Genomic DNA, 72089 nt, shown 5'->3' with positions numbered 1-72089 from the left:
GAAAAACCCATTGCTGATAACCATACTTCATGTTAAAAAAAAGAACATTCCTGCCTATGACCAGGAACAAATCAAGGATATCCATTTTCACCACTTCTATTTGGGGTTGTACTAGAGGTTCAAACAAAAGCAATTAAACAAGAAAAATAAATAGCATATATCCAGATTAAAACAAAAGGAGCAAAATCCTCTTTCTCTGAAGATAGCGTGACCTTGTATTAAAAAACTCCCAAGGAAGACATACAAACACACACACACACACACACACACACACACAGATAATCACTCCACATGAAAAAATATCCTCAATATGGTTGGAGAATGTAAGATGAATATACAAAAATCCATTCCATTTCTATACACTAGTCCTGTGCAATAAAGGATTTGGTTGGCTTTATCCCCAATTTCTGAGAGATAACCTCTACATCCTTGAAATTTTCTCAAGTGATAGGAGACCATCAGCTGGTTCCTGACAGTTTATGTTAATGAAGCATCTCACAGTGGGCCCCTTAACAGTTTAACTCTCAAGATGACTTAAAATGAGAACTGGCTATGACAGAAATTAACCATACAATTAGAGGGCTGAGGCTTTGAGTCATGTGATATTAACCCAACTTTGGGGAAATAAAAAGATATTAGCGATTTACTTCAGCCATGGCAAATGATTCCATCAATAGTGCCCAGGTAATGAAACCCCAACTAAAAACTCTGGGCACCAATCTCAGGTGAGCATCCCTAGTTAGCAACACTCTACATATTGCCACAAACTGATGTGCTGGTAAGTTGATATGTCCAGACTCCCAGTGGAAAGCAGTGAAGCTTTGCATTTCGGACCCTCCTGAACCTTGTTCAATATGTCTATTCTTTGGTGGGGTGGGGGGTGGGGGTTCTTATTTGCATCCTTTGAATATAATAAAGTTATAATGAGTACAGTACTTCTCTGAGTTCTGAATCATTCTAGCAAATTAGCAAACCTAAAGGAGAAATAGAAATCTTTGTAGCTAGGGCAGCCTGGGGACCACCAAACTTGCAGTTGATGTCTGAAGTGAGAGAAGTCTTAACATGTGAAACTTGGCCCAACTCTTGAGTAGTTGGTAGCAGAAATCACTGGAATTAGTACTGAACAATCCAAAAATGAAACATGAAAGAAACAATTCCATTTATGAGATCATCAAACATAATAAACTACTCATGAATAAATTCACTGAATGATAAGATTCTAAATAAATAGAATGATAGCCCATATTCATGAATAGGAAGATTTTAAATGCTAGGATGGAAATATACTTCAAATTTGTCTACGGATTCAATGCAGTCCTTGTCAAAATCTCAGTTGCTTTTTTTCAGAAATTGACAAACTTATCCTAAAATTTATATGAAAATGCCAGTGATCTAGAATATTCAAAAACAATATTGGAAAGAAGGACAAAGGTAAATTTATCTCTCAATTTCAAACCTTAGTACAGAGCTAAATTAATCAAGACTGAGCGGTACTGACATAAACCCCAGCATATAGAAGAACAGGAAAAAAATTCAGAGTCCGGTAATAAACCTTTACATTTATAGTCAATTGATTTTTACCATTGGTGCAAAGACAATAAAATGGAAATCAATACCATTCTCAACAAATGGTGTTGAGACATATATGTACATGCAAAAGAATAATATCAGACTCCTACCATAAAAGATATGCAGAAATTAAAGTAGATAATAGACAAAAGTGTAAGAACTAAAACTACAAAGAACTTAGAAAAAATAGTAAACTCTTGTGATCTTATGTTAGACAATAGTTTCTTAGATAAAATACCAAAAGCGTAAGCAACAAAAGAAAAAAAATGGAAAGAATTTGACATCCTCTTATTTATACGAAGTTTTTTTCTTCAAATGATACCACGAAGAAAGAAAAAATTGCACACAGAATGAGAAAATATTTGTAAATCGTATATCTGTTAAATGGTTGATATTCATGTAATATACTAGGAACTCTTATAATTCAATGGTAGGGGGATAATAAAATGGACAATCAGGGTCAGGCATGTTTTTTTTCTTTTTAGGGCAGCACCTGTGGCATATGGAAGTTCCCTGACTAGGGGCTGAATCAGAGCTGCAGCTGCTGACCTATGCCACTGCCACAGCAATGCCAGATCCGAGCCACATGTGCAACCTATGCTGCAGCTTGCAGCAATGCCAGATCCTAACCCACTGAGTGAGGCCAGGAATCAAACTCACATCCTCATGGATGCTAGTTGGGTTCTTAATCTGCTGAGGCATAATGGGAACTCCTGGGTCAAGCACTGAATAAATATTTTCCCCAAATAAGACATACAAATAGCCAATTAATACATGAGAAGATGTTCAATATCATTAGTGTCGAGGAAAATGCAAATGAAAACAACAAGGAGGTAACACACATATTTGGGTAACTAAAATAAAAATACAGATAATAACGAGCGCTGGTGAGAAGGTAAAGAAATTAAACACTATACACTGTTGGTAGAAATGTTAAATGGTACAGCTCTTTTGCAAAATAGTTCAGAAGGTCCTCAAAAAGTTAAACATAGAGTTACCATATGATTATATTCCTAGGTACATACTGAACAGAAATAAAAACACACATCCACAAAAAAAAAATACCCTTGTGTAAAAATGTTCATGAGGTCATGATTTATCATAATCAAAAAGTATATTCAACCCTAATGTCCATTAACTGAATACTGGGTAAACAAAATATGGTTTAGCTATATAAGGGAATATTACTTGGCAATAAAGAGGAAGGAAGTGCTGTTTGATGATTCAGCACAAATGAACCTTGAAAACATTATACTAAGTGAAGAAGTCTATCACAAGGACACAGATTGTATAAATACATTTATATGAAAAGTACAAAATAGGCAAATTTACAGTGACAAAGTAAATTAGTGGTTTCCACAGACTAAATGGAAGGAGAACTGGGGAGTGACTGCTAATGGATGTGGGGCTTCTTTTTGAAGTGATGAAAATATGCTAAAACAGTTTTTAAAAACAGTTGAGGGTGATAATTGTTTAACTCTAAATATACTTAAACCACTAAAGTATAAATTTTAAAAAGTAAATTTTATAGTTCGTGGAGAATATTCTAATAAAACTATTACATAAAAAAATGTACTGTTAAAGAAAAGAGAACCCACCTAAGGAGAAAAAAAATAATATTTTTCAAAGGTAAGAAATAAAACTGAATTTGCAACTGAATGCCACTGGTTCTTATTTTTCATTTATAACTTAAGATGTAAAGAAAGAAATCTACTGTGAATATTTAATAAATAAGTTGTTAGAAAAATGAAAGGAGACTAGAATTTTGGAGGGTTTTTTCAGGTTTTCCATCTGTTTCAGATACATAGCCTTTGTCTCTTTCATTTCTCATGGAAGTTTATTATTAATAGCCTCTTTCTGAAATTAAAACCACATTGAAAAATAAAGAATTAGATTCTGACATTGATCAAAATGGATTGACCTATCATCAATAAGTACTTCAAGCTGGAATTTAGTAAAAATATCTCAATTACCTTTCTTATAACCTAATAAATGTGGTGCTTTGTGATTTTTTTAAAAAAGAAAAAGACATGTCTCTTAGCAGATTAGTTTTGAAAAATTCTGCTCTTTTTTCCCCAATACTGTCAGGCACTGCCCACAGTTTTGAAACATTTAAAAAATGTGAGCTTGAAGGAAATCAAGAAGGATGAAGGTGGATAAAAATAATATTTACTTGCTGTTTTTTCAAATCATCTTCATCATCATTTTCAACTTGATTTTCCTTAGAATTCCTAGCTCTGGGTTAGTACAACCAGAAGAAAGCTCTAACAATGTTAAATTATTTTACACATGTAAAACAAAAGAGAATAAAGTAAGTATTTTTCCATAAAAGGGAATGAATTCCATATAAGTTGCAGTCTGAGGAATGAGGAAAAGTGAAGCCATAATCCCCGCTAGGAGCCCCCACATTACTGGCTCAAATATTTTCCATATCCTGGCAGATAAGGAATTGGGAGGCAAATAGTGATAATTACAATTGAATACCTGACTGAGCTTAGGTACTCCCTTGCTCACAGAGGTTAAGTTCTTCCTGGAATACCATCAGAAAGAGGAAGGAGAAGAGGAAAATGATGATGCTATAAATAATAGACATGTAACGGCAATCAAATCAGCTGGCACTTTGTTCCATTCTCTTATGCAAAAATGTTTATATTTTTTGTTTGTTGATTTCACAATTTTTGTCTTAACAGTAACATATTATTTTCTTTTCTGTGAAAACAAATTCTTAAATGGTAGGGAAAATGTGTAATTTGGTAGACAAAGCAGAAACTAGAGGAAAGTATCAAACCATTCCCAAACTTTCCACATGCATATAAATAATTAGTTCCTAACTACTTTGAAGATTCTGTGTCTTTTTCTCTATAGGGAAGATGTAGATAATACTCTAACGTATTATGAGTGGAAAGTTTTTGTATTTATATTGTTTTATATTTGCTGGACTAATCAAGGTATTATGTCAAATCCACATTGGTGATAAAATTCCTATGGTAAAAAAAAAATGAAAGAATAGGAAAAAACAAAAACAAAAACAAAAAGCTACAAGCATTGACCTACCTTATCAGATATTTTTTTTAAATAGTATAAAATCTACATAATCAAAACAGTGTGTTTCTGATACATGAATAAACAAAGAGACCTGTGGAATACTTAGCTTTGAAATAAACCCAAGTACCTATGAAAATGTAGGATATCATACAGGTAGCATCCTTATGGAGCAAAAATAATTATTTAATAAATTGTTCTGGAGCAAATGCTTAGCTATTTGGGAGAAGATAAAATTACACCCATATGTCACACCATACATTAGAATAAAATTTAACTGGACCAGGGACACACATGAAATAAATTAAACCATACACATACTAAAAGAAATCATAGCTGAATTCTACTTAATCTCTGTGTAGGTATAGACTGTATAATTAAGATTCAAAATCCAGAGGCAATTTTTTTGTTTTGTTTTGTTTTTTTATTTTCCAGAGGCAATTTTTAAAAAGATAAACTTGACTATTTAAAAAAATATATCTGATAGGCATATGAATGACAAAATGCCATAAGCAAAATAAAAGACAGGTGAAAAACTGAAAGAAAATCTTGGAGTTCCCGTCGTGGCGCAGTGGTTAACGAATCCGACTAGGAACCATGAGGTTGCAGGTTCAGTCCCTGGCCTTGCTCAGTGGGTTAAGGATCTGGCGTTGCGTAAGCTGTGGTGTAGGTTGCAGACACGGCTTGGATCCCGCATTCCTGTGGCTCTGGCGTAGGCTGGTGGCTACGGCTCCAATTAGACCCCTAGCCTGGGAACCTCCATATGCAGCGGGAGCAACCCAAGAAATGGCAAAAAGACAAAAAGAAAAAAAAAAGAAAATCTTTGTAACACATATCACAGATGTATAATATAACAAGTACCTAAGGAACTCTAATGATGCCTCTAAGATGATAAATTTTGGCATTTTATCCAGTTTTTTGTACTTTAAACCTTATTGAAATAACTAACCTTTATTACTATCATCATAAATGTTCCAAACAAAACAGACAAAGGGATCTATTCAGGTGATTCTATGGAGATTCCCACAGTTCTGTTTCATCCTGCCTGCTCCTACACTTTTAAAGTTATTTGATTCCCCTATTTCTAAGGCTTTCTGGGGGTCTAGAGTATAAAACATGTGGTTCCTGTGCTTTTGTTTTCTATGCCCATCTATTTTCTAGCATCTGAAATTTATTTCTATTTCCTCTTCTGTACTTATTGTTCATGTGAGTTTCCACTTTTTTTATTCCTCAAACATGACTTTATTGGAGCTTTGGAGGCAGTGGAGATAAGCAAAAAATTCAGGTTTATTTATTTTCCCCCAACTTTGCAGAGGAATAATTGACAAATGTAGCATATATTTAAAGTATACAATGTGAGGATGTGATATAATTATGGAATGATTACAGAGTTATATTTATATGTTATGGCCTCAGAGACAGTGAGAGTACTTCAACCAGGTGACCAGCAGAAGGAATTTTAAGCCAAGGGGATTCAACTGCCTTCTTGTTTTGTTTTTTGGGTTTTTTGTTTGTTTGTTTTTGTTTTTTTCTGTTTTTTTTTTTATAGGCAATTTAGCAGATGCTGCCAGTAATTTTATTTTTTCTTAATCAATTGCAGCTCTTGATGTGGCCTCCTCTTTTTCTTCTGGAGTAGGATATCTCTTTTAAGGTTTCCAGTCCATTTGGGTGAAGATAGCTCAGCCTTTAGTTGTGAATTTTGTTTTTAGGAAAGAAGGTGAGCTCCAGTCCTTCTATTCTGCCATCTTAATCCCATCTCCTCAACTGCCTTCTTGATATAAAAGAGTAGAGCTTAGTGATTCAGAGCATGGCCTAACTTACAATGTAACCTCTGAGCCTGAGATGCCTCAGAATGAAAATGGATATAATAAGTTATCTACCTGTTAAAGTTCTTTTGATGGCTAAATTACTTAATGCCTATAAAAGCACTTAGGACAGTGGCAGTCACAAAATCATTCAATACTTCTTAGTTTTTATTACCATTACTACAAAGCCCCGAACCCAGAAGTTATGTCTATCTTCAACCAATCCTATGGTAGAAACCTTAGGTAGTATCATGAGATATACTATCATACAAAGTAAATCTACATCTTACTAAACTCAAATGAAATGCATACTTAAATTGCATTCATTGACTTGCTGATCAACATGTGTAGGGGTTTCTGTCACTGACGTAAAGTTTTAAACACTCCGACCATCTCAACTAGTTTTATTTGGTGCCTAATTTTCCCATATCCACAGTTATACACTTAATTAACAGCAATGGAGAGAAAGATATAAAGTCATGTTTCTTCCATTTAATTTGTTTCTCATCAGTTTGCTATGTATCTATCATCCATGCAAAGCAATGAGTTGGTTATACTGGAGGATAGAAAGATTTACAATAATGATTGTCTTCTAGGAGTACATATGGGATGATATCATGATAGATGAAAACTGTATTTCAGAAAAGATTTAAGTAACAGTTTATGGATAAAATAGAAAAGATGGTTAAGGGTAATAATGGATTATTGAAATATAATTGGAAAACTGAGTCCTAATACTTCTATTGAAATCATTCCTGAATTATTTAAATAAATCAATTAATATTAGGGACAAGTTTGCCATGAAATGAATGGAACTGTAGAATTCAGGGACCCTCATTTACACGGGGCTCCTACAAGACTCTATGAGGAGTTCTAACATATGTTCACATGGTCAGGTTTATATAAGATTTGCAAAAGTAAGACGCTTTAGAGACTGTCTCTTTAAACACTGACTTCCCTTTCATCACAGGTCCCCTTGGGGCAGGTGGCACCGGAGTGCCTATGAGCATTTGGGGACTCCTTCAAAGGAGAATTTCAGTGGAGAATGCATTTTATTTGGGTTTAGTAGGACATATTATGTGGTTCACCATCAGTGCTGGTATAGGAACAGATTCCAAAACGCCTACAACTCTCACCACATGAACCCCCTCTGTGCGGTGAGGTCCTATGTATAGTATGAACATGCCCTCCCGCTCTCAGAACTGGATTTTATTAGGATAATGGTGAGGAAAAGGTTTGAAATGTCTGCAGACATTTCTTCCAGTCATCAGTGGGGTAAAATTATAAGCAGTGCATTCAACTTCCACAGAGTCTAGTCAAAATAATACCACCAGTCAGGGATATACTCAATAATGCAGCATATACAATGACAGATAAATCACAAATTTTTAAAGGAGAATTGGACACAAAATTAAATTTATCAGAATGATTTTGTGTATAGGCCACACACCTGTCCTTCAAAGAGCCAGGACACGAGAAGGTGAAGCTGTCTGCTGTATGTATCACAAGATATTGGGCATGGATCTTAGCACATCTCATGCAACTTGCACTGATGCAGTCTAGCAGGTTCAGACACATCTGAGCAAAACTGCCACTAAAGCTACAAAACACCCTGAAGAAAGAAGTGTTCCAGTGACAGAAACCCCCATACATGCTGATTAGTAAGTCAGTGAACACCATTTAAGAGTAATATGATTACACAATTATGTAGCTCAATACATAATGTAGTCACAATTTTTAAATGCATTTGATTGGCTTTTGTGTATTCCTTGATTTCAGATTAATTTTACATTTTTATAGTTATTGATTGTACCAAAACTAAAAGTATTATAGAGGTGTGTGGGACAGTTAATTAATAAAGATTTTGTGCTATTTTGTGCATGTATGAGATGTTTTTTTTAGACTTTTTTGTCGTTTTTTGTCTTTTGTCTTTTTAGGGCTGCGCCCACAGCATATGGAGGTTCCCAGGCTAGGGGTCCAATCGGAGCTGTTGCTGCCAGCCTACGCCAGAGCCACAGCAAAGCCAGATCCAAGTTGCGCCTGCAAACTACACCACACCTCACAGCAACGCAGGATCCTTAACCCACTGAGAGAGGCCAGGGATCAAACCCGCAACCTCATGGTTCCTAGTCAGATTCATTTCTACTGCACCATGACAGGAACTCTCAGACAGCTTTTTAAAATTTGCAAATTTTGTGACTTTTTTCATTTTCTAAATCTATACCCACTTTCACATGTATTTGTCTATTTATAATTTTGTATTGTTTTTAAAGAGGGATTCATGAATAGTGCATATTGGAACCTACAGCATAAGTTCCTGGTGAGGCTGACAATATTTTGTATAGGCACAGCCCTTCATGTAATGCCTATCACAGAAAGAGTTCTCAACAAGTCCTGGCTCTCAATGTTGTTTAAAAGTAACCAGCAGGATGCCTGACACATAGCAGGGTCTAAGACCTATCTTCTTCCTTTCTTCACCACTTGGAAAAACCCACCTAACTGCTGTGGAACCCAGTGACTTCACTCAAATACCATGATCAAAAAATAAAATTAAAAGATGCAACCAATGTCCTATTATTTATTCAACATCTTGCATTTTCTTCATTTTTAAAAGTTTTCCCCTTTCTTTTCTCTATCTATACTAATTCTAATATTCCCTTTATTTTTTTTTAAATACTAATATTATTTCTGTTTATTTTCTTCTATATTGTTTAAATTTTTATTTTTTATTTCTGAATTATGCTTTTATTTCCCCATATACACCTTTTATTTCTTCTCCATATTGGGATACTTGGGTTATCTTTTGTAGTCTTTTTATCTTTCACTCCAACTCTTTCATATCTGCCCTTCCTTCCCCACCTTGTATGTAATACCCCCATATCCCACACCATTAATATCGCAATTTCTAACATCTTCAGCTGTAGTGTTTCATTGAAACAACCTGTAGGCAAAGCTAATTGCTTTGGGAATTGCTAATCCCTAAAGCCAATGGGAAACTTTGGAATCTCCTATTAGTCTCAAGACTGAAATCCTACCTCAATCAGATATAATTATTATACTAAGCAAGAGAATTTCAATAGTCTTCTCAAATTGATCCCCGAGATGCCACCTGCAATGCTGCTGCCTCATTCAGCTTTAGCCACTTTCAATTAACTGAAGAGCATAGAGCACTCCCAAGGGACTAGGAGCAAACAAAATCCAAATTACAAACAAGCAGAGATATCTGAAGCAATTAAGCCTTTGGTGGCTTAACTCCAGGGTGCCCAGAAGTCTTATTCAAGGCCAAGGACCCAATTGGGTAGGTACTATATTAAATCAGTCCAATCCCAGGAAGCAGCTAACACCTGATAAACTCAGACTCTATAGATATTACATAATCTGTAGAAGAAAGAAATGAGGGGGGACCCCAAATTCATATTCTGATTCAGCACTCTCTTTAGGCCAGTTCTACAAGGTAATGTCCAAATCTGTTCTGTAGTTCACTTTGCAAACTTGACCTCATTTACTTCTTAGCACAATACAATACTACACTGTAAAACTGTTATATAATTCCTTAAGACATGATCAGATAATCTAGGCCAAGTAGCTCTTTCAATGAATTATGTCAGCAGAACTCAGGAGTTGTCATTCGTGCAATCTGGCAAACTTAAAGAAGGGCCAGTGGGGAGAGGCGGGAGGTGGGGTACAAGAGGAGAGCTAAAAAGTTGGAAAAACTAACCAGAAAAGAAAGCAAGGAAGTGTGTGTGTGTGAGTGGTTCAAGCAACAGAGTGACTCTGTAAAAACAGTCCCCAGAGTGGATCCCCATAGTGGTGCCTATCTGATGATGGGGTCAGGGAAGCATTTCAAAGGTGCTTATGTTTTGACTCAGCACTGGATTACACAAGTCCCTGCCAAGATTCTTCTGGGAAGAGGCAGAGACTAAGCCCCAGTTCCTCCCTCACTGATTTCCCTCACTCTTCCCCCTCCCCTCCCAGTGTTATCATTTGTGGAGCAGCACAGAAGGAGAGTTCTGGAACTGAAGAGGCTTATCTGTAATAGCAGCTTATCTAAGCCTCGCAGTAAACCTTGAATTTAAAACTAAAGGAATTCTAGCCCTCCTGCCATTTCTCTTTTTTTCAAAGCTATTCCAATTTCTTAGGAATTTTCTTTTCCCATTTTATGCACTGTGATCAATCAAGCCAGCAATAAGTGCATGTTCAGGCCTGACTGTGCTCCAGAAACCATGCAAAGCCTTGGGACACAAAGATAGACAAGATACTCTCCCTGATGCCAAAGCACATCATTGTTGAGGACCAAAATGGCTTGTCACCAACTGGTACATGTTGAATTACAGTGCAGATGAATAGGCTCTGAGTTCAAAGGACAAAGAAATGAAGGGCCTAGTAGCTAGACCCTTGAGGCGGATGCAGAATATGATACATTTTAATAGATGGAGTGGGGTGGAGTTCCTGTTGTAGCTCAGCGGGTTAAGAACCCAACACACTCTCTGTGAGGATGTGGGTTCGATCCCTGGCCTTGTTCAATCAGTTAAAGATTTGGTGTTGCCACAAGCTGAAGCATAGGTTGCAGATGTAGCTCAGATTTGGTGTTGCCCTGGCTCTGTAGTATAGGCCTGCAGCTGCAGCTCTGATTTGTCTGATTTGACCCCAAGCCTGAGAAATTCTATATGCCACAGATGTGGCAAAAAAAAAAAAAAAAAGATGGTGTTGGGGAGGACAAGCAGCCAGAAAAAGCTCATGGCATGAGCAAAACCAATTAAAAAATAAGACTGACCTCTGGAAGGAGTAAACCAGTCTGGTGTGAGGAAATTCCAAGGTGCTGATGGAAAATAAAAGGAAAAATTCAACCCAGCCTCTGGAAGCCCTTAGCCATCAGTCTAAAGAATTTGGACCTTATTTTACTGGATGTAGGAAAACAACTAAGTATTTAAGGAAGGACAAGCCTGCTTAGCTGTTTGTTAATGAATACATAAAGGCACAAAAAGGACAAAAAATGTTGTCTGTCCTATCAGTAAACAGTGAAGGTTGTCCATCCTCAAGCCATCAGCCACTGCAGCTGCCCCTGATGGTGTGCCCAGAGGGGAATTCAGAATGGAGGAAAACAGGATACCAGCTCTGGATACTTATGGTGAATATCAAAGAAATAATTTCAATGAACCCAGACTCTTGCATCTTCCTATACATAGAAAAGCATGAAAATCATTAACTTAAAAATGTCTGTTTTTTTGTGATTAGCATGATCTTTTGATGTTTGACCATGGTTTTCTTAGGAAAAACAAAAACAAAAACTCCCATATATACTGGATCCTCCTTGACTTCTTTGGAACAGTTCCTCAGAGGTTATTTCCTGAACTATAGTTCTCAATTAGTTCCCAAATAAAATATGACTCTCAACTTTTGGGTTGTGTTTTTTTTTTTTTTTTCTCCAATCGATAGTATGCAATGGGAAGATATTTATTAATGTTTTATTTATTCCCTACCTTCCTTCTGCAAAAGATTTGAGCATTATAAGAACAGAAATCTATACTATCTGAAAAAGCAAGTAGATAAGAATATAATAGGTAACTTTTAAGAGCAGTACAATAAATTAAATTTATTAGATAGTAATTCTTATTCTTAAGTCAAAATAATTTCAAATGTAATGAGGATATGAGAATAAGCAGATAAATGAGTGCTTTAGAACAGAGCACAAGTAATTGTTATACATATTAAATATATAAAAAATACATTGAGTATATTCTACACGTGTAAATATATTTGCACTGATACATTTATAACATCTTTATAAATAAATTATAGGAAGATAATCACAACAACCGTCACAAAGCTCAATATACCTGGGTTTACTATCCTCACTCGTCCTGCAGGAACCTGAATTATAGAATTATCAGCAAGTGTCTTACATGCTCTTTATGAATTAGTCCACTGAGCTAAAATATAGCACGCGTTATGGACACCCTTTTATTTCAAGCCCAATGATGGTATAGTAGCCACAGATAATAGTGACACATGCCAAAGCTATCATGATGGCCTCCACCCAATTCTGTCTGCCTTAGGGCAGACAAAGTGATGAGGGCATGCTGTCTGCATGGAGGGCCTTGGTATGCATCCTACTAAAGGCATCAGTACTGCCTACAATCACTGCAGACAGCGCTAGCACATCTGTTTCTGGAACACTGCAATGAATGAGCTACAAAGACCATAGTGAAAAAGCCCTTGGATTTCATTCTTCCATTTACTGTAGCCCAACCAAAGGATAATCACCATGAGCCAACCAAAAGACAATCTGAGAGACAGACTCGGTACGCAGAACTGCCTTTTCTTTTTAACGACTGGGTCATTGTCCTTGAATACTGGGGTCTCTTCTCTCTTTTCCTTTAGAATTTAATGATTAATTAAGAATTTAAGGATTGCTCTCTCATGTGACAGTACCTTGGTAGCTCTACCTGCAGGACTTCATGGAAGCCCAGACACAGCTCAGACTTAAGCTGAGACCTTCCTATATATCAAAGGAAAGCTGGACCAAAGAAGTATACACATTTCAAAATTCCGAAACTAGAGGAGGGTGACTTGATAAGTTTGAGGAACATAAATAGTCACTAAGCAAATGTTAACAGATGTTTGCACAGGGATGTAAATTTTCTGCCACATTCTCTCCTCTTTCCTAATGTGTTAAAAACAAGATAACAGACCCAAAGTGGAGTTGCTTAAGCTAGGTCCCACATCAGCAAACCAAGACTTACAGTTTCAGCAATCCCGGAAATGGAATCTTAAGCTAGTCAATCAGAAATCACCTGGTCAGCACCAGTTAGGTGATCTGCCTGATAGAACCTTGCCATGCCCTAAAGGAAAGTTGCTTTGCAATAATCAATCCACTTTTAGCCAGTACAATTTCCTTGTTCCTACCCCCTCTGCCTAATAGTCTTGAATTTTGTACAGCTTCTCAGAGCTTCTTCCTATCTGCCAGATCATTTAAATTTTTTTTCCTCAAATAAACTTAAAATTTTTTTTTAATATGCTCACGTTTATCTTTTAACAGTTCTAGTGTCAGAAAAGGAAATTGAAGAAGTCCCTGAAGGCCCCCAGGAGCAACAAGCAGCCAGGCATAGGTACCTATTGGGACTCTTGAGCTCACTACTTGCTCCCTGCATTCTCGCTTCTGGAGGTCACTCATGGGTCAGTCCCTCTCAAAACCTAGCACCACAGATTTTGCATCACGAACTTTCAGACTTTATTTGAGCATTTATTTTTTCAGACTGGATCCAGAAACCTGCTAGATTCAGACTGGGTCTGGGATGGACAGGGTCCAAGGTTGGTCTGGGTCTAACTCAAGCTAGAAGGTTCCAGTGTGAGGACTTGGGGGAATAAAATTTTGTTACAAGGGTGACTAAGCAGATTAACTTTACCAAAGGTAATTTCGAATTATAGTGGCCACAGTGGAGAACTTTAACCTAGATAAACTTATATATGTAGGAGGGGCCCTGGAGGAGAAAAAAAAAAAAAAAAGGTATCTCAGTCAAGCACTCATCATATAGAGTGATGGGAAAATTATTTTTCCTCCTCTACAGGTTGTGGTGACCAGAATGAGACCCACTGTGACACCCCACTCACTCCAGAGGCTGCAGATAGAAAGAATCTTGGGAAAACTGGTAGAAGCTAGCCAAGAGTGAGAATTCTTACCAAAGTCAGGTCTGCTACATCTTTATCTATAGTGCCTGATTGAAAGACTTAGGTAAAATTTTACATCCCTTCTTTTTCAAATTCAAATTGGCAGGAAAAACATGTATAAGAATTAGGTCTTTGAATTGTGACTCATGAATTTGCTTTCAGGTCCTCACTGATTGTTGATCCTTTCTCTTCCAGAGACAGCTATTGCCTTCTTGCTTCTCTTGCTTTGTGTCCAAAGAACTTGGCTTGACAACTATCCAGTTGGGGACCCCCAAATATGACCAGAAAGAAATATGAACTGCATCTCATTTATGCCTAGATTTGGCTGGATAGAAATATGGTTTGCATTCCATTTGTGGCCAGGGTCCCACCAACTGTTGACAGCTCTCAGAGGAATTGTTAAAGCCTCTCTTTTGCTTGTCTTTGAAAGTAGCTCTGGCTCTTGGGAGGATAGTATTTTTGTACCCTCTTTGGGGATGCTTCCTGTGTCCAAGGGGTTGTTCAATACCACAGGAATATTTATTGTCTAGCCCAGGGTAAACCTGACATGATACTTGGAAGGATTTTTTTTTTAATATCTCTATGGTCAAAAGTTGGACAAACTGGAAGTTGATATAAAGACTATGTTAGGAATTCATATTTTAAGCCTTCTCTCCTAAGCTAAAATGAAATTATGTGGGGAGGGGGGAGACCAAAAAAAAAACAAATAAACAAACCATTGTAAAGCTTTTGGGGAAGGATTTGCTAAAGCATTTCAAGGACACGTAGCTCTACATCTAGAACATAAGACTCTTGATTTCCATCTTAGTTGAAAAGGTCCCTGATATAAAAAAGCAAATTGAAGATAATGTAGTTGAATGAGAGGAGCAGCTTCCATATCCTTCACATTGCACTCAGTTGAGGAATTAAAAAAAAAATGCTCTTGGATTACAAATCTAGTGTTTACAAGAGCAGAAATGTGGCTAGAAAAACAATGCAGAGCCCACCAAAACTCTTTCCACTAACCCCCAAATCTCCCCTATTCATCTCAAAAGACTTGTAGACAATGTAAAAGATCTGGACTTTGGAAACACAAGTTCTTCTTGGTGGAAATTGCATTCTCTTTCTGTGCCTTTTGAGATTAAATATCATTCTCTTTCTGTGCCTTGAGATTAAATATTATACCTAATCCTCTCCAGGAATCAAAGTAATCCTTATAAGGAAAAAAAGAAAAAAACAAAACACTATTTTGAAAATTAAGACTTACGAAAAATCTTTATTTATTTTTTTGGGGGAGGGGCCATACCTGTGGCATATGGAAGTTCCCAGGCTATGAGTCAAATTGGAGCTATAGCTACCAGCCTATGCCACAGCAACACTGGATCCGAATCATGTATGCAACCTACGCCACAGCTCATGGCAATGCCAGATCCTTAGCCCACTGAGTGAGGCCAGGGATCAAACCAACATCCCATGGATCCTAGTCGGGTTCATTAACCCCTGAGCCATGAAGGTAACTCCTAGGCTTATGAAAAATCTTAAAAGCCTCTTCTACAAATATTGGTAAAAAGTTTAGCCATCTGAGCAGGTGATCTTAATTTATTCCACTTACCAGAAACACAATTATTTTATAAACTAGTGAACTTTGAATTATTGTACCTGCCTTGTGATTAAAATTTTAAAACAAAAGCTGTAAGAGCTCTGCATCTGTCTGTATGGTTATGTACATCTGGTTATGTATGTCTACTTATGTATGGTACAAATGTGATTTTTTTTCCTACCTCTAGATAGTTTTTCAAAAGTTAATTTGTAAAGAGCTCTATTTAATTGATTTAAAGACAAGTATTTCTATAAATCAAATATACTCTCAGAAACACAGAAACTCAAAAACAGATCTAGGAAAATCTTAGGTAAATAAAAAAACAGTTTAAATTTATTGGTTTAATTAAAAGAGGCACACATCTTAGAATTATCAGTAATAAATATTATACCTTTATTCTACCTCATTTTACTAAAAGTAAAATAAGTTAATGTTACCTCTGTTACAGAATTTATCAGCAAAAAAGATATGATGGTTAGATGTTTATTATTCTATGAAATTTTTATGAGTAATCAAAACATGAGTTTAAAACAAGCATATTAAATAGATTTAAATAAGAAATTTATGAGTTTTTTTAGCAATAATTATGCTTTCAGGTAGGTTCATTTAAAAATAGTTCCCAGAGAGTTCCCATCATGGCTCAGTGGTTAATGAATCCAGCTAGGAACCATGAGGTTGCAGGTTAGATCCCTGGCCTCACTCAGTAGCTTAAGGATCCAGCATTGCTGTGAACTGTGGTGTAGGCCACAGACTCGGCTTGGATCCCATGTTACTATGGCTCTGGCATAGGCCAGTAGCTGCAGTTCCAATTGGACCCCTAGCCTGGGAACCTCCATATGCCCTAGAAAAGACAAAAAAATTAATTAAATTAAATTAGTTCCCCAATTTTTTTGGTAATTTAAAACTTTAAAATTATCCTAAAATAAGTTAAATGATGGATATTCATTGAATATCTAGATCATTTCCAAGTAAGACAAAATACTGAAACACTAATTACTAAACATATTTCAAAAAGAAACACATTCAGCTTCCTTTTACAGAGGAGCTAAAAATATTTGAGTCTAAAAGCAGACATTTTTTGGTGACACACTGTAAAATTTACAATAAGGAAGAATATACTTCTAGAAATTATAAGATGTATTTATAAATTTGCCAATCCACAGAATGGTAGTTTACCTGTCCATTATTGCTTACTACTTAGTGTTCACTAGGCATTAAGGAAAGGTAAATAATGTCAATTAATATAGGTAATTAAAACTGCTTAGAAAAAATCAGGGTGAAAAAAAACAACTGCATATAAAAAGTAGGTAAGAAGAGTAAAAGACTGATTGTTCCAAAATTGAAAAGAGGAAAAATCATAGGAAAAAATCTTAATGAAATATGGATTTCAATATATTTAAAATATTAAAAAGTTATAGGTTTGTAGAAAAGGGATCTTGGTAAAGAAATTTAATATGTGGTCAAGCTGGCTAAGACTGGAGGGGATTTATTTAAGTCTTTTTAAAAAATGAATTTTAATATCAAAAACACACTTGTGCAAAATTAGAATTTGGTTTTCTCACTATTAAAAGGACAAAGATTTATTGGATAATTGTTCTTCTTCTGTTAAGAGATTATAGAGTTGTTCGGTTAAGAGATTACAAGAGTTGTTCATTTACTTCTTGGGTAATCTACCTGGGAAGCAAAGATTTTATTTTACCAAAATAATTGACTGTGCTTCACATTGTCCTTTTTAGGTTTCAATTATTTAAGAAAACCCAACTTTCTCAATATTAAAAGAGCTGTTTAGTTCACAACTATGTAAACTTCTGAATTTGCCTTTAATATATTCTATTATCATACTGGTTAAATAGATAATTAAGTGATATTTTTAATAGTCTCTGATCCTATTCAGTCAAATGTTCAAATCTTTTGACATTTTAACAACCTCCCCAAATAAAATTCCAAATGAACACTTTTTGACCTCAAAGCACTTTGAGATTTCCCAGAGGATTCTTAGAAAATTTCAAAGGATTTGCCTCTGACCCTGTAAAAGAGAGATGTTAAACTAATTATGTTTATTAGGTATATTAAGTTACAAAGAAAGCATTGTCAAATAAGTGATGATACAGCTTCTTAGGTTGTATTTGTATCCATGCAGGTTATTAATTTAAGTGTTCCAGAAACTGTACGAATTTTTAAAATCTCTTATGTTCTAATATAATGTCAACAGTCATAATTCCAGTTATTCTCTTAAAATATTGTTTTCACTGAAATAACCAAGTTTCCTTGTCAATTCCATTATAATGAATTCTTGCAAGATCTTTAACTATGGGCATGTTAGAGTCTTTTGTCAGATACAGACAGTTACTGTTATGTTTTGATGCTTTTACAAAAGTGAGACTTATGGGAAAAACCCTATCAAGTACACATGATGACTGACACTGTTTGCCAAACTAATAGTTATCGAAACTTGAGTACATATTTCACAGTTGGAGAAGGATCTATCTGACATGCGATCCTGTGAAATGCTGGCGATCTCAAAAGCAAATTGAAGAGAAAGATAAGTAGCTGACATTGAGGTTGGGTGCTTCCTCCCAAGATGTTAGATCGAGAACATTCCTTTCCTCCTTTTTATGACCATCCTTTTCCCAATTCTTGCACCATGAAGGTCTTTATGATTCTTTTTCTCAACTTTTGTCTACTTTCACTTAAAAAAATAATAATAATGTTATTGTTCATATACTCAGGACTTTTGAAGAGGAGGATGAATAATCCAACCTCCAAATGACTATTGGATTTTCCACAGTACTGGTGATCCTTTAGTTCTACCCACCAATGTCTCAGTTTCTCTGGAATAAACTCAGCACCCTATCATGTAAGAAATTTTCAAACCTTAAGTCCATTTTCATGTCTCTGGTAAATAACTGCAAACCTGGGAAACCTCATATCCAGGCTCTGTACAAAGAAAGAGGCACAAAGCAAGGATAACCAGAATAAAACTACCTGTGTGGTCTAGGGAGTTTACTGGCCTCCACAGCTGTCACTTTTCCATTGCTAGGCCAGACTAAAACAAAAATTACCAGAGGTATTCATGATTCAAAATTAGCTTCTGTTGGTAGCTCCCTACTGGCCCAGCTAGGAGTAAGTGCAAAGAAGCTATGATTAGCAATCTCTCATGTAGAACTCTTGAAGATATGACACAATCTGCTGCTTAAGCAATAGCTACCCAACAAAAATCCCTAGACTCTCCAGTCAAAGCTGTTCTTGATAATAGGATAGCTCTTGGTTATCTTGTAGTTGAGTAAGAAAGCATTTGTGCCATGGCCAACACCACTTGCTGTACTGGGATTGACACTTCTAGAGACTCAGCTACATAAGATCACTGAACAATTCAGGTGGCTTAAGAAAGTGACTCTTTCATTGGGATCTTTCTTTGACTTCTTTGGTTTTGATTGGTTTGGATATTGGGGACCATAGTTCTAAAATAGCCCCCGAATATTAGGAATCATCCTTCTTATAGTAACCATGGTAGTCTCTCTAGTGCACTGTAGTCTTTCAAAAACTTTAAATTCATACTGAGCAGCCACTAACCACCAAGCAAATGATCTCCATAAGACTAAAACATCAGAAAAGAAACAGAATATCCAATTTAAAGAATATGAACCTGAGACAGTATCAAGATGGCAAAGTAGGGAGATATGGAAATCACTTCCCCAGTATACACATTAAAAACACATCTACACGTGAAACAACTCTCACTGAAAACTAACTGGGGACTAGCAGAAAGACTGCGGTACAACCAAGGCTATAAGAAAACTACACATGGAATCAGAAAGGAAAGTGATCATGTTGGAACCTGTGCCCTTGTGGCGGCAGTCACAGGAAAAGTGAGATTACATGGGTGGAGACCTTCCCTGAGGAGTAAGTAGTTCAAGCCACATATTGGGCACCCCATCCCTGGGTTTCAGAAAAAAAAAGGGAAGATGAGCCCACTGACTTGTTGGAGAGCTGGTGGGACTGACAGGAGAACAGTGAAAAGCCTGGACTCTGGCTGAAGAGGAGCACATGAATGTCTGCTTGCCCTTGAAGCAGGGCAGAAAGGACAGACTGAAACTGTGCAGCTGGCTGACTGGTTTCCCACCACCACTGTGGCACATCTTAGCCTGAGCTGAGCAAACAATCCAGCACCATTTGTCACAGCTATACACTGAGATAGAAAAGACATAACCAAGGAAAAAGTTTGGCCATTAAATGAATGGTGACTGAAACCACAGAGGTGTCTGAACAAGGAAAGGACAGCCATTACTGGCAATTGCACAGGCAGTGCATTAGTGGAAGACCAGATCTCTGACCATGGCCAGATTTCCAAACATGGTGCCCTGACCCTCACCAAATACCCATACTAACACACCTTATGCTAGAACTGTTCATTTCTGAAGTCAAGGGTACCAGTGTTTGGAAGGAGAAGAGCACACAATGAAAGGGACCTGAACCAGCTCAGACCCAATCCTCAGGGCTTCTGCTCCAACAACTTGGGACTTGACCCACCCCTAATAGGACAGTGATGGCCCCTGAGGGGAAGCCCTGCCTCATACCTAGCTCCATATATAGCCTGTCTTTCTTAAGCCTCACCTCCTACCAATGTGACAGCTAGCACAGACTGAGGAAAACATGACTTTCATTTATGTAAAACTGAACTCTCTCATCAAAGCCACTAAGCACACTAAGACTCTATAGGGACACTCCCACATAAGGACCCCCTTCAAGACTACCACAGGTAACTGTTTCACCTTATTTCCCACAAACAGAGAAAGATAACCACAGTGAAGAAAAAAAAAAGAATCTGTCTCAATTGAAAGAACAAGAGAAAAACTCTGGAAAAAAAAACTAATGAAAGAGAAGTAAACAATTTACGAGATAAGGAATTCAAAAAGTGGTAATAAAACACTAATTGGATTAGGGAACCACTATGGAAAGCAGTATGGAGGGTCCTCAAAAAAAGTAAAAATAGAATTACCATATGATATAGCAATCCATTCCCGGGTATATGTCCAGAAAAAACAAAAATACTAATTCAAAAAGATACATGCACACCAATGTTCATAGCAGCACTTATTTACAACAGCCAAACTATGGAAGCAGTCCAAATGCCCATCAACAGATGAATGGAAAAAGAAGTGGTGCGTGCATGTGTGTATATGCATATATATATATACACCCACACGTATATATGTGTATATATATACAAATATATATATACACACCCACATACAACAGACACTCACACAAACAATGGAATATTATTTGGCCACAAAAAAAGAATAAAATTCTGCCGTTTGCAACAATGTGGTTGATCTAGAGAGTATTACGCTTAATTAAATGTCATACAGAGAAAGACAAATACTATATGTTATCACATATGTGGAACATATAAAATTAAAAAATGAATGTATATAACAAAAGAGAAACAGACTCACAGATATAGAGAGTAAACCAGTGGTTACCAGTGGGTAGAGGAAAGGGGGAGGAAGAGAGGCTGGGATATGGGATTAAGAGACAAAACTACTGTAAATAAAATAAGCAACAAGGGTATATTGTACAGTACATTAAAATGTACCTATTACTTTGTAATAACTTTAAATGGACTATAACACATAATATTATTGAATTACTAAGTTGTATACCTGAAACTAATGCATGTAAATAACTATACATAAATTAAAATACAATAAAAAATTGAGTAACTCCAGAAAAAAAAAAAAAAAAAGAATATGAACTTCTCACCATGATCTGTAAACACACAATGCTATTCAGCAAAATATGTCATGACATGTGAAGACCACACAGAGATTCAGCTAAAAACTGGGAGAGGTCCAAGTAGCATTTGTGAGGGTAGACCATGTCTATTAGAGTCTGATTTAAAAGGGGGAACGGTTAAAAACAAAATAGGCCCAAAATGGAGTTGCTTATGCCAAACCTCATGTCACCAAACCACAACTTAATTACAGCTTCAGCTCTCCAGAAACAGAACCTTAAATAGGAATTACAGCTTCAGCTCTCCAGAAACAGAACCTCAAATAGGAACCACCTGATCAGGACTAGTTAGGTCATCTGCATGACAGACTCCTGTCATCCCCTAAAGGAAAGAAACTGTGCAATAACCAATCTGCCTTTTGCTAGTGTAACTTCCTTGTCCCTCCTACCTTCTGCTTATAAAGTTTTCTTTTTGTATAGTTCCTCAGAGCTCCTTTCTATCTGCTAAATAGGATACTGCTGGATTCAAAACCATTTTTGTTTAAACAAACTCTTAAATGTTTTAATATGCCTTAGTTTATCTTTTAACACTAACGACCATTTAAAAAAAAAAAGAAAGAAAAATCCTTCTGAATCTAGAGCCCCTAGTCATGCTGTGTGGATTTCAAGTCAATGTGGATAATGACAATAGTTTAGCAAACCTAAAATTAGTTCAAAAGAAGCAAACAAAGAATTGCGGTTTCTGATTTCACATATAAGGAGCTTAGACATCGCCACTCTGTCCTAATAACAAATAAAAAACTGAACAGAATGAAAAATTAACAAATATTCTTAAATTTTGAGAGATGGAGAACCCAGGGCACAGTATTAATTCCAAGACTGGAGAAACAAACAGGTGAATACTGGGAGGCATGGCTTACCTAACAGAGCATAGACTTCTAGCCGAAATCACCACTGGAACCAATGCTGGGGTGGGAAAGCCTTGACTATAGGTGATGAACTGCTGGAGGCTCAGTTCAGGAAACTCTGAGAGTTAAAAACTCCTAGGGAACCAGTCCTGGGGTGCGGAGAGGGGCAAAATACTGTAAGATTTACCTCCAGGAGTGCTACCAGGTTCCCACAGTAAATACCAGAGAAAAATCCCAACCTGCTTTGCAGGGGGAGGGGAAAAGGAATAATTTAAGACCCTCCAGAGGACTCAGTTCTTCTTAACAAGGCCTGCTCTCAGGAGAAACTAGTTAAACAGAGCCTGACCTGCTGAGAAAGGGAAATACCCAACTCCTGTTGCACTGATGGGGGAGAAAAAAATGAGGAACTCTTGTGAAGTCCCCCAGTAAGAGGCACATGATCTCTAAAAGACTGAGACATTATTATAGGGGTATAGAACACCTGGCCTCCCCTACACCTCACCAACATATTATTAAAGACCTATAATAAGTTCCTTTTATTCAACACATATGTATGACAATCAAGAAAAAATTATACATACAATGTGAAGAGAAAGATCAGAAAATACAAAGAACTGTGGAAAGGTTCATTTGTGCCATATATTAGATTCCAGATACAAGTGAACCTTTCCACAGAAAAGTCATGGACTTGGAGAATAGACTTGTGGTTGCCAAGGGGGAGGGGGAGGGAGTGGAATGGATGGGGTGCTTGGGGTTAATAGATGCAGACTATTGCCTTTGGAATGGATTAGCAATGAGATCCTGCTGTGTAGCACTGGAAACTGTCTGGTCATTTATGATGGAGCATGATAATGTGAAAAAAAAAAGAAAAGAAAATACAAAGAACTTCTAAAACTCAACAGTAAGAAAACAAATAATTCAATTAAAAAAATGAGCCAAAGACCTTCAAAAATATTTGAGCAAAGAAGAAATTCACACAGCAAATAAGCATATGAAAAGATGCTCCACATCATATGCCATCAGGGAAATATGACTGAAAACAACAACAATAAAATATCACTATATACTTATAGGAATTGAACAAAATCTGAAACACTGACAACACTAAGTGCTGACAAGGATGTGGAGCAACAGAAATTCTCATATATTGCTGGTGGGAATGCAAAATGGTACAGTCACTTTGGACATTTGCAGATTTCTTGCAAAACTAAACATACTCTTACCATTTGATCTAGCAATCACATTCTTTGGTATTTACCCAAAGGAGTTAAATACTTAGTCCACACAATAAAACAGCACACATACATTTACAGGAGCTTTATTCATAACTGCCAAAACTTGGAAGTGGCTGATATGTCCTTAAGTAAGTAAACTGATAAATACACTCTGATACTTCTAGACATAGGAATATTAAAAGAAATGAGCTATCAAGCCATATAAAGATATGGAGGAACTTCAAGTTCATATTAGTGAAACAAGTCAATCTGGAAAGGCTACATACTATATATTTCCAACTATATGATTCTGGAAAAGGCAAAAGTGGATAGAGCATCAGTGACTACCAGGTTGAGAAGTGGGGGAGAGATAAATAGGCAGAGTACAGAGGATTTTTAGGGCAGTGAAAATATTCTGTATAATATAATGACAGATTACTGTCATTATACATTTGTCCAAACCCATGCAATATGCAATACAAAGAGTAAACTCTAAGGTAAACTATGGACTTAGGGTGATCATGGTATGTCAATGTAGGTTTACCCTTGACAAAAAAATGTCCACTATGGTGAGTGATATTAATAATGGGGGAGTTTTGGGGACAGAGACTTTTAGAAAATCTGTGTACCTTCCTTTTAATTTTGCTATAAACCTCTCTAAAAATAAAGCTTTTTAAAAAGAACTATATTCAGAAAATTATATCATTAATTAAAATCTTCTGTAAGTTATAGGAGTAAAAGAAGTCCACAAAACCCTAAGTCCACATTTATATCTTCTCTAAATTTACCTTCTAAGACGTACATGAGAGAATTATCCCATAGCAGTAATTCCCCCCCCAAACCTAAGTAGATGCTAGTTACTCCCATAACGATAAAGCATGCATACAACAGCAAAGCCATCTCAAGATATCATATTAAAGACAGATGAAGAGGGTACCTCTTCTTTTCTTTCTTTCAAACTTATTGTTGTATTTCACTCTTGATTGTTGATTAGCATTTACAACTTTTATCTAACAAAACCCAATTCAAAACAAATGTTATCTTATATAATGAACATAAATATTATATATATATATCATATATTTATTATATATTATTCATAATATTCTAAGACTCCTTGCTGCTCAGCAGCTATCATACCAAAGCCTAGATCATGATTTTTTGGAAGCCATTGTTTAATGAATAATCCTGGTTGTGAGAAAGATGGAATGGGTGATGTGGCTCAAGAATGATTGTCTCTGGAAAAATAAACTTAAAAAGAAAGGTTGCTTATAGAATTAAAATGTCTGGATTCTAGCTCCACATCATTACCCCTTCTATTTCACTATTTCAAATTTGGGCAAAATAGGCAAAAACTAATAGTAATTATATTGAAGTTCATAGTAAGAGAGATCATCTCCCTCTGCATACATAAGAGAATGGTGGTAAGAAGAATAAGACTATCTAAGTAATGAATAATAGCTATCCTTGACCCTGTGTTAAGATGCAAAGTAAATTCTACTCTGCATCTCCCTTTAATTTTCTTTTAATTCTACTAGGGAATGCTCATAGATGGATCAATTAGACCAGGTATTTTTTTCTTTCCTCTTTCATTCAGACATCTCTCTATTTAAGAGTGGAGCCATAGAGAAATTATCTTGTAAATCTAGATGTCCTAGAGGTTAAATGCTGTTAGTATCATAGCTACTTCTAGAATTTAGATTAAATAAAATTATTATGTCAAGTAATGGGCACAGAGATTGTAAAGTTCAGGAGATCATCAAGTTGAAACTAGGTATGTAAAGAATCTACACACCTCTTAGAGTGTCTGTATAAATATAAGCAAAGATATAAAAGACAAGTCTTTCTTAGTAACGGATGTGAAGGAAATGAATTTTCAGAAATAACTCAAAAAGCATTCTTGACAATGATTAAAAATGTGGCTAGCACACTTTTACCTCTATCTAAATCACTTCGGTTTGTGACCAGAACAGCAAAGACCTCAAGCCCACTTCAGTTTGTGACCAGAACAGCAAAGACCCCAAGCCCAAGAACATGAGATAATTTATGTTCTACAAACTGGGTCTCTGATTGATAATGTTTAAGCTCAGAAAGCTGTCTATCAGATCAGGGTCTTTTTATTCAGAACCTACAGCTTACCACATTTCAAAAGGTTTGTAGTATTTGGGATAAGAAAAGGGAAAATGCAGATTCTTTAACTCCTGGCATTTGTGGTAAATTTGAATCCATAGTGCTTGTTTTAGGGACATCGTCAGAAACAGATGGCCTTTGTCATCTGGGCTAAAAGAAACCATAATTGTTTCATCTCTTATCATGAAAAACCACTTTCCTAGAAAATAACAGGGTTGCAGGCACTTAAAGAAAGAATGATGGTGGTGATGATGGTGAGGATGGTGATCCCAAGGCTTTTCAATTGGGATTCTGCATGTGTTTCTATTCCCACGTTATTTTATTCCTCCAGCCATAATCCTCAGGTTAGTCTGCCTTTCCTATTTCTATATCTAGTGTAATTTAGCCAACTCCTCTAGAATTGTTTGGGTCCTAAAGTGTCACCTCTCGGTTCCAGTGATGACTAAAGATAAAAAGTACTTTTGTCTGAGCTCAATTACAGGTAAAATATTTCCTCATAATATCTTCTACTCTGAATTGGTGACATTTGTAGATTCCATCCTAATAGTAGTGATTCCCATCAATTAGGCTTTCTTTTTTTCATCCGTACATAAAACTTTTAAGCTGGCACCTGTGAAATTCTGGCTGTGCCCCTCTGATCAATAAGCATTTTGCCTGGTGGTCCAATAAATATTCTGCCTGGTGGAAGCAGATCTCTTCCTATGTCAGTCATTCTCTTTCTTCTCTAATTTGTTCATATGCTTTTGTACCTAGTTCCTCTAAAGTAGATTCCTCTTTGTTTTGTCATTTTTTTACAGTGTCTTTCTAATAGTCCTTAAATATTTCTAGAATATCTTTCTTGATGGTTCTCAAATAAGGCTGTGTATCTCATGCTGGATGACCGCATGATACCAAGGACATCACTGCCAAAGAATAGATACATATTTCCTGAATTTCCAGTTTTTTTCCAGGTACAAAATAGCTTTTTCAGAATTACTTTTTTTTTTTTAACTTTATGTTACACAGTGAAAAGTTCATTTTGAAAATCAAACAATCTGAACACAAGGCTTCCCTCAAAAGTTTAATGAATTTAAATCTTCCTCTCCCTGTTAAAGTAGAGACAGAGAAAGAGGCAGTGGGCACCACACAGACAGAGCCAGCAGGCAAAAGTACCCAGAGAAGCAGCTCCAGGGACGAGCAAGGAGGGGCAGAATCTGGGTTTGAGTGACTGAGGCAGGTATTTTGCAGAGCATATTAACAGAAAGCAAAAAGAAAAAAAAAAGTCATTAGAAATCAATTAGCAAGAACATTGCTATTTCATATGCAAACTCAGGCAGTAATAGAAATTCTGACACAGTTTATAAGGAAGTGGTTGTACCCATATAGAATATTAATGGAGCAGAAGAAGAGGCTCAGCCAAGCTTGAGGGTAAGAGAAGAGATTCAAAAGGTCCCAAACAGGATAGATTCCCTTGGCAACACTAACAGCTAACTAATTATATCAAGCCCTAGCAAGGAGGAATTGGGAATTCATGCCAGAATTTCACTTTATATTGTTTTGCAATTGGAGTTGTTCTTGGTCAGTTATTTGAAAAAAGTAATTTAAAACAGCAGGCATTAAAATAATGGTGCATATGTATTTCATACACTTTATTTTCATTTAAAACATATAAAGACACGTATAAATGTAATATTGTTACACAGGACCTGAGCTGATGACATTATTGGCCACAGTTCTTTCATTTACCATGACCATGGGCATTGTGTATTTTTTTCCATTTCAATGCCTTTAAAGTGAAACAAGAACTTAATTAAGCATATTACTTGTAAAGCCACCTGAATGCAAAATTCTTCCAGAGTTTACACCTTCTTTCTATCTTTTGTCTCACTCTCCTTTATCGTCTTAAATAAGCACTTAACTTAGCTTTTGCAGAAACAACATGCTCTTTCTTCTCACACTTATCCATCATTGGTTTAGGTATTATTTAATTAAATTACTACAATTTAACAAATTTAGGATTAATCATACTTGACCCTTGATTGGCACACAAGTCGATGGATGGAAAAGTTGTGCTTGAGACACAGCACATAATAGACAGGATACACCAGCCATCAGCACTACTCACTGTGTGTCACCAAAGAATAGAGAATTTCCGTTAATGTGGAGCTGACTGAGTACAAATTATCTATCATGTTTAGCATAAAAGTTTCTTCATCTAACTTCATAATAAAAGAGTTTAAATTTTCCCTTACATTTTGATGAAGGTTCAGCCCTATTCATGTAACATGTTTTCCTGGGCCACAGTGCCCACAAAAGGGGCATAATGTAAGTAACAAAATGGGGTTACTCTGGCTCAGCCTCATCAACTGAATTGTTGGATGGTAAGCCCCATTTTATCCCTCTTGACTCTGGAAATTCCCAGAAGGTTACTAGATCCTTACCCACATATACAGCCTTCCTGGATCCCATGTGGGATCCTTCTCCTCTTGCTCCCAGTGATTTCTGGGAGGGTCCCAGACTGTTGGAAGAGTACCCCCAGCCACATACCCCAGCCACGATATCCTCCAGTGTGAGCCGCCTTCTGCTCCTGGCACTGATGGTGGAGCTAGTGGGCTTTCCACTCTCTGCATTACATCTGACTTCAGATCCCTCAACAGCCAGCTTGAGGGAGGAGGGGAAACCAAGTACCCTTTGATCCAGAGCCTTATTTGTCAGGAAGCTAATGAGCTTAAGTTTTAGGGCCTCTCATTTTCACCATCTCTTTCAAGGCCACATCCCTATTTTTGTATGCTTTTCTTAAATAACATCCCTCCAAATTATGTGGCAGACCTTGCTTCAACCAATTCCTTTCATTCTAATTTATTTAGTAGTGGAAAAGCAGTTCTACCTTGAAATCTTAGCATCTCATGGAGATTAGAGTAATATGTTTTTAAATTTTAATGTCACCCAGCACAGGCCTCAGGGGAGAATGATGGGCCTGAGATTAAGCTGAGTGACCCTCACTGCTCCTCAGATGCCCCTTTGTCTCCCCATCTGTGAAGACTCATTAGCTTCACGTGGATTTGGCCAGCCTCAACTTTTTCGCCTCACCCCAGGGTGAGTATTTTTCCCTTGAAGCTACTTGGCCTCCAAACCATACAGAATCTTTTGGTGGGCTTTCCTTCCCTCTTTCATCCATGAAAATCAGTGAGCATGACATATTTTCACAGGTTTAGCCCAGACTGTGATAACTCGCTCTTCTCCATCAACCCTTCTGTATTCTTTATAAAGGCTTGAGTGAAAGAGCTCCTCAAGGCATTGTTAGAGACAAATATAGGACCCTAGTTGGCAATTGCAGCAAGCTTTTGGTGCCTGAACCGATATTGAAGAAAACCAGAGCTATACAGCAGTTAAAGCAGTAAAAAAGAGATTTTATTCAAAAACTACTACAATAGGAGTAAACAGACCTCAGTGTAGAACTGGGCTCAATTCCGAACAGAACACGAGCAAGTGAGGATCTATAGCCAAGAAGCAGTTTGGGGTAAGGGACAGAAGGTCAGTGGGTGGAGAGTTACTGAGAGGAAATATTAGGGGGAGAGGAATTCTTGGTACACTGATCTAATAGGATTCTGCTGAAGGAAGGTCAGCATGATCAGATATTACCTGGAAGGTGGAGGTGGTGAGGAAATTTGCTCAGATGCTGAGGTTGAGGGATTCTCCTTAATTTACTTGGCAGGATTTTTGTAACAATTGGGCTCTTAAGAACAAGGCCCAAGGAGGTAGCCTAGTTGAAAAAAAGGCTCAAAGGACCCTCTTTAGAATTTGGGCAGAGCAGAATCTTTGTCACAGGCAAACCTCACACGCCTAATCTCCCAAAACTGCCTTAGCCAGGTGTCTTCCTTTCTACGTGAGCTACAGATTACAGTTATAAACAGGCTATGGATAGAAGCAGTGTATAAATCAATTATTGTCTTTTGAGGTTTCACTAATTTAGCAGCAAGAAAGTCGAAGTAACACCTCTAAACAATCATGACATTCTTTAGTTAACACAAGCCATTACAATCTGTAAGAGGAAGAAAGAAAAGCATGTATCTGACTCAGAATTAGCAACCTTAAGACTTCTAAAAGTAGAGGGCTTCTCAGAACATTTTAGGGAAAACCAGAGGGCCATGACCTGGAGAGCAGCAAAACTGGTTGCTGGTTAAGAAGAGAGGAGGAGAAGCAACTTCTCCACCTGGCTGACCATTTTTTTTGCTTTTTTTTCTTTTTAGGGCCACATGTGTGGCATATGGAAGTTCTCAGGCTAGGGGTCAAATCAGAGCTACAGCTGCAGACCTACAGCTTAAGGCAATGCTAGATCCTTAACCCACTGAACAAGGCCAGGGATTGAACCCGCACCTTCTTAGATACTACTGGCTCATTACCACTGAGCCATAATAGGAAATTTCTCCACCTGACTGACTTTATTAGGCCTCACATTTCATGAGCCCTAAAGTTGCTCCCAAATCAGTTAAATGTGCACATAAGAAATAAGAAACTATTAGGAAACGTTGGGCCTTGGTAGGATAATCAATAACTTGCAGATCTGGACGCCATGTTTTCAGACACATTGAAACAATAGTTATTTTTGAATTGCTTAGGAACCCTACCAGTCACTAAAGAAAAACTAATCATGCCAAAGAGCACAGTACAGCGATCCATAAACCTCAGTTGTGAAGTGTCATGGAAATATTTGCAAGGGAGCAGAGGCAGGCTTTGCAGGAGGCAAAGGTTTGATGCTGCACAGTGGAAAGGAACGGGGCAGCTGGACCACTGTTGATCACTGGTAAGGCAGTGGTTCTTCACTGTGGGCAACTGTGCCCCCAAGGGACCATTTGGCAATGTCTGGAGGTCACAACTGGGGAAAAGTTCCTAATTACATGGAATAAGCAGTGGCCAGGAGTGCAGCCAAACATTCTACAATGAAGCCCCCACAACAAAGAAGTATTTGGCCTAAAATGTCGATAGTGCTGAAGTTTGGGAGAGAAAAGCAAGCCAGCACCCTCTTGGCCTAAAATGTCGATAGTGCTGAAGTTTGGGAGAGAAAAGCAAGCCAGCACCCTCTTGGCCTATCTCGGATCATGACAGCAACTAATCAAAGTATCACTTCAGAGAGAAAGATGGATGAATTCGAGTAGATTATGACTACAAAGGTTGGAAGCAAGTGGATGAAAAAAATATTTTACCTTTCTACATTTCCATCAGTTGCATAATTTTTTGTTCTGAAGCATTCATCCTTCATGCTTTCTGACGTTTTCCCCACTTTTTTCCCTCAAACTCTCTCTCCTCTCCTCCCACTAACCTATAAAACCACATTAAGATCTACCCGAGATATTATTCAGAATGCTTTGCAGTGTGGATAAGTGAGGATATTCTGAGGTACTTGTGGCCATTCTAATCATAGGGTAGAAGATGTGGGAATTATTTGATGCGGGAATTATTGATCAAGTTTCAAGTGCCTAAAATCGCCTCAAACACAGTGTGAGATATTTGAATAAAGAACCTAAAATAATGGCAGCATTATAAGATTTGCTCTTAAAATTTGCATTCCCCTCTTCTTTTACTTACTCTTTAATTTTTAAAAATTTCTCCTAAAATTTTCTCCTCTAATTATAAAATATTGCTTGCCTACCAATCACACTATAGGACCCATGTTTTCCAAGCCCTGTCATTCTTCAGATTAAAGAAAAGCAAATAACAAATGAGGTCTTACAGAGCACAAACATTCTCTCTCCAGGTTGCTACTGCGAATGTCAACTGCTCTCAGTCTCGCCCAGTGATTGCTGGGCCTCTCTTAGAACATCACACGTGCTTGTGTTCACTCTCACCAACCTCCTGGTGCTCACCCTGAGCCATGAGCATGACCTGCTGAAGGAGCTCCCCTGTGACAAAGCTGCCACGGTGCAGCAAAATACTCCTGCCCCTGTGATAGCAGTGACTCAGACCTCTGCTTGGCAATGCTGAGTGGGCCCTTCTGCTAGAATGTCTCTTCCCCACCTCTGCTATTTTCCATTATACCATACTAGTTGTTTTTCTCAAATGGACTATGTCTATGTATTACTTGTGTCCCACTTGCCTTAGTCTCTGAGAATATAGTCAAGACTCTGGATTTTCTTGTGCTTCCCAGGTGATCCTTATGCCCATTCAAGTTTGAAAACACGTGCTCCTAACACCTTACAGAATTTTTAAGAAAGTCATTTCACCATCTTTATTTGTAGGACTCCCTCTTTCAGGCACCAATCTGATGATGATGACCGTGAGGAGGATGACAGTAGCAATACGACACTAAGGCTCACAGAGTAGGTATGCTGCCTGAAGTTACACAGCTAATAACTGGAACTACAGTGATTAGAAACACTTTAAGGCCAAAGCCCAGGTCAGGAAAGTCAATCTGAATAAAAAGATACTAAGCTCCACTCACAGCTACTCCTCTCTAATGACAGAGGCCAGACTCTTGTGTCTCTATTAACTTATTCCCATGTATGAGTGTTGACCCTGACTCCCAAGAGCTCCCATAAGCTCTATATACACACACCCTATCTTTCCTGTATCCCAGAGGTGTCACAGCTTAGGTTCAAGCTGGGATACTCTTACCTTGCTCTACTATCAGTTTTCACATCAGCCCACATCCACCCTCATCATCCAACACCCGCAACCTACACACATAACAATCCAGAGTAGGTCAGTCGTTCCATCCATTCACCTTGCAAACCAAAACAGACTGCTTTTGAGACAGGCTTTGCCTCTTAGCACTGCATCCAAGTCAGGTGCTTCATTACATAAGCATGTGGAAGCAATGAAGTAATTAAGAGGATTGACTCTGAAGTCAGGTTGTCTGAACTCAGATCCCGTTTCTCCACTATCGAGCTATGGGACCTTGGTATTTAAACCTCTCTTTGTAGGAATCCTCAACTTTGTACTTGGAACAATCAAAGTACCTACCTCATGGAATTGTGAGAATTATGTGGTTTTTTTCATATAAAAGATATAGAACTGTGTTTATCTCATGGAAAGTACCACATAAATGCCAGCTAATATGATGAACTTTTTTTTTTTGGCTATGCCCTTTGCTTGATGATGTTCCCAGGTCAGGGATAGAACCCATGCCACAGCAATGACAATGCCAGATCCTTAACCACTAGGTTATATTAGAGAGCAATGCATATAAAAATGGCATTTAACACAGGCGAATAAGGAGAATCTATTTATCTGTTTATCTTTCTCTGGTGTTGATGTGTGAAGCTGTGAAAGACAGAATTCTTCATACTCATTGTTTGATGAGATTCTTAGGGAAAGTCCTAAAAATCACTAAAACACAAAACTTTTCTAGAGACATTTCCCAACAGAATTGGGCTCGGTGCTAACATGGAAGCCAAAAATTTTACCTGGATCATTAATTTGTGATTTTCTTAGAGTGATGGGATATTCTTGTCATAATGTTTGTTGTTATCCTTGATTCGACCTTTTATTTCTATATAAATCATCACATCTGGTATTGTAGACATTCCTTGTTATCTTTAACTGCACACTTCTTTTAAAATGACTAGGATGGTGAGAATTCCTATTCCTATAGATTTTTTTATATATTTTAAACTTTAACAGCCAGTGTAGTTGAGTTCAATCTTTTAGTTTCACTGGGAGCTGTATCTGGCAGGTAAACTTGGAGAGATACTGTTAATGACAGAAGTTCTAGTTTTTACTTTGTTACTATCCGATGAGTTTCCAGTCCCTTGCCTTATCTACCATCCTCCCCCCAGACAATCACACTTTACAAAGCAAACTGGGAAATTCAGCATTTGGAGAAATGTAAGATATAGTAGGAAAACTTCAGTTTATAAATATTGTGATGCCAGATTAACTGAACTAGCTACATTACATACTCTGTAGTGATACCTGTATTTAAAAGTAATGATGTCAGAGAGGGGGTTTTGTATAGTGGAAATTAAAATGAAAATAAATATAAATAAACTAAAATTAAAACTCAAGTACTGGAATCAGGCAGATAAAGGCCCAAATCCTGCCCACCACTTTTTTGTTATTTTCTTATCTGGTCTTTTTTTTGACTTTGGAGGGCCGCACCCACGACATATGGAGATTCCCAGCCTAGGGGTCTAATTGGAGCTGTTGTTGGCGGCCTACGCCAAAGCCATAGCAACGCCAGATCCAAGCAGCATCTGCGGCCTCCACAATAGCTCACGGCAACGCCAGATCCTTAACTCACTGAACGAGGCCAGGGATCAAACCAGCAACCTCATGGTTCCTAGCCAGATTTGTTTCCGCTGCATCACAATGGGAACTCCGTATTTTCTTATCTAGTCTCATCTGCAAAATGGGGTTGATAGTGTCTACAACACATGGTAGGTGTGAGGATACAGTGGGTTATTACATGTAAAAGAACTAATTCTTAGAGTCTTAAAAAATAGCAATCATTCACCACAAAAGTTAGTTTCTCCTCCTGGGTCTCAAATGCTGTCCGGCCCTATGGGTCTTGTGACCCAGCCTATGGACCAGCTCATTCTCAAACCACTTGCTGGTGAAGCTGAACCTCATTTCTAGAAGTAATGATGCAGTCTTGTGATCTTCAATTCAATAAATATTAAGCTCCTTCTGTATACAAATTTCTATGGCTAGTTGTTATAGAAAATGGAGGAAAGAAATAAAATGAATGAAAATTGCTTCCTGTTCTGAAGACGCTCCAAATTTATTTGAGAAAAGGGATGCAATTAAGTAATTAACATAATAAATACAAGTAGTAGAGTTACAAAAGAGAAGTAATTAACTTTGTAGGGACAGGAATGAGCAATTTACAAGGGCTAGCCAGGAGATGGCATTTGAACTAAGGTTGAAGAATAAACCAGATTTTTTTTAGGATGAGATTGCAGCAAAATATTTCTTTTTTTTTTTTTTTGTCTTTTTGCTATTTCTTCGGCCGCTCCCGCGGCATATGGAGGTTCCCAGGCTAGGGGTCGAATCGGAGATGTAGCCACTGGCCTACGCAAGAGCCACAGCAACGCAGGATCCGAGCCGCGTCTGCAACCTACACCACGGCTCACGGCAATGCCGCATCCTTAACCCACTGAGCAAGGGCAGGGATCGAACCCGCAACCTCATGGTTCCTAGTCGGATTCGTTAACCACTGCGCCACGACAGGAACTCCGTATTTCTAATCTAAAGCAATAACATGAGCAAAAGCTGGTAAAACAACAAAGTTGTGAAATAGGACATGTGCACAGAACAGCAGAACTCTTTATAGTGACTGTGTGTGGGATGCTTCAGGTCATTACCTAAACTTATTTGTTTATTAAGTTTTCTTCTTCCCAAATAACTTTCCATTGTCTAACTACTTGGCTTGATTGTTCAAATATGTTTCAAAAACTAAAGCTGCCACCCCCCAATTCTAAGAAAGGGTTTGATTAGTATTTCCTGTTTCATTTTGTTCTTCGCTCTTTCAAAATTTCTCTTTAGGCAGTTCAAAGCACATTGACCTTTCTCAATTCACAATATTGTATTTTAATTTTATTTTTATTTATCCACCGGCTCTGTCTCTTCTAACATTACCACTTACCAGATTTCTCAGGAGAACTATGAATCTGATTCAATTTCTTCCCAGATGTACTAGTTTACATTCTTCCAGTTTAATCTCATTTTGATTTGAGTCCATATTTGTAACCTTTTCAAGTTCCAGAGAAGTAGATTCTAAGTCATTATCCATGTTTACAGCATTGCCTAATATAGCATCATTTCAAGATATATTAATGTGCACTGACTCCTGCAGATATTAATTGAAGAGCTAGAAAAAAAGAAGTATGCAGTTCCTGGCATGGCTCAGCAGAAACAAATCTGACTAACATCCATGAGGATGCAGTTTCCATGCTAGGCCTCGCTCAACAGGTTAAGGATCAGGCGTTGTTGTGAGCTGTGGTGTAGGCCAGCTGCTACAGTTCCTATGTGACCCCTAGCCTAGGAATCTTCATAAGCCGAGGGCGTGGCCCCAAAAAGACAAAAAAAAAAAAGTGGAAGCAATATTTTGTCCCATCACATCCAAGATGCCCTCAGTCCCCTTTATAGTTTATCAAGTTGTTCAGTCTACTTTTTTGTGAATAGCTGTTACTATTCATGACTTTTTGTTATATAATTTCATTTGAACTACCTCCTCCCTAAAATGAAATAAAATGTGGTTTATAGGGTTTATAGTCATTTAAAAAGCAGGTTTCTTTTTTTTTCTTCTTTCCTTTCTTTCCATCTATTTGGAAGTTCTATTAGAAAAGCAGATTTTCAAAATCTTTTTCTGTCTTGGATGTTTTTATTGATGACTGCAGATGTTCCGGAGAGACATGCAGAGGGAGGTCTATAGAGGAAGACCAGATTGCTGATCAGAGGACTCAAACCTGACTGAATATGATGAAGAGAGCTCAGCCTGTGCCCTTCCTTCTTACTGTGTTTTCTGTGTCTTTATTGTGTCACTTATTTATTGTGTTCTTACTGTGTCCATCTCTAACTTTGTTATCCTTTACATATTTGTATACTTTATTTTCTGATTTGTAATCAATTATATTAAAAATATTTTATAGAGTTCCCATCATGGCTCATCATGTTAAGAACCTGACATAGTGTCCATGAGAATGCAGGTTCCATCTCTGGCCTTGCTCAGTGGGTTAATAAGGATCTGATATTGCCACAAGCTGTGGTGTAAGTCACAGATATAGCTTGGATCCGATATAACCAGGTCTGTGGTATAGGCCTGAAGCTATAGCTCCAATTCGAACTCTGGCTCTTCCATATGCTGCTTATGGACAGAAATTTCATAACTGTATTAACTGAGAAGCTCAGATATACTAATAAGAAAAGGTAATATATTGGAAGGAAATAATTTCAAATGATGCAACTGACAAGGGCTTAGTCTCTTAAATAGACAAACAACTTATACAATTCAACAGTAAAACAACCAACAACCCAATTGAAAAATAGGCAAATGGGAGTTCCTGTCATAGCTCAGTGGCTAACGAATCCGACTGGGAACCATGAGGCTGCGGGTTCAATCCCTGGCCTTGCTCAGTGGATTGAGGATCTGGCGCCCATGAGCTGTGGTGTAGATCGCAGATGTGGCTTGGATCCTGCATTGCTCTGGTTCTGGCAAAGGCCAGTGGCTACAGCTCCGATTAGACCCCTAGCCTGGGAACCTCCATATGCCACGGACGTGGCCCTAAAAAAGGCAAAAAGACAAAAAAAAAGAAAAGAAAAATAGGCAAAAGACCTGAATAGACATTTCTCCAAAGAGGATATATAGATGGCCAACAAGCACATAAAAAAATGTTCAACATCACTGATTATTAGAGAAATGCAAATCAAAACTACTGTGAGGTAACACCTCACACCAGTCAGAATGGCCATCATTAATAAGTCCACAAATAGCAAATGCCAGAGGGGGTGTGGAGAAAAGGGAACCCCCCTGCACTGTTGGTGGGAATGTAAGCTGGTACAACCACTATGGAGAACAGTATGGGAGTACCTTAGAACTCTATACATAGAACTACTATATGATCCAGCAATCCCCCTCTTGTGCATATATCCAGACAAAGCTTTCCTTAAAAAATATACATGTACCCATATGTTCACTGCAGCACTATTCACAATAGCAAAGACATGGAAACACCCTAAATGTCCATCCACAGATAAATGAATGGATTAAGAAGATGTGGTACATATGCAATGTGGGATACCACTCAGTTAAAAAAAGAACAGATTAATGCCATTTGCTGCAAAATGGATGGAACTAGAGACTCTCATACTAAGTGAAGTAAGTCAGAAAGAGAAAGACAAATTCCATATGATATTACTTATATCTGGAATCTAATATGTGGCACAAATAAACCTTTCCACAGAAAAGAAACTTATGGACTTGGAGAATAGACTTGTGGTTGCCAAGGAGGAGGGTGAGGGAGTGGGATGGACTGGGAATTTGGGGTTAATAGATGCAAACGATTGCATTTGGAATGGATAAGCAATGAGATCCAGCTGTATAGCACTGGAAACTATATCTAATCACTTGTGATGGAGCATGTTGGAGGATAATGTAAGAATAAGAATGTATATGTGTATGTGTGACTGGGTCACTTTGCTGTACAGTAGAAAATTTACAGAACACTGTAAACAAGCTATAATGGAAAAAATAATAATAATTTTTAAAAATATAATTTAATAGATATATGGACAGATAATTCACAAACAGAAATTATATCTGGTTGACACACAAAGGAAAAGGAATTAATTAAAAGCATGAGATGCTCTTTCCCAGTTAAGAAAGGGGAACATTTTTTCAGTAACACTATTTGTTACTGAGAAGAATCTATAGATTTTCATATACTCACACATTACAATTGACAAGAGAAATTAGAACAACTGTTTTGTAAACAATTTGGCATTCTGCATCAAGATTTATGAAAAGATGTCATCCTTGTCAGTAATCTTACTTCTGAGAGCCTAATCTAAAAATATAATGTTGGGTAAATATTCAAGGAACACATTAATTACACCTTTATATAAGTGAAAATGCTAAAATAACTGAATGTCCAACACTAAGGTAATGATTATTTAAATTATAAAACATCCACTGAAAGAAATAGTATAAAAGTTATCAAAATTGATATTAATGAAGACTATAAACATAGCAAAATGCTCAATGAAAACAATTTAAGAACACAAAGTAGCAGGTTTAGTGCTACCAAAAAATTAAAAAGAAAAATATCTGCTTACATAGTGAAGTTCTGAAGCAAATAACAAAACATTAAAGTAGTTTTGCATATTTGAGCATAGAGTTTTTTGTGTTTTGTTGTGTTTTGCTGATTTCCCCCCTATTTTCTAGCTTTCCTCAATCATGGTGATTGACTGATTGGTTGATTTATCTTTTGCCAGACCCACAGCATGCGGAAATACCCTGGGCTAGGAATGGAACCCATGCCACAGCATGGCCCCACTCTTTTGACTCATCTCTCTGTTGTTTTTCATCAAATGCCAAAGCTAATCTATTAGGAAACAGTGATTGACCTTAACCTCAAAACAATATCCAAACTCCAACCATTCCCCACCATCCTCACTGTGATATCCTAGTCCAAGTCATTATCTCCTGCCTGGGTTCACATAACAGCTTTGTGATGGAGAAAATGATGGCTCCCTCCCCAAGGATGTCCATGTCCCCAGAACTTGACCATGTTTCCATATATGGCAAAAGGAACTTTGCAGATGTGGTTAAGGATCTTGAGAGGGAGAGATTATCTTGGCCTGTCCAGGGTCACAGTGTGATAACAAGGGTAACTTAATAAGTCACAGGGTCAGAGTCACAGGAGATACACTGAAGAAAGCAGAGACCAGAGTGACACAATATCTGGAAGGAGGCCACAGGTCAAGGAATGCAGGCAGCTTCTAGAAGCTGTAAAATACAAGGGGACAGACTCTCCCCTGGAGCCTCTGGATAAGCAGTCCTGTTGGTTTCTTGATTCCAGCTCAGTAGGGCCCATGTCAGATTTCTGACCTAGTAGCCAGTGGCTTAGGGGGTTAAAGATCTGACATGGTCACTGCTGTGGCTTGAATTCAATCCCTGGCCTGGGAACTTATTGTGGGTGCAGCCCTCCCCCCCAAAAAAAGCTCCTTACACTAGAACAAGGGGAGACAAGAGATGCAAGAAGATCAAAAAGTGCAGATATTCACACTACATCTAAAATGAATATATTCCACAGACAATTCTGCATCACAGACTTAAGTTAGGACAGGATAGAGGAAAGCTTTCATTAAATTAAATTAAATAAAAAATTTTGGCTCACTCCTTGATTCCAGCCCAGTGAGACCCATTTCAGACTTCTGACCCCTAGGACTGCAAGATAATAAATTTTTGCTGTTTTAAGCCACCATGTTTGTGGTCACTTGTTAGGGCAGCAACAAGAAACTGGCACTAGCCTCCTAATAGGTTTTCTTGTTCTTCCCCTGTTCCCCTGCAGTCTGTTTTCAATCTAACAGTGATCTTGCTAAAACCCAAGTCACATTACTCCACTGCTTTCCATTTCACTCTGAAGAAAAACCAAAGTCCTTACAATGATCTACAAAGTCTCACATAATTGATCTCCTTTTCTCTTTGCCCTCACCTCTTAAAATTCTCATTTCCCTGATTCTGTTCCAGTCACACTGCCTCCTTGCTATTCCTCAGCATCACCAGGGCCACTCCTCCATAGGTCCCTTGCACAGGTAGCCTACTCTGCCCAGAGTATCCAGACCCCAAATCCTCAACTGAATATTTCTCCTGGGACAGACCTTTATTCAAATATCATCCATCATTTAAAGTTATCCCAGTCACCCTATGTAATGATGCAATCTGAACTCTAGTCCCCAGAATTCCACACTTGCTTTATTTTTCTTTTTTTTCCCACAGCACACACATCATATATATGTTCTTTATTTTTTATTTATTTGCTATCTACCTCCCTTCACATGCACATGCACACACACACAAACACACACACATTACACTGAAATATAAGTTTCACAAGCACAGGAATTTGTTCTGTTTCATTTTTCTGATATATTCCAACTGCCTAGAATAGTGCCCCAGCACATGGGTAGGTACTCAATTAATGACTGCTAGATAAAGAGATGTTATTTTAAAAATTAGTTCTTTTGATACATATTTAATTTTCTCAAATGGAAAATTTTGAGTAAAGAAGTAACCACTTTGAAGAATTTGTTCAAACACTAAAAGACACTAAGCCCATACAGGGAAATGTCAAATTTTCAATTTACAAAAGAAGATAGACAACTAATTAACAAACACTTGGGCAATAATTGAAATTTTGAAGTTTGTCAGTAGGGCACATTTTTGCTTATTAATGTCCATATACAATAAAAAGTTACTAAGGACATTTTAAAGCCTATGATTTTGAGTTTCTGACAAATTATTCCGGTTTAATATGGAAAGACTGAACCTTGTTCATGCTCTATGGAGCACTTTTGCATCAGCTTCTGGCTTGAAAATTATTGTATTGTTCCTTCCTCCTTTTCTTTTTTTATTTGGCTTTATTTTTATTAAAGTATAGTTGACTTATAATGTGTCAATTTCTGCTGTACAGCAAAGTGATCCAGTTATATATACATATATGTGTGTGTATATATATATATATACACACCCTTTCTTGTATTATCTTCCATCACGTTCTATGCCAAGTTCTCTCCTTTTCTATGCTATGGCTTTAGGTCAGGGTTCCAGATCCTTCTTAGATAGATTCACATGGGTTTTTCCCCCTAGATTTTTGCTACCCAACTTTAGATGTCATCTGTGGCCTCAGCCAAGTAGTCAAACACCAGATAGTTAAGCTCACTTGTTTTCTCTTTGCTTTATTTTTTGTTTTATCTTAATCTCTTCCCTGAAGTGTCACCAATACCACTGGAAGAATAATGAATACCATATAATATAACATTATCAAAAGCTGCTAAATTACATGCACTACAGTGAGCTCTCCAGCATTTATGACAGGGCCCAAGGCAGGTGCCTGAAAGATCATTCCTCACATGATTACATTCCTCACAAGCTTAGTAATAAACTTCTTCTCTATTTGAGAATGTAAAAAGAATGGGCTCTTGGGCATGTGAGGCTATATTCCACTTAGAATTCTGGTGTTTCTATTATTTGTATTTGGATCTGTTTGTTATCAAGTCTAATTACAACAGAGACTGCTTTGTTCAGAGAAGTAAATAAATCCATGTACTAAGAGGTCAAGTGATCTAGGATGTGGACTATGTTCACTCACTTCCAGCATAAGACCAGAGCCATCACAACCTCTTCTTTGGGTACAAGGATGAGAATGTCTGATCATTTATTCAACAAACATTTATTTAATGCAATTGAGTTGATAGCTCCAAGCCTAATGATGCCAAGAAAAATCAGAAGCTACCTTTTGAGAGTGTAGACTGCAACCACTTATAATGGGGAAAAAAAATCATTAAAAAAAGAGGATAAGTCCCATACTCTTTTTTTAATGATTTTTTTTCCCATAATACCAATGGGACCTAATCAAACTTACAAGCTTTTGCACAGCAAAGGAAACCAAAAATAAAACAAAAAGACAACTTATGGAATGGGAGAAAATAGTTTCAAAAGATGCAACAGACAAGGGCTTAATCTCTAGAATATATAAGCAACTTATACAACTCAACAGCAAAAAAGCCAACAACCAATTGAAAAATGGGCAAAGATCTGAATAGACATTTTTCCAAGGAAGATGTACAGATGGCCTATGAGCACATGAAAAAAATGCTCAACATCCCTGATTATTAGAGAAATGCAAATCAAATCTACCACGAGATAGCACCTCACACCAGTCAGAATGGCCATCATTAATAAATCCACAAATAACAAATGCCAGAGGGGGTGTGGAGAAAAGGGAACCCTCCTGCACTCTTGGTGGGAATGTAAGCTGGTATAACCACTATGGAGAACAGTATGGAGGTACCTTAGAAGTCTATACATAGAACTACCATATGACCCAGCAATCCCACTCTTGGGCATATATCCGGACAAAGCTTTCCTTAAAAATTACACATGCACCTGCATGCTCATTGCAACTCTATTCACAATAGCCAAGACATGGAAACAACCCAAATGTCCATAGACAGACAACTGGATTAGGAAGATGTGGTATATATACACAATGGAATATTACTCAGCCAAAAAAAAGAACAAAATAATGCCATTTGCTACAACACGGATGGAAGGAGAGACTCTCATACTGAGTGAAGTACATCAGAAAGAGAAAGACAAATACCATATGATATCACTTATATCTGCAATCTAATATAAGGCACAAATGAAACTTTCCACAGAAAAGAAAATCATGGACTTGCAGAATAGACGTGTGGTTGCCAAGTGGGAGGGGGAGGGAGTGGGGTAGCTGGGGAGCTTGTGGTTAATAGATACAAACTATTGCCTGTGAAATGGATTAGCAATGAGATCCTGCTGTGTAGCACTGGGAACTCTGTCTAGTCACTTATGATGGAGCATGATAATGTGCAAAAACAGTATGTGTACATGTATGTGTAACTGGGTCACCATGCTGTACAGTAGGAAAAAAAAATGTACTGGGGAAATAACTATTAAAAAAAAAAGAATACAGACTGCAGTAGATGCAACCAAGGCAATTTATAAATCAGTATTAAACATGGAGTGAGAGAAGCTTACAGGCCTTGGATACCACAGAGCAAAAAGATAGAGCAATTCGTCCAAATGATGGAACAGAGCATGTGGACAAGACAGAGGAAGTAGGAACTGAATCAGGGTAAGTCAAAGCTTGGCAATAGGATGAGTGATAAAAGGAAAGGACATGAAAAGGGGAAGGTATTTAAGGAATCTGAGCAAAAGTGGGGAGTGGGAGAAAACACAAAACCAGACACATTCAGTGAGCTGTATATAATTTGGTATGGCTAGGCTGTAGGGCAAAGGAAGGACATGGAAGAAGATGGGGCCCAACATGTAGACAGATGCTCTATTATGGAGGCATATATTCCACACTAAGCACATATATATACATATTTGTCTAGAAAGTACTAAAATGTGTCCTTTACTTTTTCTACATGTGAGCTTCCTTCTTGTTTATGGTGTATTAGACACATGGAGGTTGATACATAATGTTCAATCCAGAGATTTTATGTCCAAGCAGAATTCAACATTGTCCTTTCCAACCTTGAAGTATTTACTCAGTTTATTCAATCATTCTTCAAAAATAGCTGCTTTGCTAATACATATTTGCTAATTACAGTAGTTGCAGATAAATAATGCTTTGACTTGATGATGTGCAAATGTTCAAATTTTCTCCCTGCTCTTTTGCATTCTTTAGGTCAATAGTTGCTTTATTACTTCTTAATGTTTAGATTTATAGGCTTTAGTTTTCTTCTTGAGGATAGATTTAAAAATGAGTTCACCCTAACAAAGTATTTTAATGAACATTAAATTTTATGTCCTACTCCATTTATTAGCAGATATCTTTTAATGTGGATTTTCTTTTCTTTTAGCTAAACCATATTTCCATGAGAAATGGGGGTGGTTTCCTATTAGTTATCTTTATATTATTGCTTTATGTTTTGCCTAGCATTTACTCATCTGAATTCCTTATTGACCACTGAATCTGGTGTAACAATGCAACTCAGCTAGGTTTAATCCCTTTTTACTCTAATCTTATCTCTACAAGTACTAGCTATTTGATTCTGAGAAATTTATTTTTTTTTCTCATCTGTAAAATGACAAGGTTAGACTGGACCACCCCAAAATGCTCTTCTAGATGAGACATTTTATTCTTGTAGCTCTGCTTTAATATATGTGATGGACCTCATTGTGGTTCCTTTCTCTGCTTAGCTCATCTGTATATGTCTTCACTCATAAAACTGGACACTTTGCTTGCTTAAACCCTCCTTGGCTAAAGACTGGGGCAGTTGAGGGGCTGTGACTGAGGTTACTCTGAGAAGCACCACTAAAGGTTCTCAGATTGTAGGAGTTACTCAGTGAGGCTTTGTTGTGACAAAAGCATAGTAGGGGTGATTACCTATGTTTCTGTATTCCTTGCTGTGTGCTTGAGATGTTACATTTTTTATTTTTTATTCCAAAAGTAGCATTCTGGTGTCTGGGTTATTATAAAGCCTATAAGAGAATGTTCAGCTTCCAAGTCATACAATCCTGTTGCTTCTGTATCATCAGCTCTCAACTATCCAGAAAAGGCTGGCCCATTTTGACCCCAGGGTTAAACCAGCTTGGCCTACTGCTGACCCAAGTGGTCAGGCTTTAGAAAATGTAGCCTGTGGTGCCTTTGAGCTAAGTCATGTACAAGGGCAAAAACAAAACACAGTGTGCATTCCAAGTATCAACACACTTGTGTTTAAATGATATCCTTATTATGATGGTCTGCATCTTTGCTTCCTCCAATCTGCCTCTCGCTCCCCCTTATCTGCTAAATTTGATCTATCTATTTCAGGAACTACTGAGGCAGCAGCTTCTCCTTGCTATTGCCTGGGATAGTTTCACTATTATGTAATCAAAGTTCATTGTCCTTGTACCAAAGCGTGTTCTCTGCCTTCTCATTATCCAACCCCCCACCCCCCACTTCCTCCTTACGATCTCTCTGATTCACTGCTCAGCAAACTGGCCTCCTTTGGTAGGACCTGGATATACTTCTAGGAATGGATTTGCCTTAAGCTAGTTCCTTGCTGAGGACCTGATGGGCTTGGTGGAGCCACATCAGCCATTGTGGAGGAGAGTCCAGTGCGGGCAGTCTCAGAAGACTCACAAGAGAGTGGCACCCTGAAAGCAGAGCATTTCTAATACAAGAAAAAGAATCACCCCCAAATTGCAAAGTGAGTAAATTTTAGCTTTAAAACAATTTTATCTGCATCTGGCCCTAATGATCTTTCTTCATGGCCCTACCCAAGTGAGGCAAAGCAATACCATGATCAGTTTAAAAACTGAATGAACCCATGAATCTGTGTAATGTTCCTTAATCTATAGATTACATCTTCAGGACCAAAATTAGGAACGCATGACTTAATAATGTAACTCTCCTCCTTCTTTTTTTTTTTTTTTTTTGTCTTTTTATAGGGCCGCACTAGCAGCATGTGGAGGTTCCCAGGCTAGGGGTCTAACTGGAGCCATTGGCCTACACCAGAGCCACAGCAATGCCAGATCCCAGCTGCGTCTGTGATCTACACCACAGCTCATGGCAACACCAGATCCTTAACCCACTGAGCAAGGTCAGGGATCGAACCCACAACTCATGGTTCCTAGTCACATTCGTTAACCACTGAGCCATGATAGGAACTCCTCTAACTCTCCTCCTGGGTTCAATCAGAAGACTGGGAAGACAAGAGATAAGCTAGTTCACAAACATCCCTCTGGTGGAGAACTAGAATTAGATGTTCTTTACTTAAGTTCTTTATTTACAGGGTCAGAAGGTGAATGTCAGATCTGTGGTTCGTGCAGAGGTTAAGCAAGAGAAGTGTGTCCAGAATGAGTCATTAAAACCAGGCTACCCAAAAAGATTGTATCCCAAGTCATAGTCAGAGGCTGTGTACCACAATGGCAAATGGAAAGTGGTCTCGCTAAAACAGAGATAGGGTGGACACCTGAAATTGATTTTAATATGCTCATTTCACATACCGACCTCGATGCACAGGATCCGTCTACAGCCTCTGCTTTAGGCTGGAGCAGGAAAGGTTAGAAATTAGGGAGTTAATGAACATCATATTAGTAGTGGACTTTGAAGGCATTTTGATTATCACACCCAAAACCCTGAAATAATCTCCTTCTGCCCTGTTCATCAGCATACCCACTACTACCACCACCACCAGTTTAGTAAGGGAATAGCCAAGGAGAAATCATAGTGTTGCTTTCTTACCAGCTGCACCAATCCCAATAACTCCCTAACCCAATTCAGAGCATGATTCTAAACTGAGCTGGAGCACAAGGGCCTAAGTGCTCAACGCCATTATCAATCTTAATCTAGACTTTTTTTTTTTTTTTTTTTACCTTACCAGCCTTTGATGTGCTGCATGAAGAAAGACAGAAAAGGGGAGGCGGTAGACTCTATAGGACTGACCAACAGAACAGACTCTGGCTCTCTGGATCCACACAGCCACATGTGTGCAGTTGACACATGCTGTGCTGCCCAAAACCCTTTCAGGACTGAAAAACACATTTTTCCAACTATCTACTGGGGCTGCTACCCACGAGCCATCCCTTAGCCATCAGCTCTCTCCAGCTGCTGAGTGTAGCTGGACCAATGATCATGACTCCTTCCCAGGAGAAGCCTGCCACCCCATGTACAGTTCTTGTGAGAATACGAAGCCCACCCTCTCATCCAAACCCAGGACAGGCCCTTTCAGCATGAAAGCTCCTTATGGGCTTCACAGAGGCTTTCGTTATGACAGTATCACAACCGAATATTTTCCTCGGCTCAGGATAGATTCCTTTCTTTTCCTCTAAGTGTTCATCTCAAGAGTACTTTTTAATAAAACTCTTGCATTCTAAATGACATTTCAGAGTCTGCTCTCCAGAAAGCCCACCCTGCAACAAGGACAACAGGAATGGAAAAGCCAAAAATAAGTGGAAAGAAAAAAAAATAAATAAAAAGCTTCCCAGGCTTCTCTGAGAGGCCAAGTTTTGCACATAGCAACTTAGCTCTCCACATTAACTAGTGGGCTGCGTCACCAGTTACTAGCAGTGCCCCAGATGCTTATGGTGCACCACATGTCCTAGGCCCACCTGATTGCAGGTCAGCCCTGAAAAGGCCCAGGCCCAGAGCCAGTATCCCATATCAGGTACAAACCATCAGCCAACAAGCAAGTGCCATGTAGAAGCTTAGGGGAGCTTGAGGTCCCCAGTAGCAACCCGCCCCAGTGGTGGATGAGAGTTGTTGGATAGACAGTCTAGTCTTTCCGGTTCCTGGTGGACAATTCTGGGACAAGTCCCACACTCTTCCAGTAACAGAACAGTAGTCCACTAGGAGTGAGCTGTTGTCCCTACATATTAGTTTGCTAGGGGTCCTAGGTGTGCCACGACAAAATACCACAGACTGGGTGGTTTAAACAACAGAAAATTTTCTTTTTTTTTTTTTTTTAACCTTTTGTCTTTTTAGGGGCACACCCACAGCAAATGGAAGTCCCCAGGCTAGTGGTTGATTCGCAGCTATAGCTGCTGGCCTACACCACAGCCACAGCAATATGGGATTGAGCTACATCTGCAACCCACACCACAGCTCATGGAAACATCAGATCCTTAACCCACTGAGCAAGGCCAGGGATCAAACCCACATCCTCATGGATCCTAGTCAGGTTTGTTAACCACTAAGACACTGTGGGAACTCCATCAACAGAAAATGTCTTTCTCCCAGTTCCAGAGGCTGCGAAGTCTGAGATCGAGGTGTCTGCAGGCTTGATTTTCTCTGAGCCCCCTCTTCTTGGCTGTAGACAACCTCCTTTTCTCTGCATCTTCACATGGTCTCTCTTCTGTGCACCCACACTCACATACATTCCTGTACACACATATACATCTGTGTCCTAATATCCTCTTCTTATAAGGACATTAGACATACCAGATTAGGACCCACCCATATGACCTCATTTTATCTGAATAACCCTTTCAAAAGTCCTGTCTTAAATTACAGCACATTCTGAGGTAACGGAAATTAGGACTTCGACATGTCAGTTTGGGTGTGGGGGACATAATTCAGCCCATAGCACCCCCGACACAAAATATATGCTTTATCATCATTTCCTTTCCCCCATCTCACTTTTTCTCTCCCACATTTCTGCTTCCATGGATCACTTCCCAAATAAATTAAGAAACCTCACCTTTGTCCAAGGTCAGTTTTCAGAAGAACACAATCACCTTAAACTCTGACCAATCAAAACTAGCAGTTCCTTGGGGAGGTTTGGAAAAGGTTAGGCATAGATGGGTCTTGCTTGGAAAACATATAAACCTCCACCATAAACAGTATATCATCAGTGGAGGGTATCCTTTGAAATCAAATTTGACCTAAAATGAGAAATAGAGACAACTAGATAAGGTAAAGGCACACCCTCAAATACACTGGTCTGCCTCAACCCTGTGGGCAAAACTAAGTTTGGTGCAGAATGTAAAGATATGTAAATACCTTAGCAAGAGAAAAGAGTGTGTGTATCTAGTAGCATGTGGCTCTGATGTTCCTGTAGGGGGCAAAGCAAAGTGTCTGTGACAATACCAGGCATAGAACCAGTAGGAACAATTGATGGGAATTTTCCCAAAAGAGAAAAGTAGGATTCATCACCTGTGAAGTCCAGAATATCTCTCTCTTCGAGTTCTTCTCATTTGAATTTTAAAAGACAGATCTTTTTTCAGGCAAAATGCCATGGATTTTTTTTCCCATCACCTTTTGTCCTGTCATGAATTTCTAGTTTCTTAATTTGAATTCTATAAGCTTTTAGCCACCTTACCAGTGGAAAGCTTACCTAAATTGATCCTTTAAAATAATCTGCTAATCACTATGAATGACCTGTGGGTACATATCAGTCAATGAAGACTGAGCCAAACAAACCAAAATCTAAAAAAAATAATAATAGTTGCATTTCATGATAAATGAACCATGCCTTCAAAGGACTTAAATTAAAACAGCTATGATTTAATGATCTTCTCCTCTACATTAGTCTCTAAATAATTATAACATTTAATATCTCTAAAACCCTAAAACCATTCTCCATGTTCTTAATATGAGGGATTTTGAAAATATCCCTCAACTAATATGTGACAATAAATGGGATTTGAGCCCAAAACCAATTCTAAATCTTTTTACTTCCACTGGTTCTCAGTCAGGACTGGTCATTAAAATTAACTGGAAAGTTTTAACTGCTACAGGTGCTACCACATACCACTCCTCCAAAAAAAACAAAACAAAAACAAACAAACAAAAACTTGAGATGGATCAGAGACCTAAACACAAAAGCTGAAAATAATCAAGCTTCTAAAAGAAAACATGGGAGATTATAATCATGACTACTGGATAGGTGGATTTCATAAACAAGATTCAAAATGGACTGGCCAATAAAGAATAACAGATTGGATTTTATTAAAATTAAGATCCTCAAGAGTTCCCCTGTGGCACAGCAGGTTAAGGATCTAGCACTGTCACTGCAGCAGCCTGAGTTGCTGCTGTGAGCATGGGTCTGATCCCTGGCCCAGGAACTTCGACATACCAAGAGCGTGCCCAAAGAAAAACACTAAGATCTTCTGTTCATTAAAGGCACTATGAAGACAGTGAAGAGGTAACCTACAAACTGTAAGAAGTTATCTCCAAAATATATATCCAAAAAATCTGGATACCAACAATAAGCATTTGAAAAGGTACTGGTCTTTATTATATATTTATTATATATACATACCTACATGCATATATAAGGAATCATTATCTTTACGCTGAAGATTTACACACTTTACTGTATGTAAAATGAATTGCAATCTTTAAAAAATAAATACAGTTACTGGATCTTTTCTCTAGGCCTACAGAATCAGAAACAGGGCTGAGGGAGAGAAAGTACATAAGTATATATATTTGCAAAAAGTTTTCCAAGTTATCCAGATGATTCTGATACATGTCCTTGTTTGCAGATCACTTTATCCCTGGCCTGAGGTAACTCAAGCACTGTGTGAAAAGTCAGCCCTCGCGGGTACAGGTCCTGGCTCTGCAAATAATGAGTAACCTTGGATAACGTAGCCATGAAGTAAAAGAGCCTGACCCAGATGAGTTCTAAGGTCCCTTCCGGCACACATGTGTAAATCCCATGACATAAATCCATACCAACTGGCCAGCACACACAAATAAACCCAGTCCTTAAATCTAAAGGAAGTAGATGGGTGCATAACATGATGTGATTTCAATTATGGCTGCCTCAAAGTTCTTTAGCTCTAAGTATATTTTACATATGATCTTAAGAAATTCACATTCTTCTAAGTTATGTTTAGATGCTGGCTGAATGGCAAATTCTTAAAAGATGGCACCCCATTAAGCCATTATCAGTCATTAACATTTCATTACAGATGTAACAATACATCATTTTCAATTTGATAGCTACCTAAAACTTTACCCTGTAAGAACAGGAGGTAAAATTAAAGGCATTCTGGTGTAGAGTGGAAAGAACACATAGAACTGAGAAACAGGAATCTGCTTTCTACTCACACTTATGCCAATAATTAACTGTGTCTTTGAATAGGTCCTTTCCCACATCACACCTCAGACCACCCATCAGGAAAATATGAGGATTGGAGTAGATAATCCCTAAGGGTCACATAATTCTACGACTCTTCTTAGTTCCTGAAATGGGGAAGGTGAAGGGTAAGCCTGAGTTATGAATGAAAGCTCTGGCTTCCTATCACTTTGAGAGAGTCGCAAAAACAAGGAATGGTGGCAGGAGGCCAATGAGCAGTGAGACCAGGTTGTTTTTTAAGGCCAGCTTGAGCTCTTTGGTGAAAGCCAGGGTTATTATATCACCTCTGTACACGTGCTGCCCACAATGTTTACCATCACAGAATACTGGCTGTCCAGGTGGGAGTAAGATGAGGTGAGAGGAATATACTTGCTTTGCTCCTTACGTCAATCCACACAGGATGTGCTTATAAACCACTATGAAAGTGCAGAGGGTGGAATCAGCGGACCAATCTCCAGAAGCACAGGGTCCTGGTGGGCAACACTCCCCTCTTCTCTGCCCCTCGCCACCAGCACTGCTCATGCCCTCAAGGGGGCACCCTGGAGCCAGAACTGGCAGGAAGAAGCTGCTTCCCTTGGCTTGAGAAAGGGCTGTGATACTGAACACCAGCTTCTAGGCCTTCAGTGGTAAGACAGCAACTTCAGTGAGGTGAATCAAATAGCTTCCGAGAAGTAGCGATGGAGGGGGGACATTCCAGAGGGAGAACAGAGGAGGAGGTGTGGTTCATAGAGGCCCTCCCACATGAGAAGGTAAAGATGAATTCCATCAAGGATAGCCATCCAACCCTGAAGCCATGACCTTCACACAATCATACCTAGTTTTATAATAAGATTGGAGAGGACCACGTATATAATAAAGAGGCTCACTCAAAGTTACGAGTGTTTGAGCTTTGACATCCTTACTCCAGAGAGACAATCTCAGGACAATGGGTGGGACGTCAGGTTTTGATAACTGAAAGAATTACAGAGAACACACTGTCTTTCATACTGCCTTTCAGTCTTAGGAAGTCAGCTATTATACCATTTTTCATAGCCTCGTCTGAAAGTAAATACTGCTAACCCCGGAGTCTCTGGGCCAGGAAATACAACTAGGTATACCCATGTTTTCCTAGGAACTGAATGGGAACCTTCAATTTCAAATAGTCCATGAAAGAGCCGTTCAGCTAATAATCATAACAGGTTGCTACTGATCTCAGCCAAATGGCAGGGGAGGGTCACCTAAAACTGTGTGGTGGGTGGGTGGGGGGAATCTCCCTTTATAGAAGCCTGCCTCAACTTCATTTGCTTTTAATTTTCTTCCCTCCCCCCCTTTCACTCCCCTTTAAGTTCTGGGTCTCCCCCACATCCCCTTAAAGAAATATTTAGCTTATACTTATAATGAGCCTCAGGAAACTCACTGGGGCCCAGCCTGCACACTGACTGTAATTTAGGGTGAGTTATGTTTCAATTACCTCTGTGTTATAGCATACTGGTGAGGGCAGGCATTATGTCATGTCAGAGATATAGCGAGAGAAAATATGGACGCCCCCATTACAGGCAGTGATGGAGCAGTTTTAATAATATTGAAGGAAAATGGAACATAAATGCCTCTCCAGCTCCACCATTACTACACATTAGCAACACCACGAGACCAAGTGTGAGGGCGGGGGAGGCCGCAGGGAAGAAGGGGCCACAGGTATGTGGTGACTGGAGCTTGTTCTCTGCGTTTAGGAGGAGACAAAAAGTCGTATAGAAACCTAGAAATATGCGGGGTTTTTTTTTTCTAGGAATAACGATTTTCCCAAAGATATAAAACACTAACTTTTCAATAATTAAAAAAATCTAATATCTATGAGTTTTCCCATTTTGTGTGAGAAGGATAATTTTTGCCTGCGCTTCCTCCTTCTCTCCCTCCCAGTCTCTCACGCTCTTTTTCTCAGCCTCTTTTATTTTCTTGACACAAATGGCAGTCATTGCTCAGAGAATGTGCAGGATTAGGCTGCTTTGTAATTCAAACTTTTATTCAGGTTACCCTTATGTACTAAAGGGGAAAATATGTATTGACTACATGGCCTTATTATGGATGTTTCTAATTGTGAATGGAAGGGTGGCTCTCTGCCTTCCTACATACTCCAACCTTTCCAAACCACGGCTCCATTTATCACTTACAATGGAATTTAACTAATGCTAATTTCCACATTTTACTTTTCTCAAATAGTGATAAAAGCATACATAGATTTTTTTTTGGCATGATTTGTTCCTTTAAAAAGAGGAAGTGGAGAAAATAAGCAGGCACAGCCTGATGATGATCTGGGCTTTGACAATCGGTGGTTTGCATGTGTGGAGCTCAATAAAATACAGGATGAAAGATGAAGATGTAGATGGCATTGGTGGCTTGGTGCTTCCAACAGCTGTTTTACTTTGCTCAGTTAAAACAAATGTGGTTAGTCAGAAGTGCCCGTTATTTAACCAAAGAGCAATAGGTCCAGTAACTAAAATATACAGTATATATGATTGGTCTAACTTTCTTCTAATCATAATGACTGTGTAACCTAAAATAGAAAGAACAACATGAGAAGTTCCCATTATGGCTCAGCAGGTTAAGAACCCAAATGGTATCTGTGAGGATATGGGCTCAATCCCTGGCCTCACTCAGTGGATTAAGGATCCGGCATTGCTGTGAGTTGTGGTGTAGGTCATAGATGTGGCTTGGATCCCACATTCCTGCGGCTGTGGCATAGGACGGTGGCAAAAGCTCCGATTCGACCCCTAAACTGGGAACCTCCATATGCCAAGGGTGAGGATTTAAAAAGATACACACAAAAAGGAAAAACAATATGAAATGTAAAAACATGCATGGAAAATACAGTGGAAAATAAGGGGAATTTTAAACCAGCTGCGTTTGGGAAAGATACATGCAAATGAAAGACAATTGGGTATGTGTGCTTAATGACCTTTACATCCTTGTAGATGTAATTTGAACCTGCTGGAGAAAATCTGAACTTTCATGTAAATATAAGAAAGAATTTCCATTATTATTTCAATCTTTTTTTAATGATTCTATCTAACATTTTGACAAAATCATTCATTCATTCATTCATTCAACAATTATCACTGAGCATCTACTATGCAAGGAGCACTGTTTCACTCAGTGTGAAATGAAGACAAAACAGGACGGTGAATATGTTCCTGGAGTCCATATCCTATCATCAGCGAAAAAAACAAACAAACAAAAAGGCCCCAAATAGAGCTACTAAGCCCCAGGTCACCAAACTGAGACTTAATTACTGTTCCTACTTGCCCAGAAATGGAATCTTAAACCTGTCAGTCAGGAATCACCAGATTAGCACTCGTCGGTTTTTGCCTGATAGATCGCGCACCCTCTAAAGGAAAGTCACTCTGCAGAGCTTGTTCCCACTCCCTTCTACCTATAAAAGTCTCTCCTTTGATGCAGTTCCTTAGAGCTCCTTTCTATCTGCCAGTTTGGATGCTGCCCAATGCTAATCGATTTTTGCTCTTCACATTTTTAGTATGCCTCAGTTTTTCTTTCAATGGCAAAAAGAGACCAAAAAGACACATCAATTATCTACAGTTTGTGATGTTATGCATTCAAGGAAGCAACATGCGTTAGAGCACAACAGAGAAACAACTTTAGAAAAGTCTTCAGAGAAATCAGGATTATATTGCATATGTGATTCTGCATCCTGCCTCATTCACTTAACAGAGTGCTTGGAACATGCTTATGTCACTAAAGACTCTTCGAAAACATTTTTAATGGCCGGATAGTCTGTCTTTTAATGGAAACAATTTATCTATTGGTCTTTCTTCTGTTGTTTATTTCCATGGCTTTACAGTGAGGAAAAGTTTTTTGCCTGAGTATTTATTAGCCAGCCATGTTTTCTCCTGTTTTTGTCATTGTTAGCAATCTTACATTTAATGTTCTAAATGTGTCTGAAATTTATTTTGATGTAAACAGCAGAAAAAACAAATTAGGGTTACCACATAAAAAGTTAAAATAACGAATTTTGGATCATGCATAGCTTCCTTATTATTTTATGATGCACTATTTGTCACACATCAAGTATTCACATAGATTCCAGTATCACAAATTCTATTGATCTGTCTGTAGATATGTATACCAAAGCATTTAAAATTCCTTGAGCTTATAATGAATTTTAAGGTCCAAAAAGACAAATCCTCTTCTTCATTTTTTTCAATTTTTCTTAACTGTATTTGTACCAGTTTGTGTTCCAGTTGAATTTTAGAATTATTTTTTACAGACTAGCTACAACAAAGTAACATTAGTAGGTAGAGTTAATTCTTATTGCCCACAGATTCCATATTTGCAAATTCAATTATTCACTAAAACTTATCTGTAACCCCAAATCAATTTTCAGGGCAATTTCATGGTTATTTGCAGATACTAAGGGTGAAGCAAATTCAGAATTCTTTAAATCAGTATTCACAGCAACTCTAATATAGTACCAACCTACCGTAAATAATGACAATCAACTGTATTTTTATAGTGTGCTTTAAATGAAAGTACTGAGAAGGATTCACTTCTTTAAAATAGATACCTCTCTTCTAGAAATGTAATACATTTAATAATTTCTTTCATAAGACCATACTCATTTATTATGCTCAATCCCAGGGATTATATTTTTCTTAACTGTTATTGTGAACAGAATTATTTTTCTCTTCTATTTTCTAATGAACTATTCAGGGTTTACGGAGGAGCTACTAGATTTCAGAAAATTATTTTGTGTCTGGGAGTTCCCATTGTGGCTCAGCAGTAATGAATGTGAATAGTATCCAAGAGGATGTGTGTTTGATCCCTGGCCTCGCTTAGTGACTCAAGGATCCGGCATTGGGCATTGCCGTGAACTGTGGTGAGGGTCACAGACATGGCTCAGATCCCCTGTTGCTATGGCTGTGGTGCAGGCCGGCAGCTACAGCTCCAATTCGAAACCTAGCCTGGGAACATCCATATGCCACGTGCACAGACCTAAAAAGCAATAATAATAATAATTATTATTATTATTATTTTGTCTTGTCATTTTAAAAAACTCATTAATTATTGTAATTAGATTTGATGTTTTTCCTCAAAATAAAATAAAATATTATGGAAAAAATACTAATTATAATTCCTATTCCAATAGTTTTGCCTCTTGTTCCTCATTTTTCATCTTGTTTTACTGAAGAGAACTTTTAGAGAAGGCAACTTTCTCTTCTTGATAAAAATGGGACTATTTCAATTGTTTTGCATTCAAATATAAAGTTGGATCTTGTTTAGATGTTAAGAAATGTTTTCTAAGATTTGTGATGGAATGGATGTTGACAATAATCAGAAGCCTACTCAATATTTCTTAAGATAATTATTTTTCCCTTTTGGTCTCTTGATCTAATTAACTGATCTCTTAACATTAACTCACCATTACATTCTAAATATAAATCTTGTATTTATGGATTATATTTAAGGTATATTTAGATTCAATTTATTCAATTTATTATTATTTAGGTTTTGCCTCATATAAATGAGATTTTATTTAAAATAAAAATAGAGATAGCTATGTGGCTTATGTTTTTTTCTGTTTTTTCGTTTATTTTTTTGCTATGACTATCAGGTTTTTCTATCCAAATCTGATAAATTTATTACATAAAATCAGTAACTTTACAGCTTCTATTAAAATTCTATTCCTAAATCTTTGAAAAAAACTGGCATATGTATAAATAGTGAAAGCTATAATTTAAAAAATATATATTGCTATGAAAATTTTTCAGTTTTCCTAATTTTTAATGGGGCCAGACTTTCTCTTAGGCAATTATGATATTTTTTAAAAAACTGTTTCATTTATATTTTCTCATTTATTAGCATTGTGCTTTGGTCTGAATATGTGCTTCCCAAAGTCACATGTTGAAAACCTAATGCCCAAGTGGTGATATTAGGAAATGGGGCCTTTGGGAGGTGATTTGGTCATGAGAAAAGTATCCTCATGAATGGAGTTGCAATAAGGTCCTATTGTGCAGCACAGGGAAATGTGTACAGTATCTTGGGATAGGACATAATGCGGGATGGATAATATGAGAAAAAGAATATATATGAAAAAGAATACATATATATGTGTGTGTGTATATATATATATATATATGACTGAGTCACTTTGCTGTTTAGCAGAAATTGGCACAACACTGTAAATCAGCTATACTTTAATAAACATTTTTTTTTTAAAAAGAGAGAGACCCCAGAGGGATCTCTCACCCTTCCACCACACGAAGCTACAATAAGAAGCTGGCAGTCTGTAACCCAGAAAGGGGTTTGCACCAGAACCCACCCATGCTGGCACCCTAATCTAGCACTTCCAGTCTCCAGAACCATAAGAAATCAATTGTATTGTTTATAAACCACCCAGTCTGAGGCATTTTTTTCCCAGTAAGTCAAGTGGATTAAAACACATTGTATTACATATAGTATTATTTGCGAATTTAAATTTTTTTTCTTGTCTTTTTAAAACTTCCTTTCTCAAATCTGGTTTCTGTTTAATTTTATTATTAATTAGGCTTGCCATAACATGTCTTTTTTGTTTGTTTGTTTTTAAAATGATCATATTTGCTTAGGGAGAAGAGCCTTGAGCATTCTTTTGAGGATAGTTGAGGACATTCTTTAATAAAGGAGCAGGCATAAAATGAGGACGGAGCCAGTACTCTGAGTCGGGAAAGCTGGCACTCCTGCTTCTCTGGAGGCAAAGAGGCAAGAGATGAAGAATTGCATGCACGCTTATGAAACATGGTCAGGAGTGGGCATTTATAATGGTGATAAATGGTGTGCCACTTTAAAATTTTGAGCAAGATGTGGAAGGGCCAACATAATGCAATTTTTAAATGACTCTAGGAGGAATTCATGAAAAGGCTTAAGAGATCCAGGCAGGAAGTCTTTGAAGGAGGCTATTAAAGTCCTGGCCAAAGGAGTGAGTAGAAAGAAACAGGAAAAAAAGGTTCCATGGTTTTAGTGAAAATATACTGCTTATCCAAAATGGAGATAGTCATCTGACAAGTAGAAAAGTAATTGTGGGGAGTTTGGACAGCACAGTTGGAGGTAAACCTGTCCCCCACATCCAGGACAGTCTTCTTTGGGTTTCTGAAGTATGAAAAGTCAGTGCTAAACAACTTCTCGCACAGAACTTTGAGAAGTTCTGTTCAATACAACCAGTGTCTTAAACACATGGGACGTGGAAGAGAGAAAAATAGAAATCTGACCCAGAGTTTTATAGAACAATGAAGAAGAAAACCCGGAAAAGCTGAAAGTTTAGTGGGGGCAAAATGCACTTTTCTGATTAGATTTGGGGAATTTGCATGTAATTCCACACTGAACTGCCCCGAGGAGTTAGCAGGCACCAGAAAGAATGGAGAAAGGTATGAAGTTAAGAACTAGAAAATAAAATAATAATAGTTATAATAATAAAAATACCCCCTATTATTATTACTCTGTGGCTATCGCTTGGTAGCAATATTATTATGTTGCAGATGAAGTGCTGTTTTACATGCCTCAGCGAGTGACATTTTCCCAATGATACTAGAAGGTAGATTTTACTCCCCCCCTACCACAAAAGGAAACTGAGGCTTGATGAGTTAAAACAACTTGTTCCATTCCATACAGACAATGACGGAAAGAAGCGGTATCTAAACCCCAGGCTTTTAGCTCCGCATCCTTAGTTCTTAATCACCATATTGTAGAGAGTCATTCATATCTGGTGGTAATTTAGACCAGGGAAGAGGAAATGGTAAACCATCTCAGAAAGAGAAAAGATAGGATGGAGATCTTAAGCAGCATTTCTGAGCAGAAGAGAGATAGTCCCTACAGAGCTACAAGTGAATGAAACACAGAGAAAGCAAAGAAATTGTCTTTTCAGTTGTAGCATTATAAAAAGGGTGACACAGTATTCATCCTATCAAAATAATAACAAATATGATGGCATTCCTGTTGTGGCTCAGCAGGTTAAGAACCCAACATTGTCTCTATCAGGATGCGATCCCAGGGTTTGATTACTGGCCTTGCTCTGTGTGTTAAGGATCTGGTGTTGGAGCATAGGTCAGAGATGTGGCTCAGATCTGGCATTGCTGTGGCTGTGGTGTAGGTAAGTGGCAACTGCAGCTCCACTTCAAACCCTATCCTGGGAACGTCCATATACCATAAGTGCAGCCCTAAAAAGAAAATAAATAAATAAATAAATAAATAAATAAATAAAATAATGTTTATATACATCTACATGATTATCTATGACATACCAAAAGAATAAAAGAACAGACTTTGTCGATACCAGCTCATTCATACATTCATTTATTGAGCAAGTTATTTATTAAGCATTTACTACTGGCCAGATCCAGTTCCAGGAGCTGAGATTTTAATAGCAGCTATGAAGAGATATGTTTCCCTGGAATTTACAGAAAAGCGAAAGAATAAGATATTAAGCAATAACCACACAAATAAATGCATGACTACAAACTTAGATGTGATGAAAGATCAGTGCAATCCTATAAAAGGGGGTCCAGAACTTAGATTGGCAGGTCAAAGTCTTTCCAGAGGAAGTGTCGCTTGTGCCAAGAGTAGGAATTACTAGGGGAAAGGATGGATGCCCTAAGTAGTGGACCACTGTACAGACATCCCAAGACAGGGGCAGCACAGCAGGTTCAAGGAAGAGAAAAAGGCTGTGGGCGGCTGGTACCCAGAGTGAAGGGGAGAGCAGATGGGGCCGGACAGTGGTTCTTACTAGGCCGTGAAGGCTGTGTGAAGGACCTGGCCTGTTATCCCAAGAGTGATGGGAGAGGTGACTGGAGGTGAGGTGGCTGGAAAGTTTTCACCAGAACAATGTTCAGATGGAGCATTAGGAGGATCTGGGCTGCTTCACTGTGGAGACGGGACAGAGTAGGGCCTGAATGGGTGTCAGAGTCCTGGAAATGTGTGCTGTGAAGCTCAGGGGAGACGACAATCCCTTGGATCAGAGAGGTGTCTGTGCTGGCGAAAAGGAGGGAAATGACAGCCTGTAGACACTGAGAAGGGAAAGCCAGCAAAACTTGGGTATAATCGTGCTAAAAAGTGGAAAGAAAAGGAAACATCAAAGACCAGTTTCACAGTTTGTAAAATTGGATCGATGATGGTTCCATTTCATCAAGATAAAGAATATTTTATTAAATACTTACCCTGGGCTAAGGACCCTACTCAGTTTTTGTGTTGTTGTTGCTCTACCTCAGGCGTGCAAGAATAGTATTGATTACATAAATTATCATGTTATCTGCAACATACATTGAAACCTCACCATCGCACCCCATCGTCCTGGAAAAAAAATCACTGTGAGGTAGGCAATGTTATTAACAACATTTTGAGGAACTGAAATTGAGAGGGAAAGTAACTTGCTCAAAGCCACACGGTTTGTGGATGGTGTGTGCTTGTCTTACTCCACAAAACATAGTCAATTATGCTCTATCCCAGCATATGATTAAATGCCAGCTGATTGGTCCAGGTCTGACCGACAACAGAGATGACAAAAAAAAAAGGATAGTAAGGTAGGGACAATATGGTCATGGGAGATGGGAGTGAGACAGACTGGACTACAAAGGAGCCAACTGAAAATTACAGACCAGAAAATAGGTATTTTAAATAAAATACAACATTCTTGTTTCTTACTCATACCAATTTGGAGTCAGCTTTCACAGTAATTTTGGAAAATTTTTCCATAGCTTTTAATAAACATATCAAAATTTGGAGTTCCCTTCGTGGCTCAGTGGTTAATGAACCTGACTTCGATCCATGAGGATATGGGTTCAATCCCTGGCCTAGCTCAATGAGTTAAGGTTCTGGAGTTGTTACGAGCTGTGGTATGTCACAGACACAGCTCGGATCCCATGTTGCTGTGGCTGTGGTGCAGGCCAACAGCTGTAGCTCTGATTTGACCCCTAGCCTGGGAACTTCAATATGCCGCAGGTACAGCTCTGAAATATATACATATATAATATATATATATTATATATAGATAGATAAATTTGGGCTTTGAGTGATTTATTACTTTCCTAAAGTCTCCCTTGAGAGAATCTCTTGATATGAAAATATAGATGTTTTATGACATGAAGAAAAAAACTAAAATGAGAACAGATTCTAAGGCTTCTAGCAGATATTTTTCAATGCCTCTTTAACCTAAATATCATGCCCATGTATTTATATATTTATTTCCTCCCTGGATATTCCTTTTCCTTCCTCCTGTCACTGGTCTCAACCACAGCCTGTAGTTCTGAGTCATCCCCAGGGTAAAACTTCTGAAAGCCTGCTTATCACTCTCACAATTACTCAGTAAATGAGGAGAGATTTAGGGCCTTTGCCCCACTGTTTCCCCACTTCTCTCATGAGGAAATCCAGCCCTGCCTGTGCCAGTTCACTTCTCCTTTGCCTCAGAAAGGACACAGCAAGGCAATACATTTTCATCAACACTCAAGCTTGATCACGCTCTAGAGAATTGGGGTTTAATGTAATTTATGGGGAGCCACTTCCAAGGGAGATCCTGGAACCTCCAGTTTAATTGGGGTGATCTGGAAGGTTTAGCTCCTGTCAATGAGCAAGGAGAGGGTGCTGCATGAATAGAAATAGAAATCACTCTGCACACCCTCCTTATTCTACATACTCTTTCCCGAAAGCTCCCAGCTGTGGTTTTTCTTACTGATTTTCTGCGCCTCTTACTCTCTTTTTTAATCTTTACATGATTCTTTCCCATTTCTTTGGATCAAATATGTGACTGGGGGGGGGGGCATAACTACTTCCTGGGAGTGGGAATCATCTCCTTTCCCACTCGTGCTGCTACCCTCACCAAATGAAAAGCAGCTCTAATTACATCATAATGTTAATTAATTCAACGAATATTTATTGAGTGCTTAACATAGGCTAGACACTGTTCCAGGCACTGAAGATACAACTGTCAATAAAATAGATTATATTCCAGTGAGGGGAAAAAATAGAAGCAAAATTAAAAAGTAAAATATATAGTATGTTCCTCAGTGAGAAGTACTATATATAAAAAATAAAGCAGGAAAGAGGGTAATAACGACAGAGAAAGGTGAATTTTTTTTTATTTTTTATTATAGTTGACTTACAATGTTCTGTCAATTTCTGCTACACAGCAAAGTGACCCAGTTATACATATACATTCTTTTTATCCCATTATCCTCCATCATGTTCCATCACAAGTGACTGGATATAGTTCCCCGTGCTATACAGCAGGATCACATTGCTTATCCATTCCAAATGCAATCGTTTGCATCTACTAACCCCAAACTCCCAGTCCATCCCACTTCCTCCCCCTCCCCCTTGGCAACCACAAGTCTGTTCTCCTTGTCCATGAGTTTGTTTCTTTTCTGTAGATAGGTTCATTTGTGCCATAATTAGATTCTAGATATCATATGGCATTTGTCTTTCTCTTTCTGACTTACTCCACCTACTATGAGAGTCTCTAGTTCTATCTATGTTGCTGGAAATGGCATTAATTTGTTCTTTTTTATGGCTGATAGTATTCCATTATGTATATATACCACATCTTCTTCATCCATTCATCTGTCAATGGACATTTAGGTTGTTTACATGTCTTAGCTATTGTGAATAGAGCTGCTGTGAACATAAGGTTGTGTCTATCTTTTTCAATGAAAGTTTTGTCCAGATATATGCCCAGGAGTGGGGTTGCTGGGTGATAAGATAGTTTTATATTTAGTTTTCTGTAGTATTTCCATTCTGTCTTACATAGTGGTTGTACCAATTTACATTCCTACCAACAGCAAAGGAGGGTACCCTTTTCTTCACAACCTCTCCAGCATTTGTTATTTGTTGACTTGTTAATGATTGCCACTCTAACTGGTGTGAGGTGGTACCTGACTGTAGTTTTGATTTGCATTTCTCTGATAATTAGTAATGTTGAGCATTTTTTCATGTGCCTATTGGCCATCTGCATATCTTCTTTGGAGAAATGGCTATTTATGTCTTCTGCCCATTTTTCAAATGGGTTGTTGGTTGTTTTGCTGTTGAGTTGTATAAGCTGTTTGTATATTTTAGAGATTAAGTCTTTGTCAGTTACACTGTTTGAAATTATTTTCTCCCATTCCATAGGTTGTCTTTCTGGTTTTCTTAATGCTTTCTTTTGCTGTGCCAAAGAAATACCATCACTGGGAATGTGTCAGTGAGAAGGTATCATTTAAGCAAAGATCTCAAGCAGGTAAGAGAATGAGTCATGGCTATGTAAAAGAAGGGTGTCCCAGGCAGAGGGAATAGCTTGTGCAAAGGTCCTGAGGCAGCTGAATGTCCTAAGTGTTTAAGGAATAATAAGGAGTCCAATGTGAATGGAGTCAAGTGCAAGTGAGGTAGCAGGCTATGATGTTTGTGAAGTGGGGTGCAGATCACACAGGGTCATGTGGGCCACTGCAAGGACTTTGAGCCTTCTATTCTGAGATGGGAACCATTCATGCTTTGAGCGAGAAGTAATGTAATTTCACTTACATTTGATTAGAGCCAATAGAAACTAAGAACATTCTCAAAGTAAACAGCACACTTATTCTGGTTGAAGAGTATTTAGAATCTTCTTTGTGCCAAATACTGTTTGGGAGACAAAACTGTGTAAGAAAGTGTCTCCTTTTCCAAGGAGCTGGCATTTTCTCAGAAGACAGGCTGAGCATTTGAAAAGCAGTCAGTTCTGCAGAGATAAGAAGTTACAACCCCAAGTAAAGGCCTTGAGCCATTAAGAAGGAGGCTAACAAGAATCTTCCAAAATAGTTTCTGTAGAGAAGAAGGGACAGAGCCAAGGTTTCAAGGAGTGAGGAAGTGAGCAGAGAGTGGAGAAAGAATAGATAAATGTGGTCATTATTTTCTCTCTATTCCTTTCTCTCTCATTACTCTGAGGAAAGCCACCTTATAGAGACCACATTGGGGCAGATCTGAAGGTTGCTCATGGCAGCCACATAAGTGAGCTCATCACTCAAAGTCAGACAGCCAGACTGCAAGGCCCTAAAAGAAGCTAAGCCAGATCCATGCAGCCCGGTTGGTCCCCAGATTCCTGACCTTCAGAAAACGTGTGAGATGATGATGATACGTATGTGTTGTTTTAATCCGCTAAATTTTGGAGTAATTTGTTGCTCAGCCACACTTAACTAATACAAGATAAATTCATAGACAGAGTGAGGGTGGAAGAAGACAGAACATTAACGTGAGAGAGTAGTTTGTATTTTTAAACATGGGAGATTTAGCCTAGTTATTAATTCATCTCACTTATAAGTAATAAATATGTTTGGAGGCCCCTAGATATGCCAGGCATTCTTGCATCAGTTATGCAGGTGAATGTCAAAGTCTTTTGGAGCTCCCCATAATCCAAACACTACATTCACTTTGCTTTGAAATATCCTGTGAGTATTACTCCTAAAACTGGAAGTGGTAACTTTTCTGGGCAGAAACAAGATTTGTATTATAGATTTCCCCTTTCAGAAAGAAAAGAATCTTTCTCTTTTGCCCAAACTCAAAGAATTCTGCCAACTTTCCTATCCCTTAAAGAATAACAGCCAGTATTAAAAAGTATGAACTACCCTTGAATGTTCCACAAAGTTGTCTCCTTTACCTGAGAAAATATTCATATCAAAACTGAGATAATCACTTTAAAAGTTCCTTCTTCCTCTTTTTTTAGATTCATATTTTTTCATAAAATGACATTTACATCTTTTAAAGAAGTTAAGCAAAGTACAGATAAGAAAATCTAAGAATTGCCCATATATCATCTAACAATAATCATCTTTGTTATTATATAAGCATCATTCCACATACAGATAGAAGAGTAGACATAAAGATAGTGAGATAAATAGAGGCATAAATAATTCCATAAAAATCGTATCATATTAAAATATGCTACTTTTTAATTTGTATTAAAAATGAATGTAAAGAAAACAATATAAAAATGAAGGAATTATAGAATTTGCATAATTATCTAATACTTATGATAGGAGATAGTTTCCAAAATAATAAAACCAAATTTCAAAAAGAAATAACAGGAGAAGTATTAAGAAGTTGGAGTCATTATGGTTCTTCTGGACTAAATGTGTCAAATTTAGTCAATATTGATTGATTGCTTGCTCTGAAAAATGAGAAAATTAGCATTCCCACCCACCTCCACTGCCCCTTCTCCAGATTTTTATTATGTTATTTTAATAATATCAAGTTACATATCATTTTCCTTCTGTTCTGAAATATATTACCAGCTTCCTCTTAGTTCTGCTAATGTGGTGTAAATTCAGTATTTATACCAATACCTATATCACAACACTTCTATCCTGAGCCTTTAAAAAAAAGTTTATATTTCATTTGGCCATATTTCATCAAGTACTTTTTAAAGATATACACTCCTTGAGTTCTTGCATGTTTAGGGATGTCGATCTGCTCCTTTCATATAAAAATGACACTCTGAATGATTATGAAGTATATAGATCACATTTTCCCTCTCAAAATCTGATATTTTTCTCTCTCCCTGTCTCCATTTCTTCCTTCCTTGCTTGCTTTCCTTCCTTCCTTTCTCTCTCTTTCTTTTTCTTCCTACAATTTGGTTTTATTTTTCAAATCTTGATGCCAAAGGAAAACTTTCTTGTTCACCAAAGATCTATTAGAACTGACAGACACTATGTTAGAGAAAATCTAAATTACAGACAGACCTTCCTACATCAAGCATGAGTGAGATGAAAATATATCTGCATGGAAGCTGTCTAAATATACATAGTAATTAAAACTTAAAGAAGTGGATGAGAAGACAGATTAAAAAATCCAATGTGGAAGAGAGCATAACTCAAAGAATAAGCAGTAAAGTTACTCATATCTACAAACACTTTTCTGTTGTTCTTTTCCATGTTCTGTCATTTGGAGCAGTTTTGCTACAGTTCAGTTGCATGATCCTGCATGTCATGGTTTAAAAATATAAGAAGTCTAATAATTTTGCCACTGCATTTGTAGATATTGCCAAATGTGGTGAAAATACAGCTGTCCCTAGGCCACCAGAGATAAGATCTGCCTGCCTTCCAATCCCCAGCCCTGAGGGACTGCATCATTCCCCAAAAAGCATATCCACCAGAACCTAGAGGCCCTGCCTCAATGCTGCTAGAAAAGAGAGAGACCATTCTCACGCAAACAGGGCCACAACCAGGCCAAACTTACACAAAATCAAAGTGAACACAGTGTATGAATTGATAGCCTTGCCAAAGCCCTACATTCTGGTGATTCTGCCACTAAAACCTATATACCCAGTCCAGGGAAAATAGCCTACTAGTCCCGTGGTACATCACCAGACCTTACAGCCAGAATCTGTTACGATTAGCCAGTACCCATGCTATCTTAAATATTAAGTCATTATTATATATTTTAAATAGCCCCTTGTGTTAATCTCCTTTTGTTATGTAACAAACTACCACAAACTTAACATCTTCAAACGACATCCATTTATTAACTGAACTAGTTCTATAGGTAAGAAGTTAAGGTGGGCTCAAAGGAGTTCTCTGCTCAGGATCTCACAAAGTTTCAATCCAAGCATCAGTCTGGCTGGGCTCTCATCTCAAGTTCTGGACTCTCTTCCGAGCTCATTCAGGTTGTTGGCAGAATTCAGTCCTTGGGGGTACAGGATTGTGGTTCCCATTTTTTTGTCTGTCTGACAGGGGCTATCCTCAGCTCCCAGAGGCCGCCTTCAGATCCAAGCCACATGACCTTCTCACAGGTCAGCTTACTTCCTTAAAGACGTCAGGAAGATCTCTAGTAGGAATAGATATCTATCTCTAGTACCAAGGCTATAGACAGAATTTCTATATATAGTCTTTTTGTTTGTTTTTTAGGGTCACACCAGTGGCATACGGAAGTTCTCAGGTTAGGGGCAGAATCACAGCTGTAGCTGCTGGCCTATGCCCTAGCCTCAGCAATGCTAGATCCAAGCTGCATCTGTGACTATACCACAGCTCAAGGCAATGCTGGATCCTTAACCCACTGAGCAAAGCCAGGGATAGAACCCATGTCCTCATGGATACTAGTTAGGTTCATTACTGCTAAGCCACAATGGGAACTCCTCTACATACTTTTATATAAAGTAATATAATTACAGCAATGACTATCTTCTAACATTTGGAGATCCACACTCAAGGGAAGGGGGTTATACAAGGTACATACAACAGCAAAAGGGAATCTTAGAGGACATCGCAGAAGTCTGCCTACAACTCCTTTACTATACTGAGTGCTTTGATTCCCTGCCTGATTAGACTTATAGAATCATTTGAACCATTTGTATTTAGCCAGCCTCCTATCCCTGATCCTTTCCTAATCAGCTCTGTTCTGCAGGCTGCCCATTCACAGGCATGAGTATAACATTTACTTGACAAATATTTTCAGGAAGCAAAATTGCGCTTAAAAGTAATATAGAACATTTTGGGGAAAGACAAAAGAAAATGAGTTGATATACAAAAATGAATTATCACTACATACTCACTATGGTGGCTATAATTTTAAAATAAAAAAAGAAAATAATAAATGTTGGTGAGGATGTGGAGAAACTGGAACCCTCAGACATTGCTGGTGGGAATGTAAAATGGTTCAGCCACTGTGGAAAACAGCTGGGCTATTCCTCAAAAAGTTGAACATAGAATTACTATATGATTCAATAATTCTACCCCTAGGTATATTCTCAACAGAATGGAAAACTGATACCCAAACAAACACATGTAGACCTACATGTAGCAGCTGTAATCACACAAACCAAAAGGTAGAAACACCTCAAGTGTCCATCAACAGACGAATGAACAAATATTGGTATTATATATAACAGCATATTATTTAGCTGTAAAAAAAAAAAAAAGATGGTATACTGATAAATGCTACAACATGAATGGACTTCAAAAACATTATGGTAAGTGAAAGCAGCCAGTCCCAAAGACTGCATATTGTATTGTTTCATTGATACGAAGTATCCAAGAAAGGAAAGTCCATAAAAACAGAAAGCAGACTGGTAGTTACCAGGAGCTGAAGGGAGGGGGGTCAGGGAGTAACTGCTTAAAGGATACATGACTTCCTTTTTGAGTGATGAAAATATTTTATAAAAAGACAGAAATAGTGGCTGTACAACATTGTGAATGTACTAAATGCCACTGAATTGTTCACTTTAAGATGGTAAATGTTATGTGAATTCCATCTCAATTTAAAAACAAATGAAAAACAAAGATAAAACCAAAAAAATATATCCATTGAGGGGGAAAACCTATTCTTTGCAATTATTACATTGTTTTTCTTCTGGTATTTCTGTTTCTAAGTGGGCTGAAAAAGAGAAGAGTCACACAGCAATCTTCCATGGAAAGGAAAAGAAAGAGAAGACAAAATGTTCACTAATTCCTTCCTTCCTGGTGGTCATTTGAGCCTATATTGTTGCAATAGATATAACAGATATAAGCAGCAAGCTTTTACATTTCTTGTTTTAACATAAACATTCAGTACAAACTCCAAAAAGAACCAAAATGAAGAGAACCACAAAAGTTTCAATGTGAGTTTAAAAAATACACTCAAGAAAAGAGCAAAAATAAAGAGAAATTGAAATTAGAGAAAAGACAACCAGCTGTGCCTACATGTGGCATTTCTGCTCCTCTCACATCCTATTTTATCCAAAAGTAATACGCAAATGGAGCAGATCAGTGCTTACTGGCATTTATACTTCTATTTTAATGCCACTTTTTAATGGAAAATGAAATTATGTTGGCTAGATATATTTCTTTTTATTTATGTTGACACCTTTAATCCACTTTTATATATTAATGTGGATTTTCCTTATTTAGATAAGGAATGAGTACTTTAAGGTATCAACATGGAAAGACTTTCCATCGAAAATCCTATTTGGGCAAAGTCACACCTGTATCTACACAATAAAGTTTGACAACAACTGAAATGATGTAGTCTAGTATCTGCACTTCATTCCACATAGGCCAAGCAATTTCTTGGGAGCCACCACAGAGAATGACGATGTGAAAAATGAAAATGGCATCCCAGTTTCAGTTCTCCGAAGCCCCTCCACACCCACCTATCCCTCACAGCAGCTACACCCTGGATTTATCTTATATTGCATGCTTTCAGATCTGATGCTGCTGCCAGATAGGATGTTACTTGAAAAGGGATTTTAGAAATTTGTCATGCAATTTACAAAACTTCCTTAAAAAATACATGCACCCACATGATCAATGCAGCACTATTCACATAGCCAAGACATGAAAACAACCCAAATGGCTATCAACAGATGATTGGATTAGGAAGATGTGGTATATATATACAGTGGAATACTACTCAGCCATAAAAAAAGAACAAAATAATGCCATTTGCTACAACATGGATGGAATTAGAGATTCTCATACCAAGTGAAGTTAAGTCAGAAAGAGAAAGACAAATACCATATGATATCACTTATATCTGCAATCTAATATAAGGCACAAATGAACCTTTCCACAGAACAGAAAATCGTGGACATGGAGAACAGACTTGTGGTCGCCAAGGGGGAGGGGGAGGGAGTGGGTTGGCTGGGGAGCTTGTGGTTAATAGATAAAAACTATTGCCTTTGGAATGGATTAGCAATGAGATCCTGCTGTGTAGCACTGGGAACTCTGTCTAGTCACTTATGATGGAGCATGATAATATGAGAAAAAAGAATGTATACATGTATGTGTAAATGGGTCACCAAGCTGTACAGTAGAAAAAAAAATTGTTTTGGGGAAATAACAATTAAAATATATATATATATATAATATATAAAACAAAAGTAGGTGGAAAATATAAAAATGCACATATTGACAGACTCCTTATTCTCATAAAATTAATAATATTGAGACAAATATAGAAATCATGAGCTATGCAGAAACCAGTGAATCTTAGTTTCAATGGGATGCTCGTTAAATTGATCAGTTGCCACCGAAGCCAAGCAAAGAACATAAGTTTTTTTTTCTTCTCAATATATAACGCATGGAAAATATTTCCATGAAGATTATGCCTAGAAGACAAGGTAAAGTAGCCAATTTTATAATATTTTGTAACTCGCAGAACCATGAAAAGTGCAGGTTTGTTGTTCATAGGATCTTCAAACATATTCTCAGATATATATTTTGCACAAAACTAAGACGGAGTTCGTGTTTCTCAATCAGAAGGAAGGAAAGTACAGTCCCTCGATCTTGCCTAAGTCATCCTCATCCAGCTTATATAGCTGACACGACTATCCTTCTTGTGTCAGTCATTCTAATAATAAGCCTAGAGCCTGAGAAATGTTTTCCCTCACATGTGGGTCTTCCCTACTCAGCCCCAGAATAAGTGTACTATCTTGATCTATTACCTAAATTGTATAGTTCTGTAAGGCAGGGACCATTGCCTGTGTGTTTGGGTCTCCCTCACAGCATTAAGCACAAGCCTGGTTCTGAATGAATGACCAATGACCATGAAACACCATGGACAATGTGCTGATATCAGTGATCCTGATCACAATGGCCACAATAATGGAAAGTATAGACACAGAGGAGAACTCTTGCCATCAACCTGAATAGAGGCAAAATGCTGAATATGTATGAAAGCTCAACCTGACATCAGCAGGAAACCCACAAACTTTAGCAGAAAATAAATCTCTATGAAAGAACAACATGTGATGCTACTAGGATTAAACACGTTATCCCTAAAATTCCCCCAAGCAGTCACAAATAATAGAATTGACCAAGTACTGAAAGGGCAATTTGGTGCTGAGAGTAAGGATTTAGAACTGGAGAGGAACTCTGGCCAGATTTAAATAATGGCAGAAGGATCAAAAATAAGAGAAGGTAAAGGATCAATCGATCGGCCAGCGTGTTGATCCGTAAAGCAGAGTAGGAAAAAAATGCCAGCAGCTAACTTTGAGTCCAGCTATTTAAAAAAAAAAAAAAAAAAAAAAGACTCCATGTTTTCAAGGTTATTCAGAAAACGTGTGACGTTATTTCGGGCATACAGTTTGTAAAATAGGGAACATGGCTTTAAAAGTTGGGGTGGAGTGTTTGCTCTTCATTAATATTTGATTTCTAGTAGGTTCAATATGAGACAGTTATACATTTCCTTAGAGCTGATCTTCCAATTAAAAAATATACATGTGCTCAAGTATATATTTATGTTTAGGGACATGTTAGGGGAAAAATTTCTGTTTGAGAAGTTGTGAATCTAGAGACAAATTTGCATGTATTATTATATGACAAACTTTATAGAATGTTCCCACAGACATTTCCACAAAGTTTCTCAATATGGAGTCCAAGGAAATAGTTAGAGAAGTGTGTTAAAACAGTACCATGTTAGAATAATAACAATAAAAAGTACTTTTTATCTTTATTTTTAGAGCTCTTACCATGGGCCAAAGTGATGCTAGTAGATCATCACAATAACACAAGGAGGTATATGGCTATTACCCTCATGTTGTAGATGAGGTATGCAGATTTAAAGTAACTTGGTAATAACCATTAGCTAATTAGAAGGTGAATCTGAAATCCAGGTTTTACGACTTTAGAATTTACACTGCTAACCACTAGACTATCCTGGAAGTTAGAAATATCTTCACTGACATCAGAAGAGTATGTTTGCCTTATGTGTGTCATTTTTATTTCAAAAAATATTTTTTAGTGATAGAATTTCAAAGGCCTGATGTATTAAATTGAATTTTATATCTAGGCGCTTTGTTTTTTCTCTAAGCACAAAATCTTCCCTTTAGCAAACAAAAAAAGCAATGGTATATATTAAAATTCCTATATGTAAATCCATCCTACAAAGGAATTTTCAAGCCTAGTCACTGACTAAGCCCCTCTGGTCATTCAGACCCTCAAAACCTTCCCATCCCCTTACTCCAAATATATTTCTGATTTTCCTTCAAAAACTAAGATTAAACTCCTGCTTCGTGACTATGTTCAGAGCTTCAGTGCTGTTTTTGGCCCTCTAGAGTTCCTAGGAAATGTGGGCTAGAGTCCCATTCCTTGATCATCCCACGTATCATGACTTCTATTCACAGCCATGCTGTCCTTAACATGGTCATTCTTTCTAAAACCACTGCCTCTCTGGATGTCCCTTTTTACCTGAGTCCTTTACTTTGTTCCCTTTGAAAGCCTTTTCCAGGCATTCCCATTGCGGCTCAGTGGAAACGAATCTGACTAGTATCCATGAGGATGCAGGTTGGGTCCCTGGCCTCGCTCAGTGGTTTAAGGATCCTGCGTTGCAGGGAGCTATGGTGTAGGCCGGCAGCTGTAGCTCCAACTTGACCTCTAGCCTGGGAACATCCATAGGTCCTTAAAAAAAAAAAAATGAAAAAGACAAATAAATAAAACTCCTTTCCAACTTCACTTGCAGAGAACTGTCTGTAATCAACGCCCACCCTTAGTTTCAATGGATCATTTTACTTCCTTTACGGCTCACAATTCTTACAGCATATGTCACATATAACAGAGAATGCTACACTGTTCTGACTGGGCTTGTTCTTTTTTTATTTCTAATTCTTGACTGGCATAGTGATGGCAGGTGAAATTGGCCAGAGTCCTTTTCTGCCATGATAAAGCTCCACGGTTATAGGAGAGCTTATCTACTATCAGTTCACTGCTTCTCCTCCAGAGACAGGCTCTCCCATCTAAGCGTGCTAAGTGGTCCTGAAAGCCTT

Source organism: Phacochoerus africanus, chromosome 1, assembly GCF_016906955.1.
Source record: "Phacochoerus africanus isolate WHEZ1 chromosome 1, ROS_Pafr_v1, whole genome shotgun sequence".
NCBI lineage: Eukaryota > Metazoa > Chordata > Mammalia > Artiodactyla > Suidae > Phacochoerus > Phacochoerus africanus.
The sequence above is the reverse complement of the archived record's forward strand: the minus strand, read 5'-3'. Positions refer to the sequence as shown.